The 72,089-nt window shown below is 46.8% G+C and overlaps 1 long non-coding RNA gene across 1 annotated transcript; it reads right to left on the reverse strand.

Annotated features, from left to right (window-relative positions):
* Positions 1-9,548: 9,548 nt before the first annotated feature.
* On the reverse strand, positions 9,549-49,710 carry LOC144164670 (uncharacterized). The gene is made up of 5 exons (XR_013321220.1): positions 49,464-49,710; positions 45,017-45,083; positions 43,390-43,526; positions 25,009-25,101; positions 9,549-9,682 (listed from the first exon to the last, which is right to left on the reverse strand). It is a non-coding gene; the product is annotated as an uncharacterized LOC144164670 (long non-coding RNA).
* Positions 49,711-72,089: the final 22,379 nt, after the last annotated feature.

The following is a 72,089-nucleotide window of genomic DNA, read 5'->3' on the forward strand; positions in this document are numbered from 1 at the left end:
CCTCATTTCATACCACGCGTGATCACTCCCTTGCCCTATACACCAGCCATGCTCATTGTCGTTTTGTGATTTTATTTTTGTTTTTGCTGACTTTTGATGCTGTTTTTGATGACTATTGTTTTGGCGCTCTTTGCCCCAGTTGGCCTTGCGCCATAAATATCCAACCATCATCATCATACTCACGGACAGCTGTGTTTTCCGCCTCCTTCACAAAAACTGGTATGCCCAGGAAACCTGCTGCCTTGTGTTCAGTAGTGCAACACCTCAGCCCATGTGCTGCTACTTTGGATTGGTGTTTGTGTTGACATTAAATACATTTAATGCTCTTGAATTCCGCATAAGTTTTTACGAGTGCCCTTCCGTGTGCATAGATTGACGGCCAGCAACAACAGCAGAGCTGTTGTTGATCAGAAAACATCTTGTCATAGTTACTCCCGCCGTTTACCACGCACGCGTTTTGCGATGGGCGTCCGGCATCGTCCTGTCTTGCGCGTGGCGCTCGCAAAATTACCAATGAAACAGTCGCGTGCGTCCGCGGCACAAGGAAGAGCACAAAACAGCTCGCAGACGCCCAGCTCGCGAAGCCGGTTCAAGCGCGTGCCGACGCGTTCCACTCTTGGAGGAATGGGAAAGCCTGCGGACAGAACGATCCGGGTCAGCCAGTCATGCATGCGGAAGATAGATGGATATGACGATGACTACTACTGCCACAGTGAGAAGCGACGACGGAACACGTAAATAAACTGGTGTGTCATTCAGTGCTTACATAAAAAGAAATCCTCCAGCTTCGCCTTGTGTCACTTAGTGCAAGTTTCACGAATTTTGAAGACGAAGGTGTAACACCAAACGCGAAAAGTGACCGTATATATACGTGGCCGTCGGCGGGGCCACCGCTGTATGGACTGGTGTACGACTTAAGTCGTACACCAGCAACACCCACTGGCCCCCATCGTTTCACTTGTCGCTTGGCGCCCTCGCCACAGTGCTTTTCTGCGGCTCACACTGAGTGCACAGCTTCCCCAAAGCGACGGCCCCAACCCAAGAACACATGCATGCATGGCGCTACCCCGTCGTTTCAAAGCGACGCCCCGTCGTTTTAGAGAATTCGGCCCCAGGAGGCCATCTCGTAACATCAAGTGGAACGTGCACATCACGCGTCACCATAGCTGGCACCACGTACCCTGCTGCGTTCGTATTTTGCCTAAGTGCTCCCGTAAAGTAATTCCGGGAATTGACTTTTTGACTGAAAACGGTGCAATAACTGATCCGCAGACCAAGTCGATAACTTCTTTCTCCGATCACTCTATGGCGCTGGAACCGAACCCCGGAAACTGTGCTGCTGTAAGAATCGCAGATGATCACGTCACTCTGCCACCCGGCGCAAGCTTCATGACCACCATTTATTTCTAAGAAGCTGCCCTTGACATCGATGCTATCGTAGAGGGTGACCAAAGTATGCTTCTCGACCGCGGTGTCTCCGTCGCAAGAGGCCCTGCGCGCTTCAAGCAATGCAAATCCCACGTTTTGGTCACCAATTTGACCAAGGAGTACCAGCATCTAAACAAGGGCGCTGCAATTGCGTTCCTCAAAGAAATGCAAGAAACAAGTCAAGCGATCGCGGTCGCCAACTTTAAACGCCCCCGCGCAGATGCTTCCAAGCTGCCGCATCGTTTCGAGGCGAACGTGGCGCTGCCACAAGAAAATCTGGATGTGATGGTGAATGGACGTTCGTCACGCTTTCGTGTGCTGTCGGACGAGAAAGGAGGCGACAGAGACGTTGTGAAGAGGGAAAAAGAAAATCAGATGTTTATCTGTTCCACAAGTCCTGAGTTACGGGAGCGGGAGAACAAAGTACATCGTCATTTCGCGTCAGTCTCACATGACAATTGAACCCAAAATATGGTTCGGCACTTCTCGAGCTACTGTCTGTTCCGCCCCACACCAACGTTCCTCGCGAGTAGGATTCAGAATATTAAAGGCGTCGTCTCACGGACAGGTCCCCACGCCTTCTCAGGTTTGTCGTCGTCCGTTGATGTGGCCGCCGAAGTGAGCGAGGGCAGGGGTGGCACGACTGCTGCAACTGGATCGTCGCCGGCACACAGCTGCTCTACCGTGTGCGGCGCTTGCCACGGGACAGCGCACCGATGCTTGATCCAAGCTGAGCTCGCAAGGACCACGTCCCACGAACAACCCCGGAGATGAGCGCCTCGGTAGCGTCGGCCAAGGCCCTCACTCGGCAACTGCGCCCTGGCAGGAGCCGCTCGACAGGCCGCCCCTTGGTCCTGGAACAAGCCACCAGGACCGGATGAGGTAGGCACGCCCTGGGTGAAGGCCCGCAGCAGGAACGACGGCAGGAGCTCTTCCTCTGGAACGTTCCCCAGCCCGTGGTTCCGTGGCACGAGCCTCTTCGCACGTCCCACTCGTAGCCCTTGTTGTTGTTGTTGCGCCTTTAGGTATGGCACATACCCAATCAGGGGATCGGCCAATCAACAGAAACTGGCTTCGTTCTCCTCTTCCCTCGATTTTTGCCCAGCTGTCGCGCCACCTGCCCACAGCCCGTCGTCTTCTCTTCCGTGTTGCACAGTGTAACAATTAAAAAAAAAACACACAAGGGAAAAAAAACGAAACTTGGGCCTTTTCCTCACAATATCCCCCTGCTCAAGAAAGTTGTTTGGAAAAAACAACTTGTCCACAAGCGCACGGAGTACGAATGCACACACACGTCCAGAAGCAGATAAAAAAAAAACATTGCTCACAGATGTCCGTTCAGTTCAGAGAAAATGTGACCCATCCAGGAAACCAAAATTGTGCAAACGAGTTCGTTTTGAAACGGTGAAACGAAGGGATGAGACGGTAGGTGGAAGTCAAATGCGGCTGAGGTAGTCGGCCCCTACGTTGTCAGAGCCCTTAATGTATTCCACCACGAAGTCATACTCAGTGAGTAACAAACTCCAGCGGAGCACTCGGCTATTTGTTTGTTTCGCAGAGTTTATGTAAGCGAGAGGCTGATGGTCAGTTTGCAGCACGAATCTCTTTCCAAACAGATAAACATGAAACTTTTGAATGGCCCACACAAGTGCCAGCGCTTCTCTTTCGATCGTGGAGTAGCGAGCTTCTCGCTCGAGGAGCTTTCGACTTGCGTAGGCTACTGGATGTAAGACCCCTTCGTGGCGCTGCATTAAAACAGCTCCAACACTAGAGGATGATGCATCCGTGCGTAGGATGAAAGGCTCCTGCAAGTGCGGTGACCGTAATACCGGGCTCGATGAGAGGAGCCGTTGTAGTGCTACAAACGCTTGCTCGTGACATTCTTCCCAGGTGACCTTGTTAGGAGCTCGTTTTCTGGTGAGTTCCGTCAGAGGGGCGACCACAGTGGAGTAATTGGGTACGAAGTCCCGATAATATCCAGTTAAGCCAAGAAAAGAGCGAACTTCTTTTTTCGTCTGTGGTCTTTTTGCAGCCTGGATTTTCTCTAACGTCTCAATCTGGGGCCTCAGAAGATTGTTCCCCACAATGTGCCCCAAAAACTTTACTTCAGCGAAAGCCACCTCACTTTTGGAAGGCTTTATCGTCAAATGAGCAGCCCTAACACGTTCCAGAAACAGGGTGAGCGTGGTAATGTGCTCTTCCCAGGTTTTGGTAGCTATTAGCACATCGTCAAAATAGTGATAGATGTTTGGTATTCCTTCTACAACTCGTCTCATCAGTCGGGTAAAGACCGCAGGTGCAGTCTTGATGCCGAACGGCATGAATCTGAACTGACAGAGACCAGAAGAAGCTTGAAACGCGGTTAAGGGTTTCGATGCGCCTTGCATGGGCACCTGCCAATACCCTTTCGTGAAGTCAAACTTCGAGAAGTAGCGGCTTTGGCCCAGTTTGGCAAACATCATGTCCACTCGAGGTATCGGTTCGTTGTCCGTCACTACGACTCGGTTTAGCTGCCTGAAGTCAATACAGAGCCGAATGCTCCCGTCTTTCTTCTTCACCACGACGATTGGTGCTTGATAAGGTGAATCCGAAGGTTCAATTATTCCTTGCGCTAACATGTCCTGAACTTCCTGCTCTACAGCTTCTTGGATAGCAAATGGTATGGGGTACGGACGTACCTTTACCGGCGTTTCAGTGGTTAGGCGCAACTTGCATTCGACAACGTTTGTTTTTCCCGGTACATCCTTAAACACGTCGGAAAACTCTTCCAGCAGGTTGTTAATCTGGTTTTTCTGCTGATCGTTTAAGGTCGTTGCTACTTCTACATTTCGATATGTTTCCAGTTGATGTAGAGCAGCAAAGGGTATGTCCTGGTCATCAGTAGTGCCCGTCTGAACAGTAACGGCGGCGTGTTGCGGTACTGCAGTCTCGGACTCTCTTTCCTCGTACTTCTTTAGAAGGTTAATGTGAAATAGGCTCCTCCGGGCCCCAAGGTCTACCAGGTAGTCATATTCACTGTGTTTGGCGACGATCGTGAAGGGTCCCTTCCATGTTAATATCACCTTGTTCTTATCTGCAGGTAGAAGCAGCAGTACCTTGTCCCCTGGTGCTAGTTGTCGAACTTTTGTTCTTCTGTCGTAATACTTCTTTTGTGTCATTTTAGCCTTCTGGAGTTCTTCATGTGCCACCTTGCAGGTGTTCTGCAGTCGCTCCTTAAGCTCGACGACATATCCGTATGTTGTCTTCGTATCGCAATCAATGTTGGCCCCTGTCCACAGTTCCTTAAGAATTGACATCGGTCCCCGTACGAAGCGACCATAGAGGAGATCGAATGGAATGGGGAGAATCCCAGGCTCTTTTGTGGAACTTCACGGTATGCGAAGAGCAATGGAGCTAGGTATCTATCCGATTGTTTCGGCTTTTCCTGACACATCCGGCGGACCATTTGTTTTAGAGTTCCATTAAACCTTTCCACCAGTCCGTTGGCCATGGGGTGATAGGGAGTTGTGGGTAGTTGCCGAAACGAGAGCAGTCGCCCGAGTTCCTGCATAAGGTTCGAAGCATAAGGTTTGAAATCCGCGAAGTCCTGTCGCGGACGCCAGAAATTGTGATGGTACGGGACGTTCGTCACGCTTTCGTGTGCTGTCGGACGAGAAAGGAGGCGACAGAGACGTTGTGAAGAGGGAAAAAGAAAATCAGATGTTTATCTGTTCCACAAGTCCTGAGTTACAGGAGCAGGAAAACAAAGTACATCGTCATTTCGCGTCAGTCTCACGTGACAAGTGACCCCAAAATACAGTTCGGCAATTCTCGGGCTGCGCATCCCTAAACTTCAAGCGGTATCCCTCTTCTGTGTATCGGAACCGTTGGAGCAGCGTTTGCTTGAGCTTTGTGTAGTCCGTGCTGTCTTCAGCTGACATCTGCCCGATCACGGTGAGGGCTTCTCCCGTCAGGCATAAGCTCAAGGACAAAGCCCACTTGTCGGTTGGCCACCCTTGGCTCGTGGCAACCCTTTCAAATCTCTGGATGTATGCATCCAGTTCATCCGTACCCTCATTATAGGGAGGAATCATCTTGTGCGGGCTTTTAAAACTCTGACCGGAACCTACACTCTCATCCACCAAACTCGTGCTCGGACGCTGCGCCTCCGAAACTCGGAGTCGCTCCTCAAGGAGGAGTCGCTCAGCCTCCAAGCGAGCCATTTCTCGCTCATGCTCAGCCTGTGCTGCTATGCGTGCCTCTTCTCTTTCTTTTGCTCGTTGCGCCCTCATATCTTTTTGTTCATCGGTCACCCATGCCCGCAACGCCTCTCCACTCAGACCCATCTCCTTTCCTAGCTCCACTAACGTTCTCTTCTCTTCCATTCTCGTCCTTACACAAGAACAGCGTGAGGCTCTCAGATGTAGCGAGAGAGATTCGTCCTGTCGCGGACGCCAGAAATTGTGATGGTGAATGGACGTTCGTCACGCTTTCGTGTGCTGTCGGACGAGAAAGGAGGCGACAGAGACGTTGTGAAGAGGGAAAAAGAAAATCAGATGTTTATCTGTTCCACAAGTCCTGAGTTACGGGAGCGGGAGAACAAAGTACATCGTCATTTCGCGTCAGTCTCACATGACAATTGAACCCAAAATATGGTTCGGCACTTCTCGAGCTACTGTCTGTTCCGCCCCACACCAACGTTCCTCGCGAGTAGGATTCAGAATATTAAAGGCGTCGTCTCACGGACAGGTCCCCACGCCTTCTCAGGTTTGTCGTCGTCCGTTGATGTGGCCGTTGAAATGAGCGAGGGCAGGGGTGGCACGACTGCTGCAACTGGAGCGTCGCCGGCACACAGCTGCTCTACCGTGTGCGGCGCTTGCCACGGGACAGCGTACTGATGTCTGATCCCAGCTGAGCTCGCGAGGACCACGTCCCACGAACGACCCCGGAGATGAGAGCCTCGGTAGCGTCGGCCAAGGCCCTCACTCGGCAACTGCGCCCTGGCAGGAGCCGCTCGACAGGTCGCCCCTTGGTCCTGGAACAAGCCACCAGGACCGGGTGAGGTAGGCACGCCCTGGGTGAAGGCCCGCAGCAGGAACGACGGCAGGAGCTCTTCCTCTGGAACGTCCCCCAGCCCGTGGTTCCGTGGCACGAGCCTCTTCGCACGTCCCACTCGTAGCCCTTCTGGCTTCGTTCTCCTCTTCCCTCGATTTTTGCCCAGCTGTCGCGCCACCTGCCCACAGCCCGTCGTCTTCTCTTCCGTGTTGCACAGTGCAACAATTAAAAAAAAACACACAAGGGAAAAAAAACGAAACTTGGGTCTTTTCCTCACACTGGACAAATTACTGGGTTTGCTGCGTCGCTACAGCGAGTGTTTTTCGTCGCACTCTAAAATTACGTCAGACACCCCTAGCGAAGCAAGGAAATTTAACCGAAGATGGAGCCCGACCTACCCGACAGTCACCGTACCACGCGTCTTCACATGAGAGGGAAGCCATCCGGACGCAAGTCGAAGACATGCTCAGCGACGACATTATACATCTAATGAAAAAAGACGGCACATTGCGGTTCTCTGTTTACTACTGGCGACTGAACAAGATCACCAAAAAGGACGTGTTGTACCCCCTGCCACGAATCGACGATGCCCACGACGACCTCTGCCACGCAAAGTACTTCTCTTCGATGGATTTGAAGACAGGCTACTGGCAAATTTATGTGGACGATAGAGACCGAGAGAATACTGCAATTCATAACCCCGGCCGGCCTATACGAGTTCAAGGTGATGCTGTTTGGGCTGTGCACGGCGCCAGCAAAGTTTCAAAGAGTCATGGACACGGTGCTGGCTTGCCTGCAGTGGCACACCTGCCTCGTATACCTCGAAGACTTTGTGGTATTCGCGCGGACATTCGACGAAATCATTCCAAGATTGCACTCTGTACTCGAGGAAATTTGTACGTCTGGGTTAACACTGAAACCAGTAAAGTGCCGATTCGCGTACGAGGAGCTAACGTTTTTGGTCCACGTCGTCTATGCCGCGGGAGTTCTGCATGACCCGGCGAAAACTTCAGGGGCGTGCAAAGATTTCTCGGACTGTGCGCGTACTACCGGCACTTCCTCGCAAACTTCGCACGCATTGCAGAGCCACTCGTACGCTTGACGAAAGATAGCACCTCTTTCAGCTGGGAAAGTGCCGAAGAAAAAGCATTCTGCGAGCTGTGACAACGCCTGCAAAGCCGCCCGCCCATGCTCGCTCATTTCGACGAAAACGCCGAAACGGAAATATACACATACGCCAGTGATATAGGTTGGGTGCCGTCCTCGTCCAAAAGCAAAGCGGTTGCGAAAAGGTAATCGCATCCCAAGCATGTACGGCTAAGCATGAGCTGTCCATCTCTGGCCAGGTAATTTCTGCACGTCAGGGAGTCTACCAAGTTGACATTTTCAAATTCCCTGAGTTTTCCAGGTTTTCCCCAAGTCTTTTTGGTAAATTCCCTGAGGGACACAGAACTGTGTTATTTGTCAACACGGGCTGACACCAGTTCACCAGTTGCTGTCACCCTCCAAAAAGCACCTTATAAAATAAAATATGATATAATAAAGTCTGAATGCTAACCAGCAACTTTTATCTCAATCAAAAAGAAAACATAACAGTGTAGTAAAATTCAGTGAATGAAATATTGAAAAAAAAAAAAAAAAAGAAAGGTGCAATCGTACTGCCATGTTCTCAGCTCGCACTCAATGCCTTAGTGCTGTATTTCACTGCTTCAAACAGTTTATTTTGGTTTGGATGAGGGCACCTGCATCCTAAACATTGTTATGTTAGGTGCCCTTAAACACCGCCATACTTATGGTATCAAAGCGCTGCGCAGGATGAGCGGGCAGAGTTTATAGAGGATTCACATGGGAAATCAAAAACGCCTCAACTACACCCCGCTATGGTGACTCCACGTAAAGTTCTTTTGGCGCGCAGCAAAAGCTACAAAGCCGAAACATGCTCTCACTTTCTATGCACATAATATAGTGTCGGCTTGCAGTTAAAACTAACTCTTAAAACGGGGTACAATGCCTATATTCGATAAAGACGTATTTTGAACACAGCTGCGAATTTTTAAAGCTGAAAATTAAGAGAAATGTGCTTTTATTATTGCACCATATTCACAACAAGCGCCAACTAACTAGAAACCACAGTAGATGGTGCCAGGTGTTCCAGCATAGGATTGAAAGCAGCTCCTGCCCCTGCCCCTGTAGACTCCCTTACGCTGCCACAACAAGCTATCGCGGCGCGCATCGTTTTCTTCGGCCCTTCATGAGTCTGGGAAACACGCCAGAACACAAGGGGGGTGCACAAGGGGTCGGGATGGTGTGTGTGTGTGCGTGGGGGGGGACTTGCAAGCTGTATGAAGCTAGTTCTCACTGGAACCAGTAACTTTGACTTCAGACGGCGCCATCAGCGATGGCTCTGTAGGGCTGTCCACTTTTGACTTGCTGTTACTTGAGCTAGCCTTACCGTGAATTTTGCTTCCTTTATACAGTACAACTAATCTTTCCTGATAGAAGCACAAATTTCATAAGTTTTCCCTGAGTTTTTCCAGACTATTCAAAATCCCTGAGAATTCCAGGTTTTCCCTGTTTTCCAGGTTGGTAGACACCCTGCGGCCATTCCCCCATCAGAGTGTAAAGCCCATACTCAAAAGTGGGCATTGGCCATGTGCTGAAAGTTCCCTGGTGTAAGTTGAACTGCTGCTCACCTTTGACCAACGCATTGCCAAGGGGCCTACAACTGCCCTTCGGCCGCCAGACTTCGCCGCCGTCATGCCGTTCCTTTGTAGGCTGATGGCAGTTGAACCTTTAACCCACGGCCGTTCAACTTTCACAGACATCCTAGCCAGGGGGCCAGCTGTCAAACCATAGCTGCTCAGCCATGGTGAAACTTTAGCCATGCAACTTACTCGTCCGGCCGTTCCACTGCAGCAGGGGTTTTAATTGTGGTGTTGCAGCTCTCATCCAGCCCTAGAATAAGTATAGCCAAGCTGTTTCTACAGCCAAGTGCAGAATTTATAACCTTGTAACAGCAATCATTTGTGCTGTTAAGGAAAAAAATTAAATTCAGCAACTGACAAAGACTGTATTTATTACAAAATGTGGGGCAGATTTATTCCCTGAATTGCTGCTCATAGTGATGCTGCTTCCATTTGATGCAACCACTATGGTGGTCATGGACAGAGTACAGCTGCTTTGCTCCAATGGAAACCACAGCTGCCATGCTCAGGAGTGCCTGCAGCAAGGAACAAGAAGAAAAAAAAGGATGTGAGTTACAACACTGCACAGCCCACAGTCACCAAACTCAGCAAGGCAGTTCGAGGCCCCTACAGACATTTAAACTGCAGATGTGCAATGCATCTAGCTTTAAAGGGACCCAGCAACACTCTTTGAGCAGTGGAACTAAACCTCCGCGACGTTTAGATTACACTGCCAGGGACACCTGAGCCAAACATTACACTTGCACGTGAAGCAGTGGGTGCGTACATCACCGTGAAATACGCAGAAAAATCAACCACGCTTTCAATTTTCCTCATTTGCGCCCCCGGCATGGCCTAAATGACGTCATTGCAGCCATGGCTGTCCTATTGGCCGCCGCTGGTCAACTTCGTGGCTTATGTCTCGCATTCCCTGTGACGATCCACCGTCATCGGCACTGTGTACCAAACTCTTCTAAACCTGAACCTGTATGCAGTTTTGGGGTTTTTGTGTTTTGAGTGCGCGGAGTTTGAGTGATGGACTAAATACTCCCCTTTCAATGAGACAACTCGACAACAAACGTTCATTGCTTTAAAAATGCCCTACCAGCCTGAGCGCGCACTTGTGAGCAGGCTGCAATGCCTGCTTTTTTGTGGCAGCAGACCGGAAATACCCTTCCACATTGCGGAGAAACGAAGAAAACTCCCCGGCCTGTGATATAGTGGTGAAGGCCCCCAAAGAAAATGCCGCGAGCTGCCCCCACTCCAGGAGAAAGCGTGCAGCTTTCGTCGCGTTGTCTGCAGTCGAGTTGAGAGGGAGCAATTTTGCGTGATTTCCCATCGCGCGTAGTTTCGGTTATAGTGAACAGATTTTCTTAATTCTTGTGAGAGGAGATTGCTGGGACAATAGACTTTAACCCAAAATACATTCCAAATAGTCTATGGTAAGTGCTGCAGGGTTCCTTTAAGAATGCATAAATTCCAGAATGAACATTTATCATGAATGTTGAGTTACCAGTACCTGTTCAGTTACAAAGAATTTCGACAACTTTTTGGAAGTTCGAACAATGTATCGCCCAAAGCCATTTTTCAAAGATACAACTGGTTCAAAAAAGTGAACCAAAACAGAGGAAATAACACAAAGTAACAATAGTCACAATGTTTTAGCAGAACGGGCTCCCCAGCCTCACTGAGTCAAGACAAAGCTGAGAGTTCCTAAATTTGAACTATAATTATCATTTAAACCATGCTTTATCCATAACCATTACTCATGATGCACAGCTAGGCTGTTTCCCTCAGTTCAGTGGCTGCTGCCAGAACGTTTCAGTCGATACACAAATAGTCCATACTGACATGAGCTCACTGACAATGACTTGTTTGCTGGCCTAAACAACAAGCAAGACACTGGTATAAATTAATTTATGCTTGCAATGATTGTGCCTTATTTGTAGTTAACAAACCAACTGCAACTCCAAAAAGCAACATATGCTCCAACTTAATATTTTAAAGCTAAACTGCATTACTTCATTGTGAAGAAACTTGAAACCTCTTTTTGAGCACAAGTGCACAGCTTCAAACTGTAGACTGTTAGTTCGGGGAAAAGTTTATTCAGCTATTCCAACTATGCAAGCTTGCTGCAATAATAAAGAGAGCTGGGCAATTGGTTCTGCGACAGTACAATGAAGGCTGTTAAAGTAATTTTTTTTACCATAGAGGCACTCAGCTCCCATAAGCTAACGTGCCAGTGTACTGACCCCAAATTCGGTGTGAACAGGAATGGGGACAGAGAGCGCAAGCTGTTTCAAATTTACACTAAGCAAAACAAGCTCACCCAACACTTCTTGTGTACGGGGATGGTAACCACAACTTCACAAGTGTAGCAAGAAATGAGGAGACGGTGAATTGCTTCTTCTGTTTCAATGCAAGCAAATGACCTGAGTTAATACCTAAACTGCTGAAAATTTGATTTCTTTGCAAAGGTGCCAAGCGCAGGCCACATTTTTAAGTTATATATAGCAGATACTGAGTAGTGATCCAGATGACTTTTCCACTACACAGCAATCCAACAGCCCCGTTAACACAACTGAATGCATGTGAACAACTGCCTAAAACATCCTTTAGCCAGAAAATGTGCCTCCATGATTCAACTTGTCTCCGTCCCTGTACAAAGTTATTTTAGCTTCCCTGTCCCAGTTACATAACTGTAAGGACAACTGTACACCAACAACGGCGTTATCTTGCTCTCCTCTTAATGTTACATCTACAAATCAACAAATCTGTCTGTCAAATGAATACATGACAAAATCAGTCAGGCTGACCTTTGCAAATGATGAATAAATTTTTCTTAATCTTATGCTCGTCTGCATCAAATTTCTTCACTTCTATTGCACTCACTGAACTTTTGTATTATAAATCAACAAACCAGTTTTTGTTGCACCAATAATAAAGCTTTCCTTTTCCCCTCAATACTCCATAAAACAAGCTGACTGTTTTTTTTTTTCATTTTTATAGTGAGCCTAAAAAGAAGCACACAAAGATTTTGGCCAGCAAACAAAAGTAAAAATCTGATGTGGTGGATATTTGAAAGAAGATAATTACAACTAAAGCGAAAAAATGGCAACTCTGAACAAAGTGGCTTAACTGCTGGGCAGTGCAAAGGAAACAGCAAAAGTAAAATGTTCACTGGGAAGTCAGCTATGGTGATGCAGCTGGAAGAATATTCAACTGCAATTTCCAGACGTGAAGTTAAGCTTGATTTTTTTTGCTCAAGGTGATGGAGAAGGCATTGAAACCGTGTAGTTCACTCCTTTAGTTCCAACGATTCTAAGATTTCTGAGAAGCCCAGTTATTTACACTGCCTCTTTAACTCAATTTAGTTAAACTCAAAGGCTAAATTATTTAAATTCTGTACTGACCCCGTATGTACTTCATGTGTTTTTGGCCGCCTACATGAATAACTTAAGGTGTAACGGGATGACTTGGAGAAGCTGCCCGCATGTCCCTCCACTTTTGGGCCTAGTGGATCTAGTACCAGAGATGGCAAAAGTACTTCTAAAAAGCAATTAAATTACATTACTTATTACTTTCCTAGAATTTTCTAAAATGCTATTAAATTACATTAGAAATTACAGCTGTCTGAAAGTAATGACATTACATTACTATTACTTTTCTAAAGTCACGAAATTACTTTGGAACGCATGAAAAGGGAATGAAGAGGCACGAGAAAGCAGGCAGAGCTCTCATTGAAGCATTGTTTCCTTCGTGTTCGTAGAGTTCCAATGCCCACATACTTTCTGGGCATTGGAGATCTACTTGTTCAACTTTTCTTGGTCAACTTTTTATGCCGTAAGAAAAGCAGGCTGCCTATATCGTAGTTGGAAGTAATTGGGAAAGTAATGAGTAATTTCCATAAAATTAATTGCCTGGAGTAATTTATTTCATTACTAAATTAACAACACTCCAGAGTAATTCATTAAATTACTCACTGCAGCAGAAAGTAGTTTAATTAGTGTAATTTTATTACTGCCAAGTCTGTCTAGTACCAAGCAGTGTTTTATGAGTGGTAAATTCTCTGGTCCTGAAAGTACACAAACAAAGCAACAACAGAGCTTAGTCTCAAGTTTAGAACTGCATAGTGCTTACAGCAGAAGCACATTAAAGGGGCGGGGAAGAGATTTTCTAAAAAAGTTGTGTTGTGTGGGTACTTATAACTGTGGAATTTTAATAAACAATGCATAACCGTTCTGCTGCCCGATATTGGCAAATAAGAAAAAAAATGCAGTTAATGTTTCACCGAGGCTTTCCTCCTCAAATCGTGAAGTGACGTCTTGGTAAGAAGCCAATCACAGTTCCCCCTTGTCTGCATATGTCGGCACAGAGCGGGTTCGCAAAGGGTCAGATAAATCTGCACCATAATGAAATTCGCCTTGCAACTGAACGGGAGGTGTGTGATCTCTGATGCGACTGATCAACTGGTCGAACTTTCAGTTCACAATGCGAGCGAGTGACGCAGGCAGAGGTAAGCAGGTTGAAAGTAAACTGGGTATTTGTAAACTGTTTACACTCTTTCGCACAAGTCTAAACTGCAGACGTCTGTCTCACGTAGCCTGTAATGTGAGTTGCACGAACGTGAAACCTCTGACCTGAGGAGATAAATGACCAAAAGCTTAAAATGAGAATTTACTACCTAACACGTTCATCGAAGGAACTTCGAGTAGTGGAAACTTAAGGGGGGACACTGGTCTTAAAACAGCCTCTCTTAATTTTCTAGTGAACTTTGTAAAACTTGTCAGTCTTGCTGCTTTTCTCTCACTGATTTCAGATATGCCATTATTTTCTCAGTAGGTCAATTAGTTCCCAAGATAATTAGCACTAATTAGCCATTTTTAGTCGAGCAATAGACAAAACAGTGTTGGTCGTAAAACTGTAATCTTTATATTTTCCAATACTATGAACCCTGGTGAGTGCAATAATCGAAGCAGTTTTTTGATGCATCGCTTGGAACTAATTTTACAGCTCATTAAACTTTGGTAGCACCAGTGGCAAGGAGCCATTTTGAGTGCCCACTTCGAACACCAAAGTTTAACGAGCTGTAAAATTAGTTCCAAGCGATGCATCAAAAAACTTCTTCGATTATTGCACTCACCAGGGTTCATAGTATTGGAAATTATAAAGATTACAGTTTTATTACTACCACTGTTTTGTCTATTGCTAAACTAAAAATGTCTAATTAGTGCTAATTATCTTGGGAACTAATTGACCTACTGAGAAAATAATGGCATATCTGAAATCAGTGGGAGAAAAGCAGCAAGACTGATAAGTTTCACAAAGGTTGCTTGAAAATTAAAAGAAATTGTTTTAAGACCAGTGTCCCCCCTTAAAACCAGCCCGTCATTTACTCATCAAGCACAAAAATAACTAGCGAGAAGCAGGGACACAGCGCTGAGTCCCACCATCACGCAGTTTGATTGCTTTGCATGTTTCCTGCAATAAACAATGCTCTTAACGCTGTTTCGTTGATTGGGTATGCTCCCCTTTGGCTCACTGCAGAAACGCTCAACCATCAGTTGGCAGTGAAAGCTCTAATTTGATTAGAATTTATGAAAACACACCTCAGTGCTAGGTTACAAATGTGAAGCGGCCTTTATGCCGCAGTTTTCTCTCACGTGCACTTCTGCGTCGATAAGGTAGTGGGTGAAGTGTCTGACATCAATGCAGGCTAGCCGTAACGTTGGGCTGGCCCGGCGGCCTCAAGTTCAAATCGCACATGGGGCACTTTTTTTTTTGCTCTGACGATTTTTTGCCATTTGATATAAGAGGTACGATTCCAAAGAGAATGCAGCAAAACGTGAACTTCAAGGGACACTGAAGTGAATTTGTCAAGCTCACGATTTTGCTTGCACTGCGTAGACTGGCTCAAATTACCACACTTTTCATCGTTTATCCGGTTGATAAGTCGTCAATTATTTTATAAAGCGGGAAAGAAGGAAAACTACCATGCACGGTCTGTGGCGGCTGCACCAACTAAAGGCCGTGACGTCGGGAGGAGCTGACACCGTGATTGGACGATGTCCAAGGTTAGCATTCAAACAACTTTCGGTTTCGGTTCTGTAAAGCAACATGCTTGACATCCGACGGCATTGTTGGATGGGCATTCTCGATATCTCAGTAATCGTCGTTCCGCGCTTCTGCTAGTTGTCGGCTGTCAAATGCCTAAGATAAACCTCCCGGAAGGTTTGGAATCGCAGCAATCACTAGCCGAGGCCTACGCAGTGGATGAACGCCCTCCGCGTCACTGCAGATGCTCAAATGCCATGCGCTTTTCCTGCATATCCCGAGCTTCCTCACTCATGCCAGTATCGTAAAAAGCTAGTTCGCAGCAGGCCAAGGGTGTGCTGATTCAGGCCTGTGCCCACTGCCCGCAAGCAGTCGATGCTTGTGGCAACAGCACGCCAACGAGAACTCGCTAGCGCGTCATTGTCAGTATGCGCACGTTCTGCGAACTCGCTCGTGGAGCAGTGAACGTTACGGCCCAAAAATGGTGAATTCAGTTCAGAAAACATTGGCCGCATACGAAAAAATCAACTTACAAAAAAAAAACCCACGTACCCTCGGGGATTCCAAGTTGCCACTTTCAAAACAATAATCCTAGCGCCGCAGACCACTCGGCCACGAGCCAGCACTGCCGAGGCTGAATATATAAGGTCTATAATGTTTAACTGGTTTACACTTTTATTTAGTTTTAGCATTTCAAGTACTTTATGTCACTATTTGTTGTATAGCGCTCCTGCAGTAAGCGTCCCCCAAACTTCCACAAAATCTCATGTCTAGCAATTGCACCTCTGCTGACCGCTGTGCTTGTTCGCCCAGCGCAAAAAAGTGCTTCCTGCTCCCTAGTTTTGTGCTGTACGGTAAAAGTTTCAGTTGATTTTATTTCCTTAGTACCTATATTGATTTCGCTGACTCTTCTCCCACCTTCAAGTGGCCTTAGATTTTCCTACTAGCGTAAAGTCAGTGAAGCGTCGCATGTGCACTTGCGCAGCGCTTGTGTGGAGCGACCCGGACTCGGAGCTTGACGCAGTGTACAAACTAACAATGTAAAGAAAGGCACATTCTTCCATTCACAAAGGTGTTGTGGCTTAGTTTCAACTGAGCGAGCGAATTCCGAGGACCCGTCGGCGGCCGGAAAACTAAACGCTGGGCCGACTGACTCGGTCGGAAGGTCGGCGAGCCGTGCAGTAGCGCAGCCAATTGCCAGCTCATCTCCTCCCGACGTCACACGAAAACGCCACAGAAAATGGGCGTGGGTGCAGAGAGGAGGACAGCATTTTCGAATTGATTTTTCTACTAAATATATTCGCGTAAACGCGCTCACAGTGGTCGAAACATGGCCTATGAACTCCGGACTACAATTTGTGCTAGTAATCCCGCAATGTTTACAAATCACTTCAGTGTCCCTTTCAGCAAGAAAACTGGCTACAAATCGTACAAACAGCCAGTAGGTCTGAGTCATAGCCTCTACAAGAGGCTATGTCTGAGTTCTGTTACAATGGTTGCCACACAACAGAAGCGGTCGCGACACCGGTCACGTTAATAGAAAACTGGTTTGGTAGCGAATCAAGGGTGCATTATTTTTAAAATATTGGGTTTGCAGTTGTACAGAACAATATACACAAGGAGCATTTAACTTTTGACTGTTTTTACTGCGACGTCACTGCTAGTTGCACTACCGACTGGAGTGCGTGCATGGTCGCTTGCGATGCACCTCAAAACAAGAATTTAGAAGTCTCCTAATTTCCAGAAGCAATGAATTGTTAAAATATTTTGGATTTATGTTCTTAGAAGGTAATTCAAGTAGACAAAATTAAGCAAAGACAAATGGATTTTCTCTTCACGACCCCTTTACATTTCCGTGAGCTTCACATTTGAAGACATCCGATTTGAAACCAAACTTGCCTTTCTTTCACTCTGCCCTAATCCTGCGTTTCCTTATACACAGAATCCTGTTAGTGCCCACGCTTTATTTGAACAATGCTGCCTATGAATATTTGCATTAGCTGTGTCTACCAATGAGCGAAAAAGTGGCTTGAAACAACACTTGTAAACACGGCAAAATATTGACAACCAGAGAGTGAGTAGCTGACTGGGACTGGCACAGAGTACCAACTATTTTGCAATGCAAGAACACAACCAGAGGTACATGGATGCACATGCACAAATGAAATGTCATAAGGAAAGTTTCCACTCTTCTTAATAAATACGCTCTTCTGCATACTTCATCTCTCCAGTATACAGGCCTCTTGACACATTCATATTTTTTCTTATGGCGTAAGCCTCCTGCGTTTGTCGCAAATGCATGTGGCTGCACTAACACAATATTTTTTCTTGCGCAAGGGGGTGCTGGACTCCATATCTCCGCCAACCAGTACAAGACATGCCTCCACAAAGTTAAGGACCGCTTCGGCATGCAGATTGTCAGGATAAAAGAATTGCAATTCCTGCAGTCATCTGTGTTAGCGGCAGCGCATAGAGTACTAAAAAAGAGAACCGAAAATGCAAAGAGTAACACTGAAAAGGAGCGGGGAAATAAAAACCGTGAAGTTGTGTCACAGCTTCAAAATATGTCCCACACCACAAGAATGGTAATGAATGACAGGAGTTGAGGTGCGTTTTCACCACCCATCAAGCATGCAGGAATGTGCACCCGCAGTGTAAGCAAGATGAAAGGGACCCTACAACTTGCTTTGAGCAGTAAACAACCTACGCGATGTTTCGATTACACTGCGAAGAATACCTGAGCCAAATATTACACGTGCACATGAAGCAGCAAGCACGCAAATCACTGTAAAATATGCGGAAATACCATCCGCGCTCTCTTCAATTTTTCTCATTAATTTATGCACCACCGACACCTCCGAAATTGCGTCATTACTGCCATGGCTGTCCTATTGGTTGTTTGTAACGCTCTGCCGCCATCGGCACTTTGCACCAACCTCTTCTATGCCTGAACCTGTACGAACAGTCTCAGCATTTCTTTTGTTTTGAATGTGCACGAAGTGTGAGTGACAAACTCATTACTTCCCTTTCAATCAGACCCCTTGAAAACAAACTTTTATTGCTACAAAAAGCCTGAGTGCGCGCTTGCGCACAGGTAGCCACGCCTGCTTTTTTGTTGCTCCAGACCGGAAAGAAAAGGAGAAAGCTCCCCAGCTTGCGATATATCGAAGGCCCCCTAAGAGAACACCGCGAGCCACCCCCTTCTCCGGGAGAGAGCGTGCAGCCTTCATCGCGTTGTCCCACTTGTCCGCAATGAGTTGAGAGGGAATGATTATGTGCGATTTCTTATCACCATAGCTTCCATCATAGTGTCACGAAGCCAAGGACGACGCAGTTGTCTTGAAGGAGAAACAAGTTTATTGGAGCGAACTTGTGCTCCCCTAACAACTCAAAAGAATACAGAGGCGGCGAAGCAGCGGTCAACAAAGTGACTTGCGTCGGCCAGCGTCGCAGAATCGAATACCCCGGCGTCTGCTCTGCCGGCTTTTTATCTTTCGGCGCGCGTGGTTCTCGAACCGTCGATTCGCATCGAGAACATTGTAGATCCAAGAAGATTATTCCAGGCTGTTCACGTTAGATCGGAATGCTCTCCCCATCAGAACAGATAACACATGCGGCACAGAAAGAAAGAATGGAACACGCGCTTCCCTTGGCACAGAGATAACACAGACCGGCGCAGCCGGGCGGTAAAAGCAAAACACAAATAAACAAACCCGATGCATAGTTCGCGGCAATAGCGAACATATTTTCATGATTCTTGTGGGAGGTGATTGCTGGGACAATAGACTTTACCCCAAAATACATTCCGAGTAGTCGAAGGAAAGTGCTTCGGGTCCCTTTGATAGGCAAGGGTGCGAGAAAAAGCCCACCAACGCCTACGCAAGTTGCTGTGTAGGGACACTGCTTATGAGATACCTCTTTCATGTGGAAAGGTCTACATAGGGCACACTGGAAGGTGTGTGAACGTGCGATTGTGTGAATATGAACATAACTTCTCAGTTGAGAACTGCACAAGTGGGCATCACCCCATCCATAGCTCTGCAAGCGCATGTATGCCGCTCTTAAAGCAAGTGAAAATTGTCCAGGTGCAGTGATACATGAGGAAGGGAGATACAGGAAGCTTACCACATAGGAAAGAATGGATGCGATCGTGTCAGTGACATTTCAACGGGTCTTCATATGAAAGAGCGTATTTATTAGGCTGTGAATTTCCTTACCACAATTTTTTTACATGCAAGTGGAGCCACGTAACTTTGGCTTGCAATTATGTGTGTTCTTACGCTGCCTAAAAGTTAGTTGCTAGTCATTCCTGTTCTCACCAGCCACTCTCTGTGATTGTCAATATTTCGCGCCAAGTTCAAGTATCGTTAAGATGCACGAACTCGCCAAACACATCTTTCTAAGCTTGAAAGGGCCGAAATAACCTTAAAGGAGCCATGAAGACAAAATACAAGTTTGTGTTATTTGAAAGATTTAGTGTTTTATAGTGCCTCCAGCACTTGTCCGAATGCAAACGATGCTTTATTCACTGAGAAATTAACCAATTTAAGTTAAAATTTTGATTTTCCTGATAAATCGTGTGTTTTCGTGGTCTGCAATGACATCACAAGAACCGACCGCTCTGCAGCCTAGGGTCCCTTGATTCACGCGTCCACCGTCAGGGTGGAGACACGTCTACGCTGGCGCCGCCATTTTGTTTCGCTCGCTCGCGGCCGAAGCAAGTCATTGTATCCAAACCGCGCTAAAACTATCACTGCAACGCGGTTAAGGGGGGACGAGGGTCTTAAAACTAACTTTTTTATTTATGGGTAGAAACTTATGAAAATTTGCACACAAATGTATTTTTCTCTGTAGATTTCAAATATGCGATTATATTTGAGCTGCTGCTGTTAGTTTGAAAGTTATCATGCAAAGTATTAGCATCAATTGCGTTACCACAAAAGAGACTGCGTATTTGGAAGCCCACGGCCCTAAAAGAGGGGCTTGTTGTTTCATGTGTCTTCATGTTTTCAATACGTGCTCTTTTTAGCAAAACAAGTAATTGGAAGTTATCACTCTGGCTGCGCTAATCAACCCTAAAGGGGCCATGCAGACAAGATACGAGTTTGTTTTATTCGAAATATTCAGTCTTTTACAGGTCCCGAAGCGCTTGTTCAGCAGCAAACGATGCTTTATTCACTAAGAACTTAAATGTTTTAAGGGGAGAGGATGTCTTAAAATTAACTTTTTTATTTATGGGTAGAAACTTGTGAAAATTTGCCCAACAATGTATTTTTCTCTGTACATTTCAAATATGCAATTATATTTGAGCTGCTGCTGTTAGTTTGAAAGTTGTGATACAAGTTTAAACCGTAATTAGGTAATTTCTTACGCAGCTTTAATGAACTTTTGCCTTGCATTTTGTAGCTTTTTATTACATGAATTGATAGCCAGAGAGTTCCCATACCCGATGGCATTCATGGCACCCCAAAAAAATATGTCAAGTATACAAGGTGGCAGTATTCAATATTTTGGCTCATCAAAATAACTGCAAGTCATTAATTATGCATGGCCTGAATAGAAAAACGAAGAATGTCATCAGGTGCCTCAGGCTGTACTGGAAAAAACGGTACCAAGATTAACCTTATGAAGCAACAAGAAGTTTCCAAAAAGCTGCGTAAGGCTGACGTAAACGACCAAAAATGTGAAACTGAGAAAACTGCATTTGAAGTTTGGCCATGTGTTATGAAATGAACGGTCAGTAGTGTAACTGCAGCATTTCCGTATAACAAAGACATGTTCTTCCCATTTCCAAATCTGTGTTTGGATTCCAAAAATGTCAACTACAACTGGAGATACCAGAGGCCAAGTAACGTACACCATCAGGAATTCAGCAAAATTTATCGACTTCAAATCGGTTGGCGTCTTGCTGGAGTTGTGAAATCTGGTGTCGTCTCGCTGGCATTGTGAAAACTGCAACAGTCCTTTGTAAACTGGCATCATTCATTACATTGCACTTTGTTACCCAGAATATTGGGTACGGCGGAGGAGGGAGGGAAGAAACTTGCTTCAGCTGCCCTCTTTTTTTTTTTTGTTCTTTGGTGAGGCTATTTTAGTCGTGGTTTTTGCGCAGGAAGTTTGAGAGGATACAGGGGTCAAATGCAGGGCAGAGAGTATACAGGGGGTCAAATGACTTGATGTTTTTGGGAAAAAAAAAAGTAGCCGAATGGCAAGCTTTGTTGGCCTATGGCAGTATGGCAGGAAACTTTCTGGCGATCCTGTGACAAAACACTGAGCTTTGATTTCGCAACACTGAAGTTTTAAGTGGGTGGGTGGTGGGGGGGGGGGGGTTCACAAGTTGTAGAAGGCTTGCTGTACAACTCCAATGTGTGACGATCGTCCCCTGGTCATCCACATGCCATCAAACATGACATCAATGTTGTTTGGCGGCTGAGCAAGGTTCCTGTACAAGCCCTTGACGACACACACACTAGCTATCTGCTTCAGAGGCTGCTGCAGTGTCCTCGCAAACCTGGACCACTTTTTTCAAGTGCGCTTGGAACGTCTTGAGGTGTAGGCTAGCCTCTGTGGGATAAGTTCATCCCAGCACAAAAATCCGACAGAGCAGACACCCCCTTTCCGATGCTTTGAATACTTTTCAAGGCCGTTATGTTTACCTCGAAAGGAGTGATGTTGCCAGATTCTTCGGTCCTTGGTGACGAAAAACACTCCACACGATGTTCGTAAACCAAGCACGTCACCTGGAGCCTCATGGCGAGTCTGTACTGCCTGTCAGCCGTCGCAAATCCGGTGCTGCCAGCCCTCACTCGACGTGCGCAAAAAGGTCTTTCAGCATTGCCATATCCACTAAGACAAAATCTGTGCCGGCATTCTACCTCCGAGTGCGCCAGATCCAGTTCAAGGAGGTCGAATTTCCGCTGCGTTGGTGATTTGGTCTCCATGCCGCGCTTGACCTCGTCTGCGTGTTCCGTACGCGCGGCGATCTCCTCCGCCGTGTAATACCTTGTGTCAACTCGACAAGACGTGCTTGGACCAGGTCTGGATTCCCCAGGTAGTTGGTCAGGCGATGGGAAAGGCGAAGCAATACGAGGCGGCGAACAATTTTCATCCGGCTGAGTCGAGCGGCCCGAAGTCGCACTACTCGGGCGGACGACGCTTTCGCTTCCCGTATACATGACGGGTCGTCCTCTTCAAACGTACGTCTCCTGGCATCAGTCACGAATGTGTGCGATGAAAGAATCCAAAGAAACCGCGAAAATGTCTAGCAAAACTACTCTAAACGAGCGCTGTGCCAGAAGAGCGGACTCCGTCAGACGCGGGTAGCAGACTCCATGATGGCGAAAGAAAAAAAAAAAAACTGACGTAGCAGTCGCGTTGACCAATGGGAGGCGTCAGACGACGAACTCAAACCGCGCGCGCGCGCTGCAGCCAATCGGCGGCCCAGAAGGCGCCTTCGGAAAACTGGCAAGGGCGGTCGTTCTACTAAAGCGACGCCATTTTGAGATGTCGCAAAATACGCACAAAGAAACAAACTTCAAAACAAGACAAGATGGCGCCGATCGGTCGACTGCTTCGCCCGCGGCACGCGCGAGAATTTGAAACAAATTTTGCTCGATTCGGGGCATTTCGTGGCCCCCGAGACGTTTCAAAACATGATTTTCGAGTATTTCCCGATCGAATTTAGCGTTGATATTTTGAAGGCAGGTGCTTGAAGGTACAATTACCGTAAAACCCCGCGTATAATACGAGGTTTTTTCCCAAATTTACTACGTAAAATTTGTGCCTCGTATTATATGTGGATCCCAAAGTTTTCAGCCGAAAAATTGCACTTTCGGTTTCGGTTTCTGCGGAGGGTGCGCCATCTTGCGGTGGCGTTAGCTGGCTGCTGCTTCTCTCAGCCGGCGCCATTTTGACTGTTTTGACCATGCGAAGGATCAGCACGTTCGCCGCAAGTCTATCACGATGTCGGGTGCACGAAGGTAGTATTCGGCTGCAATTAAAAGAAACGTTATTTTATGCGCCGAGACCACCAGGAATAGCGCCGCAGTACGGCAGTTCGGGGTCGTCGAAGGCAGCATTCGCGGGTCTGGAGAAAGCAACTGGTGCTTGACTGGATAAAGTCTGTGGTGTCGGCGGCCTGGAGCACTGTTGGGGGTTCCCGTCAGTGCTCGTGTTGGACGCCTTTCGCTGTCACCTGGCCGATTCCGTGAAGAAGTTGTTGCGCGAACCCCGCACCGAACTCATTGTCATTCCAGGAGGAATGACATCCCAGCTGCAACCGCTAGACGTTTGCATCAACAAGCCTTTCAAAGACTGCATCAGGTCGTGCTACCAAGAGTGGATGAGGTCAGGTGACCCGTAAGTGACAGCTACCGGATGGCTGACGCGGGCTTCTCCAGCGGTGCTTTGTGGCTGGATCGCGGATGCGTGGGCCAGCATCTCAGAGGAGCTCCTCAGTCGCTCTTTTAAGAAATGCGGCATATCGAACGCCCTTGATGGCACTGCGGACCACTTTCTGTGGGAAGACATTTCCGACAAGGCGACTTCAGGAGACAGCGGCAGCGAACCTAACGATGACTGAACAGACCTCGGGAGACAGCTCCAGCGAAAACTGACAAAGACTGAACGGTAACTGCAGTGGAAATAAATGTTTTCTGTGCTCTTTACCTCGCATTATATGCGGATGAAAACTTTTTTTTCTGATTTTGCTGTCCCCGAATTACACCTCGTATTATACGCGGGTCCGTATTATACGCGGGTTTTTACGGTATTCCAAATATTAGATTTTCTCAAAATCGACATTTTCGCCATTTCTGATCATTCTAAGACCCGCGTCCCCCCTTAACTGGCGAAGTTTGAATCATCTTATCTGTTTCGCATTGCTGGGTCTCGTGGGTAACGGAAAGAACAACGCGTTGAGCACGTTGACCCAATTGCAGCCGCACGGGACCGTTCAAAGGGTGTCTCCACCCTGTACGGCAGCGCTGGCATCCTGGCATCGAGGTACTGGCGTGTTTGTTTACGTTACTGCACCTAGATGGCGCCACCATATTGTGGCAAGCCGTTTTCTGCCTTTGGTTTTTTTTTTGACCGTAGCCTTTGTTTGTTTGTTTTTTTTTACTGTATTTAAATCTGGCTTGTTATTGTTCTGGGAGAAGATCGTTTCGTGAAACATAGTGCTCGCTCTACAAATATGGTTACGTAAAACACCATTGCGTCAATCAATCGGCCAGTGTCGTCTGAGACAACCCCAAAGACCCGCAGTTCTGTGCAGCTAAACAAGCATAGTGCATGCAGTACCAACAGTAGAACGCATCAGTACTTCTATGTTTACATGTGCCTTCGTAACTTACAATGTTTGTTCCACCATTCTTACGGCTTTTAAGAAAATGTACCCTAAATTTAAGCGCAAATAGCTCGTTCGGCAAGCTTATAAGCTCTGCCTAATTTGCATTTGCTTTTTCCGCCCTCTGCCAATCCCAGAGTTGTCACATGTGAGACATCATAGGTTCTGTTGCGGGAAATGAGCTAGTGGGTCGCATGGCCATTCTTTTTTTTCCTAATTATGTAGCTTATTTCAGCAAAGTTTACGTTAAAAGTTGTGTCAGTATGATTCTAACGTGGCAATCTTTTGAATGAAACAAACTTGTGTTTTCTCTTCGTGGCTCCTTTAAACACAAAGCAATCGTACTGTGCTTCATGGCTATGCCAAGGAACCCACCAGTAACTATTAACAGTTGGTATTGTCTAAAGCCTAATAAACTGCATGTCAATTTCCTCGATTTTAAGATGCAGAAATCCCACAAACCTTGTGAGATTAACAGCAGTGACGCACAGATTTCGCCCACTCTCGTCCACAGCGGTTGTGGCAGGATCAGAAGCAGGGAGCTCATGCCAGGCACTGCAAAGAAAAGCACCACGTATAATATACGGTACATTGGAAATGAAAAACGGACAAGCAACCAAAACGAATAGAAAACCAGGCAAGCATTTTGAATGCTTGAGCGGGGTGGTCACAAACTGTTACAAAACTGTAAAAACAACTCTTTCTTTAGGGTCTTTGCAGCAGCCATAAATTTTGTTGGAATTTGTTAGCACCAGGAAACTAGTCTGTAAACAGGTCCTCTGACACAGGGGTTCCCTCTCACAAGTGTTGCAACGTAATGAGAGCATACTTGTCAATCTTCCCACGAAAACCTGCCTTGAGTTGTTCGCAACACCCAGAAAGTTTCCATAGATGCCACCCATCCTTGTCACAAGTGAAGGCATCATGAACTGACAACCTTAGGTTGTCCAGTGCTTCATGTTCAGACGATATACGAAAATGCTATAAATCAGGGGTTGGCAGCCCGCAGCCCATGGGGCAGTATTATGTGGCCCCGGGCACAATGGTAGACCCCCTTCTCCTCTGTCACTTACTACCTGAAGGCCGACATGGCAGTTTCGACCTCAACTGGCATGAAAGCTCGTCACATTCGTGCTGAAAATAAACATGATAAGGATTGCTATTCTAGTTTTGTACACTACTTTCAATTTCCCCCCAAAAAATTATTTGCCTGCAAAGCCCTCCTCCCCTCCCAACCAATGTGCCCTCCGGCCGCCTCCGTGTCCATGGCTTTAAACCCGGCTCTCCGCCTGAAAAGCTTGCTGACTCCTGCTATAAACTAATATTCAGCAAAAGTTGCAAATTTTTAACCTGTTACTACTTGTTCAATTCGAAGTGAATGAAAATAAGTAAGATCTCTCCTTTGCATGCATCACGCAAGCATACAAACCCATTAAACCCTTCGTAATTTCAATGAAAGGCCCATGAAGACTTGGTAGGGTTGAGGCTAGGCCAAGTTGATTCCAAGTTGAAAAAGACGAGACTGGAAACTGGGCGATATACATAAGACAAAGAAATGAGGAAAAACACAAGTGCCATTGTTTGTACTTATTTCTTTGGCTTTTATGTTGCCTGTTTTGGGCATTTCTCTTCTTTTCACCCAAGACGACAGCCGACATTTTTTTTAAAGACTGGGCAGTAGCTCATGGCTCTCGACAATTGTGTTCAATAGAAAACACTGGCGTCATCACTGAAGGATCTGTGTTTTCTCAGAAGGATCAGGCAGAGCAGCCCACCTTGGATACGTCAGGGGAGCCCTGACTTAGGCAGTTTGGGGAGAGGCACATGGCATCACACTGATGTCGATGTCGAAAGGGAATCCGTCCTTAACTTTTTTGAGCATGCACACATCAAAACTGATTTAAAATATGTTCTACCGAGCAGTTACAGGTTAACCTTCCTCAGGGGTGTCTCCATTTACAACGAAAGCTTTTTATGTAGTCATCTGTGCTTTGAAATTTTGTGCCAGCACTCCTTTAAGGGGCACATTGAAGTTTTTACAATTCCCCACACTATAATGTGGCAAGGGCCCTGTGACACACTGGAAGGCAGCAACAAAAAATGGGCAGTCAGCAAACTAGATTCCACACCATTAAGATGAAACCAAATCTTTGGAATCGCCGATCAAATCTTGCAGAGCTTTTTAGTGTTTTAAGTGCAAAATTATATAGCCATGGTGTTCGTTCTTGCTTTAGGTGCTGACTCTGAGTAGAAGCAGGCAACTGAAGCTCACCTGAACCCTCAGGGAGTTCAGAGGGAACACCAGGCATGATTTACCGATAATTCTTTCAACTTTAAAAGCTGCCACGCAGTTGAAGAGCCATCCAAAGAATGGTGCAACATCCTACCATTTGCAAAACAGCTTTCCTTATTTATGCTGCTTTCCTTATGCAACTGCATTGTAGCTATGTTATCATTAGAAAATATTGTTAATTTTGACATGGAGCCCTAGAAGTTCTGGCAAGAAGTCAACCAAACTGTTTTAATATTCAAATATTTTATTGTCCCCACACCATCCCCCTTAATTGAGATTAATACCCTAGTTACACGGCGGCAGTAACCGCAGTTACGTTTAACGATGGTTACTAAATTTTAACCGCAGTTATCGCAAACTGCGGTTTTGGCTGTTCATGCGAAATTCCAAGAGTGTCGACAGCGGTCACTTGGTTGTGAGCGTAACAAAAACACTTTTAACCTCACAATAAAAACCAAAGGCGAAGCAGTGTAGACAAAAGAAAATGTCATTAAACAGTTGCTTCAGACCCAAACGCGACGGACTCGCGCGCGGCGAAAAAAAGGCTTCCCCAGCAGCTCGCGACCAGCTTGTTCTCGGGTCAGTTCGGTGTTTGGAACTTAGGGTCGCGGTGAATATTTGACCGGCGCTATCTCTACAACTGTGAATTACAATCCATAGCACAATTTTTCACCACGCTAACATCCACTTTCTCGCATGTGGAAGTTCTTTCCATCAGACTGATTTCGAAGAGCGGCGACAAGCTGTTGCTGTCGTGGTCTCGGCCGGTTCGAGCCGCTTTCAGTGCCGTGCGGACAGACGAACCGGCATGTTTGCAGGCACGGCCGACGTGCGCGCAGATCATTTCCGAGTGCTGAAAACGCTTCATGATTGCCTGCTTTATCCATATTTTTTGGCAAAAGATGAGTGGAATTTACAAATTTAGGCTTTTCTCATAGTTGATCGGGTGGACCGGGAAACGAGCTGCTGCTCACGGGCGGTCGTGCCGACTGCGAGAGCGACGCAAAGAGTGCAAGCTCCTCTTGGGGGCAGCTTCGGGGGCTCCCGCTATTTGAGGCCTTCGTCTTCTGCGAACGCCAGGTGATTTTTTTCGCCTACGCTGATGCGCCGCCACTTGTGTGCAAACTGACATGTGCAATTTTTGAACACTGTGGCAGCGGCAACTGCGGTTAGCGTAACTGAACTGAGGTGGCCAAGCTCAGATTGCGTTAACCATGGTTAGCGGGGTAACTGTGCCCGTGTAACTAGGGTATAAGTGTCCCAGTCCACTGTGGGAAACTATCAGGCGAGTTTTACTCATTACATAACCAACTGAAGTGTGTGTTAAAATAGGCCATTTCAATCTCTCATTTGGAAAAACAAAGCCCATGAAATGTGTATTTTGAGAACACTTATTGATACAGTTCCGTCATTATTAAAGGGACCCTGCAACACTCTTTGAGCAGTGCAAGTAAACCTGCGCGATGTTTAGATTCCACTGCCAGGAATACCTGAGCCAAATATTACACGTGCATGTGAAGCGGTGAGTGCGCAAATCGCTGTGAAAAACGCATGGCATGGCCTAAGCGACGTCACTGAGGCCATGGCTGTCCGATCGGCTGTCACTGGTCAACTTCGCGGCTAATGTCTCCCATTTACGCTGTCGTCATCGCTGTGTACAAACCTCTACTACTACGCCTGAAGCGGTAGGCACAGTTTTGCCGTTTCTTTTGTGTTTTGAGTGCGCGCGGAGTTTGAGTGATGAGCTCAACACTTCCCTTTCAACGGGACTGTGATGACTGGCATCCCCCGGCCGCGACAACGCGCAAGCAGACGACGGAAACAAGCCGGCGGTGGAAGAGAAGACGACGACGAGCGGATCCACGCGAAGCACGGAGCACGAGAGGGGAGTGTGGCAGCAGCGAGCAGCGACGAGACAGCGCTAAAGGAACGGGGGCAAGGATTCCTCTCGGGAGGCGGTTGGAGGGCAAGCCAGGAGCGTGCTTGCGCCGTGCTCCGAGAATCGTCCCGGGAGCTGCTCCGGGGTCCCTCTGCTGCAACACGGGGTGCCTGTTCCCGCTGGCGAGATCCGGAGGCATGTTCCGGGCCAATATTCGGGGCGAGGCCTAGAGTGGCCAAGAACTAGCGCGGGCATCGACATTCTGTACCTGCGACCACCACGTCTCAAAAGGCAACGTTCGACCGAGGTTCCACGCGTTCCATCGACGTCATCCCGCCCAGCGTCGAATAGACTGGAACGTGAGCGTGTCCCCTCGTTTTTCCCTTCCGCGCGAACTTTGGTTTGGACTTCAGTGTTATAGCCATTCCTCCGCGTGGCGCGTGTGCTGCTTTTTGTTGCCGATCAGGTCGCCAGTTTTTTCCCCAGTGTTTGTGTGTCCTCAGAAGAATATATGTTTTTTAAGTTCTCGACCCATGGCGTCACTTGTCGTTGATCCTCCTCCGCGAGCCACACACCCGCCTGCTTAACACGCGGCCTCACAATTTCTGCCGTCCGCGACAGGACCGCGTGCTAGAATTCCATCTTGAGACTAAGCAGGCAAGTGGGTGTGGCAAGCGAGGATGGATCTAGAAAAGTTGATGTCCATCGGGAAGGAGCTAGGACTGTCCGGACCAGCTCTAAAAGAATGGATTGACGAGGAACGCATAAAAGAAAGGGACGGTGCGCAACTGAACGCGAGGCGGCTAAAGAAGCGGCAATACTAGCCCAGAAGACAGAGTCCAAGACCAGAGCGCGCATTGAGGCTGAACGGGCCCTGACAGAACTTAAGCTGCGGCTTCAGGAAGGGTCGCAGAGTTCTAATGATGTGGGAGGCCACACTGTGACTAATGCAGCACAAGGCGTCCACAGCCCTCACAAGTTCATTCCTGCCTTCAACGAGGATTGAGATGAGCTTGACGCCTACATCCAGCGTTTTGAGAGGGTGGCAACCAGTCAAGGGTGGCCCTCAGACAAGTGGGCGCTGTCCCTACACTTGTGCTTGACTGGTGAAGCTCTTAGTGCCGTTGGTCGCATGTCTTCTGAGGATGCCATGAATTACCCTAAAGTAAGCAGACCCTACTACAGAGGTTCAGGTACACCGAGGAGGGCTACAGGTGCAAGTTTAGGGGGTCTAAGCCACAGAATTCAGAGACAGGCCATCAATTTTCGGGCCGCCTACTCGGCTACTTTGACAATTGGCAGGAGCTGGCGAAAACGGAGCAGACGTACGCCGTGCTCCGAGACAAAATAGTGGCCGAACAATTCCTGAACAGCTGTCACGAGAAGCTAGCCATTTTTCTCAAAGAAACGGGCTACAAAAACCTGGACCAGCTAGTCGAAACCGCCGACCACTACCTTGAAGCGCAAGGTCTCACCAACTTGGCAACAAGCCGAGAAGACGAGAGGTGCTGGCAGCCTGAAGTCGACAGGCCTTCTGACCAGGAGTATCCTAAGACGAGGCCTTACTGCTTGTTATGTAATAAGCAGGGCCATCGGCCAGCAGACTGTTGGACGAAGTTGATGTCTCCGTGTTCCAGCCAGCCCACCAAGAAGAATGCCTTCTGCTTAAGGGGCCGCAATCTCGGACACCAGGGTGAAGCTGGCGCAAACCTGCCCGAGAATGAGGGTCAAGCAGCAAGCTTATTGCCTGGACCCAATTCCTTTGAGATGGAAGCACCGACCAAGTTTCATCGACGCCAGGCTCCGCCAGAGTATGACTGCAGAAACAGACGCAAGGTGTCTCACGAAAGGAAGCCGGTAATAGCAAGCACGGTTCTTGGAGAAGGCAGCGTCCGCGTCCCAGAAGACCTGTGCGGTCAGAACCTGCCGTCGTCTTCGCCAGCGGTAGCAGGATCGAAGTCCCACAGTTGCGCCTACGCATCAAAAAGCGAGGCTCCAAGAACAATGCCGCAGGTACCTGCCGTTGCTGAGAGCCCCTGCACTATCACCTCTGCTGACTTATGTGCGCTACAGCAGCAAGACCCTTCTCTCCGAAAGTTTTTCGGCGAGGTCGGCAGAAAGGGGACATTCAACGCAGCGGTGATCGAGTTCGTGAAGACTGCTGGGGTTCTTTATCGACGGCATCAGTTGCCCTCCGGAAAAGGAAGAAAGCAACTCGTCGTCCCCCAGGAACTACGAGGCATCGTCTTGGACAAGGCCCATCAAGGAAACCTGGGCAGTCACAGGGGTATCAGGCGAACCATGGAGCGCATCTGCAAGGACTTCTACTGGCCTGGGATGCAAGCTGACACCGCACGCTTCGTAAAGTTGTGTCGCATGTGTCAGAGGGCTGCGCCTAAACACCGAGTAGCCACGGGAGATCGTGGCGGAGATCGAGGCATTTCGGCGTGTTGCCATCGATCTGGTCGTCCACCTCTTGCCCATCACCTAGAAGAGAAACCCCTCCACAGGGTTCAAGATGCCACACGCACCCAACAACGAAGTTGCGGGTGTGTCATTTCCTCTAACTCCTGTACTACCACCGACTGCTCGTGCCGATTAACCTGTACATTTCCCACCCACTGACAGAGTAGGCACGGAAGGGGGCACCTTTGTCCAACTTTTTAAGTAGGCAGTTTAGTCTACAGAGTGGTTTTAAAAGAGTGGCAAACGCTGTTTCTTTTGTTGGTTTCCCTTTCATTGGGCTAGAGACTGTTTTGGACTGTTTCGGACAGTACTCTTGTCGTGGTGCTAGAAAGTCTGGCACGACAGAACGTGCTTCAGTGCCATATGTCTCGTCGCGGCCGTGCTAACATTATGTGCCTAGTTTTGTTTGCCCCAAACAAACCTCTCGGGCAAGGGGGTGAATGTGATGACTGGCATCCCCCGGCCGCGACAACGCGCAAGCAGACGACGGAAACAAGCCGGCGGTGGGAGAGAAGACGACGACGAGCGGATCCACGCGAAGCACGGAGCACGAGAGGGGAGTGTGGCAGCAGCGAGCAGCGACGAGACAGCGCTAAAGGAACGGGGGCAAGGATTCCTCTCGGGAGGCGGTTGGAGGGCAAGCCAGGAGCGTGCTTGCGCCGTGCTCCGAGAATCGTCCCGGGAGCTGCTCCGGGGTCCCTCTGCTGCAACACGGGGTGCCTGTTCCCGCTGGCGAGATCCGGAGGCATGTTCCGGGCCAATATTCGGGGCGAGGCCTAGAGTGGCCAAGAACTAGCGCGGGCATCGACATTCTGTACCTGCGACCACCACGTCTCAAAAGGCAACGTTCGACCGAGGTTCCACGCGTTCCATCGACGTCATCCCGCCCAGCGTCGAATAGACTGGAACGTGAGCGTGTCCCCTCGTTTTTCCCTTCCGCGCGAACTTTGGTTCGGACTTCAGTGTTATAGCCATTCCTCCGCGTGGTGCGTGTGCTGCTTTTTGTTGCCGATCAGGTCGCCAGTTTTTTTCCCCGGTGTTTGTGTGTCCTCAGAAGAATATATGTTTTTTTAGTTCTCGACCCATGGCGTCACTTGTCGTTGATCCTCCTCCGCGAGCCACACGCCCGCCTGCTTAACACGCGGCCTCACAGGGACCACTAGACTACAAACGTTTATTGCATCAAAAACGCCGTACCAGCCCGAGCGCGCGCTTGTGAGCAGCAGGCACCCATGCCTGCTTTTTTGTGGCACCAGACCGGAAATACGCGCCTACATGTTGCGGAGAAAAGCAGAAAACTCCCTGGCCTGTGATATATCGAAGGCCGCCGAAGAGAACGCCGCGAGCCGCCCCCCTTTCCGGGAGAGAGCATGTAGCTTTCGTCGCATTGTCCACAGTCGAGTTGAGAGGGAACGATTATGCGCGATTTATCATCGCGCGTAGTTTCGCCGACACTGAATGGATTTTCATAATTCTTGCAGGAGGAGATTGCTGGGACAATAGACTTTACCCCAAACAGAGGTGAGACAGCTCAATCAGATTTGGGAGCCGTTTTTGGAGCAGCGAAATCTCGGTTTTGGAGCAGAAGAACCTTGATTTGGAGCAGAAGAACCACATTTATTATGTCACATTAGGAACCAAAAAAATAAAATTTTGGCAAGTCACAGGGGCAAAGTGCATTTTTAAACGGTTTTGAACGCATATAACACTGAAACAGCCTTTCAATAAAGTTTTTTCTACCAGAGTATCACAAGGTACGAACTGCACTGCCTTTTTACAAACTATTTTTAAATTCTTAGGCTCAATGCATAGATAGCACGGAGGGCCGTCGAAAATATCGAATTGAAAAACTAAGCAATCGTAAAGCATTTTTATTATGTGAACGCTGAAATTGTTATTTTTGTAATGCCAGACAGCTTTACGCACAAGTGTAGAGCCACGGCAAAAGTTACGCAAAGCGAGGTGACAGTCGCCGCACCCCACCAGCCCTCCCATTTCAATCCCCAGGGTTCACGTTCACTACGATCATAATTTGAGTAACGTTGGTATGTTTAGACGCCTCCCTCTTGGCATTAAATTTCACTTCAGAAACATGAACCATTATTACTAGCGTGAAATAACAGCCTGTCCCGCTATCGGACACTGCTTGAACATTTTGCGGCGATGTAGCCTGCGCCGCTTCTTCTGCAGTGTCGATGGTCCCATCCCCGCCGCTCGCAAGCTCGCTGTCAAAGGCAGCAATAACTCAGCGTTTTATAACACCGCAATGAGTCCGAAATTTCACTTCAAGCACGAACTGCACATTCAAGGCCGAAACACGGCAAATTCACAGGCGCCATGTTGTTTATGATGAAGTCCCGTCTTTCGAGTCCCGCAACTTCCCGCAATAGATCAAACGACTACAGTTAAACCTCGTTATAACGAGACGGGCTATAACGAAATAATGGATATAACGAGCAAATCGTAATTCCCCTTGAAAGTCCCCATAGAAACCAATGTATTTAAAACCTCGTTTTAACGAGGTAAAATTTCCCCGTTACGGGATATAACGAACAAATTTCGTTGAGAAATCAAATTTTGAGCTAATTTTACAACAGTGCGCAACGCGGATTTGAGACAGTGCGTGACGCGGCAACTGTATTAGCAGTTCAAAACTCCCGCCACGCGCGCGAAGCTGGCTGGCGCGCCATGCGGACGCTGCGCCCGCGAAGCCCCCACCCTCCTCTCGCTGCGCACGGCATGCAGACAATGGGGCCCTTCGATTTACAGTGTCGGGCTCACCGCGGGCTCCCCGAGAAGCAGTCCGACGTTCCATTTTCCCACGTATCCCTAGGGCTTCGGGGAATCCGCGGACTATCCGCGGTGAGCCCGAGAACCCCAATGCACACGGCGCGCGCGGTTGCGCAACACCACCTACACTCCTTCCTCTCCCCCCCCCACCCCCCTCCTCCTCCCCTGTTCATATCGCCGACGTCGCTGCGTAGTTGTGTGTGCGTGGGTTTGGCAGTCTTCAGCCGTATCTTTTATCGTACTGCCGGCGTGATTCCAACAACGCGAGTGCGACAGGCGGGGAGCGAAAGCGAAAGACTATCACGCTTGAACAGAAGACGGCAAAAGCCGTCGCATCGGGCGCGAAGGAAGGTAATTAGGTGCACTCCGTGGTAAGGTGGCAAGAGACTTTGACGTGTGGACGAGTACGCTGTCTACCATCGTGAGCAACCGAGAGTCCATCGTCAGCGCTGTTGCACATGGCTTGAAAAGAAGCGCTAAGGACGGCGTCGGAGGCACCAGATGCGGTGGACGCGCTGCGTCGCTACTTTGGCGCGCACGAGGGCGGCGAAGATGGCGTGAACGTAGCGGCCGCAGCTGAGGGAGCCATCGCTCGCATTAGGAATTACGGACTTCTTCGTAGCCAAGTCTGTTTGAAATACGAGTTTTGAACTGCAATAAAGTAGGTTCGTGACTTTTCCTTTTTACCTCCGGAATGTGTTTATTTTACTGACTATCGCCGTGCAGCAAGATGCTATTTCGCCCGCTTTTTGTTTTAGGTAACTACAATGCACAATATTTGCAGTAAATGTCGGCTACGGCTATAACGAAATATTGGCTATAACGAGCAAATCGCGGCGCCCCTTCAATTTCGTTATAACGAGGTTTAACTGTAAATGTAAACCCAAGCAGCCCCATAACTAAAACCATGGTAAAAATCGGCGAAGAGCACTTTACCTGAACCACAAGCAACTGCTTCGTTTTCACATCTTCAACACACCAAGATGACGGCGCCCATTAATGTCGTTCCAGAGATACGGCGCTACATAAATTGCCGTTTTTTCATCAACTTGCACAAGTAGTGTGACACCTCAGTACACAAGTATTTTTACTACAGGACTTTGCAATGATTTTTGATGGGAAAACTTTAAAAAGAAAAAGGCACAGCACATAACATGTGCAACCCGACATTGTGACTTCTGAAAAAAACTACCTCGGGGACAATTTTATGCAAGTTTTTTATTGAATGATCAATCAACTGAACCTTTACAAACAGCATCACCTTGGGGGGGCTGGAAAATTATGCCTTTTTTCAACTGAAACTGATGGGAGCATTAAAATCCTCGGCTCTAAGACTGCTTTGGAGCAGTTTGGCGCAATGTTTGCAATTTTCAAGCTTTTGGAGCACCCTGGCGCAGGAAAACAAATTTGTATCAAATCTGCGCAATATGCGCAGCTGTCTCACCTCTGCCCAAAATACATTCCTAGTAGTCGATGGTAACTGCTGCAGGGTAACTGCTGCACTTTTTTACAGCCTACATACCGTTGGCTTTATTTCAGTTGTTTCAATTACGGCATAGTACCACATTTCTCTTTAGTGTTGTGTAATAAAAAGTAGGGGTATTGCAAGAAGCACACGCTGCAAAATTCTGTGCATAGGTTTCCTCGCAGTGTTGAACCACCTCAGAAAAAAAAAAAAAAAAAGAGAAAGAAATAAAGCACATGCAATAAGAAACAAACAGGCCCAATTTTTTTGCACAATGGCTATGAATGGTCAGTTGCCTAGATTGTAATACTCTGCTGCCCCAATATTGTTGAGGTCACGGACATGGCAGGGAACAAACTCAGTACGCTCGCACGAGCGTTGCAGCCACAGAAATTGCGGTGTGCAGTCGTAGTTGACAAAGAAAGATGCCAAAAAAGGTGTGTATGTGTGTGTAGGGGGGAGGGGGGGGAGGGGCCATCAAAAGTTGCTCACTAAAAGCCACCAGTGGTTGTCTTACAACTAAAGGTAGAAAAACTATTTTCTGCCAAAAAAAAATGCGTGAATGCATTTGACTACTCATTGTTTAGCAGTACAGCACTTTCCAAGCTCACTGACGACTTATTTTTAAGAGGTTCACAGCACTGTAGAAAGCCATGGCTTCTTTCACTCAATAACTATGACTGCTCAAAAATTACAGCCAGACTGCATTCAGAACTTCTCTACCAGAAATACTGTTTTGCGAAGAACAAACTATTCGCCGCAGTGTTTCACGAGCATCATCTTTACTGCTTTCAAAACAGCAGTTTATTTGAACTGCAGAAACATGAATAGCTCGTTTCTTTTTTTATATTAGCTTTCTAAGGAAGGTTTGCAACCTCCATTTAAAGGCTAGCAGTGTACTGTGTTCGCAATAGGAAAAAAAAAAAAAAAAAAGAAAAAAGAAAACCAGCCGGCAGTCTTTGCTGCCGGCTCACAGGATAGCAGCGGCCCATGCACTACCCCAAAGCTGGGAAGCATGCACACACCACCGTTTGCAAGCAAAATGCCTACAGGCTCCTAGAGCAAAATCTGAGAAATGTCATCACATCTAAAAATCCACTTTTTTCCTTTTGTGCAAGAAAATGCCCAACAATTTCCTACTATCTTAATTGGACCGATACCTACCTCGACTTCTTAGAAGCTCTTGATCGAGGTCTGTATTGTGATAATTGCTTAACTTGATCTACCTCAGCACTGATTCATTACTTCAGGCACCCCAATGACTCCAGGGACCTGCCAGGAAAAATGCACACATGGCTTTTTCCACACGGGCATAGTGAATGGAAAAAAAGTCGCTGCCTCTCGAGCTACAGTTGAACACGGATACATCGAACACGGATATATCGAATTATTGTCTATATCGAACAGTGCAAACATCCCCTTCAAAATCCCATGCAAAAGTATAGGGCTGTTGTGCGCGTGTATCGAACTCCTGATCACGGGCAAATTTGATATATCGAATTCTGCGCCGAAGGTGCCCCTGAAAGTTTGCTTCCTCTGATGGGGTGGAGTTAATAATGTTGACTCATCGCAGGAGCTGCCTCGCTTGGTGAGACAGAGGCGGCGTCGGCGGCATTATGTCGCTTCAATGGCCTTCAACAGCTGTTTTCACGCTGGCACGAGGGGCAGCTCCATGATAGCTAGAACGCGGATAGTGGTTGGGGCGAAAGGACATAAAGGAGGAAAAGAAATTGACCAGAGGCACTCTTTTTCTGTGACTGTGTCTCTGAAGGCAATATGAGAGGCAGCTGATAAAGCATGCGGTTCAAAATCAAGGCTTCATGCAACTTGACCATAGAGGCACGATTATTCAGGGATTCAAAGTCAGCTCTTCACCTGTTGCAGCGGGTATACCTGTTGAAAAGACCTGTCAGCGATCCCTAGTTCTACTAAAGCGGCTTAAGCATGACGGCTTCACCGTGCAATTCCAGTGGATCCCGTCGCACGTCGGTGTAGCGGGAAACGAACATGCTGAGAGCTTAGCCAAGGACGCCTTATCTTCTAGAAGGACGGTGCTAACGCGCAGCTATTTTCAACGCATACAGAAACCAGGGTTCGTACAGGCTTCAAAAGCAAGAATTCAAGGCTTTTCAAGGACTTTCAAGGACCAGAAAACACATTTTCAAGGTCCCAATCTAATGTTTTATCTGAGATTATAACTTTTTCAACACAGTGCAAAAGTTTTTTTCTTGATCAATACCTAAGCACATTAGTGCACGTTTAGATAGGTGCTAACGAGTTCATGAATGCTTCCCCACCTTTTTTTATTTCATGGTTGGTGTTTTTCTTTTTTCTTGATGTTTTGCTCAGGCTGTCTGATTTCAAAACTTAGATAATCCTGCCTGCATCTCTTGCTTTGTCAGAAAGGGTATCAGCTGAAATTAAATCAGCGAGTGTTGCTGCAAGGCAGGACACACTATGTACACGCCTGCCATTTGCACGTAAAAGCAAACGCAGATGGAGCATATGAGGCACAGCAAACATGCAATGAGCGAGCGTCCAGAGACTAGATGGAAGATGCAAGATAGAGAACAGAAGCTGGCTTTCACTGGATTGTATCCTGACATGAATTGGATTGAGAAGTGCCTGCTCGCAATGTTGCCTCCTATGAAAATTCAGCAAACTTGTTGCAATTTCATGCAATACACTGAAATTTGACGCCTAAAATTCATGACAAGCTCTTTAAATTCTCGCGAAAAGACAGGGCCATTGATTCTCTCCAGGAAAATCAAGGGTTTTCAAGGAAGATTTAAAAATTCCAGGACTTTCAAGGCCTTGAAATAGGGACTTCTAAATTCAAGGGTTTTCAAGGTTTTCAAGGACATGTGCGAACCCTGAGAAACAGACCGTTCGCGAGCACTTTAGGCAGCTGTGGCGACCAGTACATCAACCAGTCGTGACGAAGGGCCTGAAAAGAGCCGAAGCCTGCCTGCTCCACCGAGTAAGAACAGACTCAGCCCGTACACCAGCTTGGCTACATAAAATCAACATTGTTTCATCCCCTTTGTGCCCCTCGCGCAGTGTGACTGGTGACATTGATCACTTCATTATGAACTGCTCCAAAACCAACCCTGAGCGGACAAACTTTTTCGTGATCTCCAGAAGTTAGGAGTGCGCCATGCTACATCGGAGGACATTATTTTTCCTAGGGACCACTGGATTGTGCGAAGAGAGGTGTCTCATCTCCTGCTCGGATTCTTGCAGTCCACAGGACTAAGTGAGGTGTGGTGACATTGTGTGTGTTATTTTAGGACTAAGTGAGGTGTGATGACTTTGAGAGTTTTGATATGGTACACTTAAATCTCGTTATAGCGAAGCGGTTTATAACGAAATAACGGATATAACGAAATAGTTGCAATTCCCCTTGAAAGTCACCATAGAAGCCCATGTGTTTCAAACTGCATTTTAACGAATAAAAAATTCGCTGATCAAGGGATATAACGAACAACTTTTGTCCCAAACTGGCAATAACCACCCGCTTTGCGAAAAACATACCGATTTTTAAAAAAGCGCGGCCCCATTTTTTGCATCCGATGCGGCATTTTTTCACCATAGAAGCCCATGTGTTTCAAACTGCATTTTAACGAATAAAAAATTTGCTGATCAAGGGATATAACGAACAACTTTTGTCCCAAACTGGCAATAACCACCCGCTTTGCGAAAAACATACCGATTTTTAAAAAAGCGCGGCCCCATTTTTTGCATCCGATGCGGCATTTTAAACCTCCCGCAGCAGCGCCGCCCCATCCGGCGACGCTCCAAGCCAAGCCAAGACCGTCGCACACGGCATGCCGCGGCGCGCTGCTTCTCTCGCTTGCTTTGTTTATGCACGCACGGGAAGCAGCAGCGGTAGCAGTGTAGGCGTAGGACGCTTCGCCGGTTCGCTTTCTAGATCCAGTTGTGTGGCGTGTTTCACGGGAGGATAATGAGCGACAGCAGCAGTGGATGTAAGCGTAAACGCAAAGTTATCGCTCTCGACCAAAAGGCAGCCATAATTCGAGCGGTGGCAGCAGGGACTAAGAAAACGCAAGTGGCCAAGGACTTTGGAATCGCGCCGAGCACCCTCTCCACCATTCTCGGCAGCAAGGAAGCCATCACGGGCGCTGTCACACGCGGCGTTAAAGGTAGCCGGAAGAAGTTGCGGTCACCTGCTTTTGAAGCCGTCGAAGAGGCTCTCTTCAAATGGTTTTTAGATGCAAGGGCGTCGAATTTGCCCGTGAGTGGGGCACTCCTCCAGAGAAAAGCGATCGACTTCGCTTGTATTTTGGGCTGCGACAGCTTTGTTGCAAGCGACGGCTGGCTACAGCGATTTAAGGAACGCCGCGATATCGTCGGCAGAGTCGTCACGGGCAAGTCCCGATCCGTCGACGAAGAGATGGCTACGGCATGGGTGCAAGCCAACGTTGGACCCGTCGTTCGGAAGTACGGAGAACAAAACGTGTTCAACGCTGACGAGACAGCGCTCTTTTACCAAATGTTGCCGCAGAGGACTCTGTCCTTGAAGGGAGAGCTGTGTCGTGGTGGAAAACACAGCAAAGTCCGCGTCAGCGTGCTCCTGTGCACGAACATGGATGGATCGGAGAAGATCCCCCCCTTTGGTGATAGGGAAAAGCACATCGCCGAGGTGCTTTAAGGGAAAGAGGCGACTTCAACTCCAGTACCTTGCTAACAGGAAGGCCTGGATGACACGGGACGTTTTTGCGGGGTGGCTGCGTGATTGGGACGAGAAGTTGAAGAGGCAGAATCACAAGATATGCCTTTTCTTAGATAACTGTTCGGCCCATCACAAAGGTGTGGCGCTTGAAAACATCGAACTTCGGTTCTTGCCCCCAACTGCACAGCGGTGATACAGCCTCTCGATCAAGGCGTCATCATGTCCTTGAAGGCTGGTTATAGAAAGCGGGTTATAGACCGGCTCCTTCTCAACATGCGCCTGAAACGCGACACCAAGATCGATTTGTACATGGCGATGGAAATGCTTCACACAGCATGGATGAGCGTCACTGCCAGCACCATCACCAACTGTTTTCGCCGTGCATTTGCTGCCAGCGAAAGCAGTTGTGACAGCGACGAGTCAGCTGACCGAGTTGGCGCCCCCGATGACACTTCTGCATCGAACGAAGCCGTGGCGTCGTGGAGCGCACTCATTGATTCCGGTGTCGTGCGTGGAGGCGAAACCTTCTGCGACTACGTGAGCATGGATTCCGACGTTGTGGCCACGGAGGAACTAGCGGACAGTGACTACGTGCTTGGCGCTGCTCGGCCGCAAGAAGGAAGCGATGACGAGTGTGTCGAGGACAACGACTCTCCACCCTGCGGGGACGACGTGCCGACATCTTCCCAGGCGCTGGACGCAGTGGATCTGCTGCGCCGCTACTTCGGCGGGCACGAAGACGGCGAAGACAGCCTCGACATAGCTGATGCTGCGGAGAGGGCCGTCCTTCGGTTAAGGAAGATGAATCAGCGCAGCATAACGGATTTTTTCACGCCATCTACGTAAAAGGGTACGTGGTATGCGGCGAGTAAATAAAAATCAGTTTCTGCGTGTCTGATTCCAGTTTTTTGCTGTTTTCCGCGCAGCACTTTTCTGCGTGGCCGCGGCCGCTACGGTAGCTGATGCATTCTCGGTGACCTACCTTTGTCTGCATGACGTCGCGTACGTTAATCAGTATTACAATTAGTGGCTATAACGAACTAATGGTTATAGCGAAAAAAAATCGGCGCCCATTTGACTTCATTATAACGAGATTTAAGTGTATTGGGGACGATTAGGCGGAGCAATTGCCGGCAGCTATGCAAGGCTAAGTCCGCCTTATTCAACAATACTTACTTACTTACTCACTTTTCTGTGATTGAGCTGTTTGGTGGCTCATGCAGGGGGACCGATGCGGCAATGTATGTTTGTTTTGTCCAAGGCATTCATTTCAGAGCAACGAAGGCGGGAATTCATCGGGTGCAGGCTGCTGAAAAGATGTTGGTTGAAAAGACGTTCGGAATTCCTCATAGTAGTTTTGAGGGCGATGCACGCATAAACATTGACATAAAGGCGAATGCAGCACAACCCGCCCCGGCTATTCCGGAGCGTGTCGGGTGCAAAGCGAGTTCGTTGCACGCCTCCAGATGGGGGAGGTGTTCGGTTCGGATACTGAAGATAATGGCACTCAGCGCCTGACAACGTTCCCAACCGCCGACTGCAGCCGAGGTTCCGTCAGTGTTATTCGCCTCTGTTGTGGCAGTGTACAGCGACGATTTTCTCATTTGTGCGTGTTTGTAATCTTGAAAACAATTTGGCGAACTTTACGACGCAGAAGAAAAAACAAGCGAAGCTCAAAGACATTTCAATGATAAATAAAGTGCGGTGGTCATTGTGCTGCGGTTCGGATTTTCTGTGCTTTGAGGGTCAAAACGGTAAACTACCATTTTCCACGACTTCAGAAAACTCTCAGTAATGTGCGGAGTTGTTAGATAATCTTCAGATAGGTGTATTTTATATATCGAATTATCTATATATCGAATTCTTTCACGCTCCCCTTGGAGTTCGATATATCCGTGTTCGACTGTAGTGCCGCAGCACTGACAGGAACATTGTCAGCTTGTTCTATCCCCTGGTTATTAACACAGTAAGCTTCTAGCCAACAAGAGAGGTTAGAAACTTGTGCTGGAAAGGATACTAAAAAAACTGAGCAAACCTTGTCTACACAGTAAAAGAACTTCTGAACTAGTGCTTGGTTGCTGCAATGAAGTTTCTGGGGAAGGATGAATAAATGCTGCTTAAAAGACAATAAAGACGAATTGCTGTTGAATTTGCATTGGCAATATTTAGTTCTTTGTATGATCATAATTATTGTTTCATCCAGCTGCCCCCAGTAAGGAAGTTTTTAAGCGCAGACTCGATTTCAGAGCACACATCGTGAACTTGTGCGAGAAGCTGCATCTCTTACGGTTTTTGATAATGCTATGAACTTTCTAAAAATAAAGCACCAATGAAGTTAGATTGAACCATTACCATCAAACAGTGCTTACTCAATTACATTTCAGATGATTTGTCTCCGCATCAAGGTTTTGGCAAGTACAATTTTATTCAACGAGTCAGCACCCCACAGCTTAACCGTGCACTAGAGAGCGCACTCATGGTGAGCGAGAACTAACTGCACGGCGGGTTTGCCCAAGCTGTGCACAGGCTGCAAATGCACCGTGTCGCATGCTGTCTTTTCAGATTCATGGTCTCTGGGTGGTATATTTTGTCATGCCAGTCCTCTTAAATATAACCGCTGTACCCACATTTTTCAGACATTTTTTCCCCAGCATGCAGGTCGGCATGCCTTGGGTGAAGTTAACAATGTCCAAAGGCTACTTGTGTGAGCGTCACTGCACAGTTGTTGAGTACACAAAAGAATAACAAACACAAGATCGTTATGCATTAAAAACCATAACTAAGATCTTGGGGGTCCCTGAGTGCTTCCGCCAATAAATCATCACGCCCAATTGAACATATTTGAATGTAGCACTTTGCAACAATACGCGCTGTCTTACGCCGTTTTTAGAGCCCAGTTATTGATTCCCATCCCATTATCTATCGCTAATTTCTGTTCCCTACAGGTTAGCTCTGTTCATTTTATAGACGAAAAACAAACAAAAATCAACCCTTTTCTAGTGCTACAGCTCAGCTCTGCGGGGAAGGTGAGCGCACAGCTAATTCGTAAGGTACAGGAGTCGGGTGCAGCAATTGACTGCAAAAAGCCTGGCACAGGGAAATATAGCTCCACAAACCACGATTTCGGTGAGAACCACATACAGCATGGTCCATTTGCATGCGCAATCCTCGCATGCAACTAGCTTTCACTCGCCTTTTACCCACTTTCTACTGCACTGTTAAACTGTGGGTTGCAAACTGTTGAACAATGAACTTACCGATTTTCAAATCAGATGAGGCGTCCGAATCAGCCACACGATACGCAGTCCAATGCGGCTGGGGCCGTGGCTGCTTCCGCTGTCCCCCGGGAAATGCCTGCACGGCTCCACACCAATCCCGGGCAAATGTTGCCACCCTGGGAGGGTTGGAATATTGCGGTTATAGTCAGGGCGTCTACCAAACTGATGCGTCAAAATTTCCCTAGTTTTTCAAAATTTCAATCAGAGCTTCAGCAAATTTTCATGAGCAACATGAATTCATTCATCTCTGGGCAGACTGAAAACGTCACATGATGCTGTCATGCTCAAGTATGCTGAACAATCAAAACAATAGAGGTGGTGACCAAATATCATACATTTCTTAAATTGAATTTAAATAGTTAAATACAAATACGTATGTTACAGTATTTAGTCGATTATAACACGTTTTCTTTTTGCAACCTGAAGTCAACCCTCGCGTTACAATCGAATACCGAAACTCAAGTTGCCTAAATATTGCAATGATGCACCCAATTGTCATCAATGGCTACAGTTTTGACCATTTCGCAATCTATGTCAGCAAGATGTGCCAGAGCTGTTCTGGCCCACTACAAGCTAACACAGACTTTTTCCTTTCCTTGCTTTTTTTTTTTTTTTTTGTGGTGGTTGACAGCGTACGCAACGTTTTTCCTTTGTTTTTGCGCCGTACTTGTGTTTTGAGGCATAGGTAACTTTCATTGCCCTCAAGTGTTTCAACACCTCTTCAGCTCCCCTTGTTACGGCCACGTGTTGCACTCAGTATGACCCATGCTATTTTAATGGCTCAAGAAATCAGCAATTCGTCAGCTCCCAGAAGAGTCAACATCGACAGTCTGTGGATGGCAGTTACTGCGGGAGCGCCTTTTTACATGCGAACCCTGCCCAAAAAGTTTCGGAGGGCCTTGCTACAGCTGCCACGTCGAATTATAGAGGGTGTTGCTGATTTCATCACCAAACAGTGCAACCACCTTTTGGTGGTCAGTGTTGAACTGATACAGCTCAAAACAAGCGATATTGCTCGACAGATGGGCTTCCTGCGAAGTTTTAAGTGTCAAAGGTGGGCCGCCTAGACCAAGTGTTTGAAAAATAAATGTGCTTTTCCATAATTCCACTGGCCTCACGTGAGTACTTTCGCGGCTCTTTTTTTTTTTTTTTTGGCGCAACAGAAAATTACCGCTGGTGCAGCGACACAGACCCGAGTTGGGCCCCAGCTCCAGCATTCCAATTACTTCTTGCGGCACTGGTACTTCACCTGCAAGACCTTGTGCTTACTCACCATACTAGCATTATGGCGTAAGAGCTGCCCAGCCTCAAGCAGACGTTGAAGGACTCTTCACCCAGAAAACCTGGTTTGCACAGGCACTACATCATGTGCACAAAAATATAAAAAACAGGAATTCACTTTCTGCACGTATAAAAAGCTACATTCAACATACCTCAAATGTCCTAAACATGCATAGCAGCCTAACCTAGTACTATTATTCCTGTAATAATGCAAGAGTAAACAACTCCCAGAAGTTAGGTGGGCATAATTCGTGCTGTGCATGATACTTATAGGTCCAGTTCAATTTCTGGGTTCCTATATCGGTCACATAAATGCGGTACGTACCTGTATTGCTTTTCATCTTGCCAGACAGCCCACGTCCTGAAGCTCCAGCCACTTTTAAATGAAAAGGCTGCAAGGAAACGTTACATAAGCGCAAACGTCGTTACCTGCCAAAGTTAAGAGCTCACAGTACACTACACATTCCGAGAAGTAAGCACACCCACTCAACGATTGTTTTATTATCAAAACAGTTATGTTAAAAGGCCTAACCACAGAATTGTTGAAAGGTGCTTAAAACCAATGTTAGTAAGCGTAGGTAGCGCTTACAGCAGTGTGAAATATACTCTGCCTAGGTGCTCCTGAACTACAAACTGTTTGAAGAAAACAAATATTTATTTTATTTTATTTTATTTTATTTATTTCTACAGCACTGCCACCCTTGAAACAAGGGCTTAGGCAGGAGTGGGCGGAACAAACCAGCTGATAATACAATGCATGACAGGAAAACACGGGGCACACTGAGCCTTAACAAAAGTTGTCTACAACGTGACTGCACCAAAAGGAACAAGAAAAAAATATCAAGAAAAACAAACACTGCGGGACATGCGCGTTGCAAATACGAAAGCACGTTATGTGATGGTGCACAGGTAACGAAAAAAAGAAAATAGTAGAACAATGCTGCCAACAATAGCAGGCAAGCGCATGCAATGGGCGGAAAAAACTACAGAAGTCATATATAAACACGTAATTGCACTGCACATAAAGGAGCTATCACAATTAGAGAAAAAAAAAGCTTAACAATAAATGTTCATGAACCCTGCCAGGAAACACATATGAGCAAGAAAACTTAAGCATGCGCGCACGCCGATGTTTCCGTAAGCATGCACATAAAGGACGCAGTGGTAGGGCAGTCTATCAAGCTTGCTGGTAATCGGTTCCACTCGCGTATAGTCCGTGGAAAGAATGAATTTTGAAAGACATTAGTGCGACAATATATCTCGGCTAGTTTTTTAGTGTGGAAAGCTCGGGTCGAGCGTTTATCAACACGTGTTAAGTAGGCGTTGGTGGCAAGACACAGGTTTTCATGGTAGAGTAGATGCAAGTGTTTCAGGCGATCGCGGTAACGTCTTAGTTGCAAGGTTTCAAGCTCGGCTAGATTTAAAAGCGCTGTAGGGGAAATATGCCACCCGTAGGCATTGTAGACAAATCTGATTGATTTTCTTTGGACGCCTTCGAGCATAGATATATTCTGGTCGGTATGCGGGTCCCACACGATAGACGCATATTCTAAAAGCGGTATTACGAAAGTTTTATATGCGAGTAGTTTAATATCTGGGGGACAAGTTCGCAGTGATCGCCGAAGGTAACCAAGCTTGCGAATAGCTTTATTTTTGATATTCAAAACGTGTGCATTCCACCTAAGATCTGCTGAAATTGTGACCCCTAAATATTTAAAACTGTTAACACGGGAAATACACTCGCCTTTGATGAAGTACGAAGACTGAAAAGGGTTACGTTTTCTTGTTAGAGACATAGAGGCAGTTTTTTTAACATTAATAGTCATTTGCCAAGTAGAGCACCACTTGTCTATTTTTGTGAGAGCTTCGTTTAGGAGAATTTGGTCTGCATTGTTGTGTATTTCGTGATAAAGGATGCAATCATCGGCGAACATTTTTATCTTGACAGGTACGTTTGAGAAGACATCATTAACGAAAATCAGAAGAAGCAGCAGTCCAAGTACCGAGCCCTGGGGAATGCCAGAATTAACTAGTGAGGGTGGGGAGGACGTATTACCTATACTTACACACTGGTACCAAAGGTTAAAGTAAGATTTAATCCAAGCCATGAGGGTATCATTTTTAAGGATGGGTCTGAGTTTTAATAAGAGTTTGCTGTGGGAAACGCGATCAAAGGCCTTTTCGAAGTCAATAAATATTATGTCTACTTCACTCTGATGATCTAGTGCTGATGCGAAATCGTGGATTACCTCCAGTAGCTGCGTTACTGTAGATCGCCCTCTACGGAAGCCGTGTTGACGGTTGTCGAGTACACTGTGTGTGTCTATAAAGGTCACGAGATGCTTACATATGATATGCTCAAAGATTTTGGCGCATGCGCACAACAGGGAGATAGGACGAAAGGATGACACGGTTGAGGGGTTGCCCCTTTTGGGTATAGGGGTAATTTTACCAAATTTCCAGTCATGAGGCAACTCGGCTCGGGATAAAGATGCCTCGAAAATGATGCACAAATACTTTGAGCACCATTCGGCATATCGCACAAGAAAGGCTTTGGTATGCAATCAATTCCTGGGGATTTTTTCGTATCAAGATTTAGTAAGAGAGACAGCACACCGCTTTCTGAAATCGAGACATTACCAATTGGCGGGAGGGAAACAAATTCCTCAGCGGGGGGCGTAGCCCCATCATCGTGAGTGAACACAGAGCAGAAGAACTGATTGAACAAATTCGCAGTTAATTGTCTATCCGTGATAGCTTCGCCGTTATTTTGAAGGTTGTAAGAATGCTTCTTTTTGAGTGATAAATGCCGCCAGAACTTTGCGGGGGACGAAAGTAGAAAGTTTTTCATTGTGGTGCTGAAAAAGTATTTTTTTGCGCTTTTTATTCTTTCCTTTAACTGCAGGCGTAATGCAGATAGCTTGTGCCAGGTAGACGCCAGGGGTTTAACGCGGAGTTGTTTCCTGATCTTTTTCGTTTTACGTTCCAGTTTGACTATTTCTTTCGTCTTCCAGGGGTAGAGGGTCTAACCATTTTCACCTTTGTGGGCACAAAGCGAGCTATACACTGATGAGCAAGGTTTTTGAAATAACACCACATGTTATCAACCGTCGAAGTCGGTGATTCACAGAGGGACACAAAATCAGAATAAGTAAAGTCTAACTGGTCTAAAATACTCACGTCATCAGCACATGAAAAAATTGGGATCGCTTGGGCATCATTGCGCGTTGTTTTTACATTGTTTAAACGGACAGTAAGAGACACGATGTCATGATCAGATATGCCTTCAAATATGTCTATTGTAGGGTTATGACGAAGCAAGCCACTGCTAAAGAAGAAAAGATCTAGAACAGAGCGTGTACCACCTTGGCGACGAGTGGGATAAAGAACCAGTTGGGTTAGATCGTGATAAAGAACGATGTCAAGTAAAGGTTCAGCAGCCGCGCTAAGCGACCCTGGAAATCTTTTGTTCCAATCGATGGACGGCATATTAAAGTCCCCTGCCAATAACAAATTGCAAGAATCTCCTCTGCAGGAACATAGAAAGTTGCTGATTGCTTCAAAGAACGTTTGGTCGGCAGAAGGTGGGCGATAGAAACCGCCAATGATCATGTTAAGCTCCCCTAAAAATACCTTGAGCAACACGCATTCGACGTCAGGCAGTCTAGTAACATTCAGTGACTCTTGGAAAAGTATGGCTACGCCCCCACCCCTTGAATCTCTGTCTTTTCGATATAATTTATACCCGGGAGGCGAAATTTCGTCATCGTCTATGTTAGCATTCAACCAGGTTTCCGTTATCACAATGATGTGGGGGTGGTGCGTTAGGACAACACTCTCAAGGTCGTCAGTTTTTTTCGCAATGCTTCTGGCATTAAGATTTAGGCATCGAAACAGCTTGTCACAACTGGTCTGTTGTCAGGGCGACGTCCGCCCAGATTGGTCGTCACGCCTTTCAGGGAGCCTATTTACTGGAATCCTCGCCTGAAGATCATCGTCCCATTTGTACAACATGTCATCTACTTTAATTTTGTTATGGGCAAGCCTCACTTTACCGCCCCTAGCTCTGATAGCAGCCGTGTCGTCCCACAGCTTCTTTCTTGTTTCACGTGTGGTCTTCGAAAAGTCTTCCGAGATCGAGATCGGCGTACCCTTTAACTTCGTGCAGTTTCTTAGAACTTGCTCTTTCTCGCGGTGGTCGATAAATTTTACAATCACAGGCCTTGATCTGTTTGCTACCTTTCGTCCGATTCGGTGTACTCGTTCGGCCGAAGAAATTTTTACCTTTAAGATATCAGAAAAAATGTCTTTGACTACAGTGTCGATGAAAATGTCTTTGACTACAGTGTCGATGATACTGTCGGATGTTTCGTCGGGTTGCTCATCGACACCAAATATGACAAGGTTATTGCGCCGACTACGATCTTCTAAATCCACAAGCTTGTCTTGTAGGTTCTGTAGACTCTTTTCGAGGGAAGTTATTTTGGAACTGACCTCTGAGAATTTAGATGCTAAGGTTTTACTGTTACAAGCTTTGATTCTATTTCGGAAAGCCTGTCACCGATACTTTTCTGGCCTTGCAGAAGTTCGGCAAGAAGCTGCTCAGTCGTCTGGCTCTTCATACCCGGGTTCGGCTCAACATCCCCGCATTGCATTAAAAGCGACAAGAACCACTTTCGAGCAGAACAGAACACGTTATGAATGCGACGTGGGCACGTCAGCTGAATGAAGCATCTATCACTTGTCTTAACAGATGAGGCATCACAACTAACCTGCGTGAAGAATACAAAAGGGTTTGACATGCCGCTGCGTGGCCAGCCGACGAGCCCACTGAAGGTGCTGGCTGGCTGCGGGCTCTTTATATCCGAGATGGGCGATGTCGATGATCCTGGGAGGGAGTACGTCCAGTTCCTTTCTTCATACAGCGGTACTGCACAGTCTCCGGCGAAGTAAGGTGCCTTGGTTATCAGGCATGCATTGTCCGGTTGTACTGCGCTGGCCGCGACTTCCGTCAGGAAAAGAAGCTGCGTGAAGAATACAAAAGGGTTTGACATGCCGCTGCGTGGCCAGCCGACGTGCCCACTCGTGCCCAATAGTTTCCAAAGAAAGAGAACGCGAAAAGGGATCAGGAAAGGTTTTCCGCAAGTAACAAGACGATAAAAAGATATCAAAACACTTTCATTGCCAAGTTAAGATTTTCAAACTATTTCCGGTTTCCTTTTTTCTCAAGGGAAGTTTTACGTCCGATAAGTTGAGCAGTCGCACATTGTATTTCTCTTTGTTCAAAGTGGCACGGCTATCGAAATAAAACAGAAGTGCGGTGAAACCGCACGGCCGCATATAGAAACAGACCTAATGCGATAAAAACCGCATACGGAACAAAACACCTCGATTCCTCACAATGTCATCAAGAGCACCGGCAATTATTTCAAGCTTCCTAAGGCCCTCCGCTGCGCCCACCACCTGTCCGTCAGCAACGCTAGACATATCGAGCAGCGCCAGCGTCAGTAAATTGCATTTAGCTTGCACGAACCACAGCGTGAGACTGAGGCAGAAACGAGAAATCAAGCCAATAACACGTTTCTGGCACCGAACCTTAGTCGCGCTAGAAAAGGTCCAGCAAAAAAAAACTTACCGAACTTCTTTGTCCGGGCACAGGAAAATGCCGCCGTTCTTCGATCGTTTGCCGCTGTATTTCAGCTTATCTTTAACCTCACGTGTTTCCAAAGTGACAAGCGGGCTTTATCCACAAACTTGGGCTAACACATTTTCGCACAAAAACATGAATAACAACACGGACAACGCGCACCCACCGTCGACCACGCCAGACCACGCCGTAAGCACTTGTTGATGGAGAAATTGCATATTGCATAAGTGATCACACAACATTGCCAAATTTTTCAATCTTCAATTATTCAAAATTGTCATTGCTTTTGGTGTTCCTGATCGGAAACGACCGCAGCGCCAACCACATGAGCAGAGTTCACCGAGTTCACCTTTGTATTTTTATGGTGTTTCATTAGAGTGGCTGTGTCGGCTGTGTCTCTCAGTCGGCGCAACATGGAGGAAGAAAAGAAAAAAAAACTTTTCTTTCCTCCATGCGGCGCAAGCGCTAGCCTACGGTAGAGTGAACTAGAATACTTGTTCACTCTAGTTCACTCTAAATTCTAGTTCACTCTAATTTTCATGCAAAGTGATCACACAACAACTCTATGCACACAACAATGCCAAATTTGTCAATCTTAAAGGAATCATTCATTCCAAATTTTCATTGAAATTTATTGCAATACAATTTAAAATTTTTATTGCACAAGTATTTCAGTTTTAATAGAAGTCTTTTCCGATTTGCTGGTAGTTTCGGCCCGAAGACATAAGCCAATCAGGCTGTATTTTTGGCGCATGGCAGCGCCCTGAAAAAACCTTGAAGGGGGATGATGATGACAAGTAAAAGTCTTTGAATCGGGGTGACGGCATGTTTCATTTCACCTGTCTTAGCTATTTATTTTACCTCGGACTTGTCTTACCTGCCGCTATCTCTGGCTCTTACTCCCTGCGCCGTACGCGGTCTCGTGGAGTTGTCTCGGTCATAACCAGATAAATGAAAATTCAGCTCGGACAAAATTTGGCGTTCGGCCTGCTTCAGCGCAGGCTTGCACGGGAGTCCTGAATCATTCGGCTCGCGCGTTTGCGGATCGTGATGTTGCATCAATCATTTGAAGATGGGATCTGAGACTTCGGGGTGCGTAATCATTACCGAGGGAAATGTCGCAGGTGTAGCTTGCCTTTTTTCAACCACTTGGTTGGTAAAGCTATAACTTCTCGTAAAAGGTACAGCGTTTATGTGAGTCTTTACTGTACTCGCGCAGGGCTATTCACCAGCATTTCTTTTTTTGTCGGGTGTTTTCTTCGTAACTTCTGCGAGGAAAACTGGGAGGGAGGAATATCTTTATGATGCGGAGAAGCCTAGGGATTTATACACACCCCCCTAACACCCCCCAGAATGATTTCGACAACCCCCCCCCCCCCCTCGCCATAAAGCTTCCACAACAAGCACCGTGCCCAGGGATTTATACACACCCCCCCAACCGCCCCCCAACACCCCCCCAGGAGGGTTTCGACACCCCTCCAAAATCGTAATTCTGGATAAACCCCTGCGGAGAAGTCAGCCTGGAAACAAGATGGTTTGATAAATGAAAATGACGAAAAAGAATGTATACACCAGCACAGAAAAAACGCACACATACACTATAAGTTCTACAAACGCAACAACTGAAAGGCGCACAAACGCGCACACAGTGCAAACGTTCACAGAATTTTCTTAAAGCGCGGTCACGGAGAAAGGCAAGGCCTTCGCGGCCCTTGTCGCAGCCGCAGTCGATTGCTGTGAGCCTATGCTAACACTGAGTTTCAGCATACAGTACAGGTTCAATATATGTATGTAAATAAACTATGTATGTTTGTTTATTGGCGCAAGGGTATCGAGGACCAAAGAGCGCCAAAACTATGTTAAGCGGTCCGTCAATAGTCAGGTTTGAGCTTAAAATGTGTATGAAATGAGTATGATATATCCTAAAATACTGTATATATGGGTGTAGAGGACCCGCACACTAAAAACATAAACATGTTCATAATGGCGGATGACAGCAGGTTCAGTGTCCCATCGAACACTACAAGAGTGACAGAGAGGTCATACTCGTCTCGTCTTATGCATGCAGGTAGTCATTGGCGAAAGCAATATTGAGGCTTCCTCACGTTTATTCCGTAGGTCATGCTAAAGTAACCGGAACTGGTCCATGTAGCATTCGGGAAGCCCAGGCGGGGGTCATTTCTGTAGTGCCCGGTTGGCAGTTGTAGCTGCAGCGGCGGCTAGCTGTGGCTTTTTGTCTGTGCGTGACAGCTTACTCATCCCGGTAATTGCGCATGTTAGGTAATAGACCCCCAAACGAACGAGTTCCTATAAACAATTACCTTTGGTTAAAGCTAGTTTTGTATAAACGAAGTTATATGCTGTCAATCAAAAGTATTATAAATCAAACATAAAGAGCTAGCTCTTCTGAAACGTTGAAACTGCATTGCTGACTTCGTCATACAACTATACTTCTGGTGGAGGCCAGAAACAAAAGCGCCCGTGTGTTCGAGATTTCGGCGCACGTTGAAGACCACCAGGTGACCGAAATTAATCCGGCCCTCCACTACAGCGCGCCTCGTCGCTTGCGTAGCGTCGGCGCGTTCAGCCACATAATCAACCTATCACAGAAATTTACGTACCAGTTTATTTTTTTATTAGGGCTATAATAAAATACGCTCAAATTATACACCGTTCTTACTGGTGACGTCTGAGGGGTTGTAAAGAAAGATTGGGACGACTTCTTCGCCTTCTGCAGAAACAATGAGAGGGAACTAAAATTTAAGATGCCCATGTGGTCTAATTAATGAATCGTTACCTTCATATTTAGACTGCTATCATGGCTTCGGCGGGTGAAATTCGCGTTTTCTTGACGCGTGAAAAAAAAAAAAAACTATCTCTAACCTGAGTTTTGGCAATTTTTTTTAGTAGGAGGTCTTATCGGTGCATTTATAGGTCTCCTCGATTTGGCTGCACTTTGTGCACTAGTTCAGAAAAGTGTCGTGCAAGTGCAGCGCCAGTTATTTCAGTGCGAGTGCAGCCGTACACTAGCGCTTACCGTGCTGCGGCCGAATCGAGGGCAAAAGTTTATAAATGTCGTCTACTGCGGTCCGTGTTTGCGCGCTCGCGTTTTTTTTTTTTTTTTTCGAAATGGCATCACCCTGCACTCACCTCGTGTTTCGTATTCAAATGCACTATCTTGATGCACGTGACGACCATTCTCGCCTAAAACGGGAAACGCTGTCGTTTCTACTCAGTTTACTGACACAAGTATCATGCTGGATCCGTCTGCTACGATGCGCACCAAAAAATGCGCCAAAGCACGCTGCACCTTGCACGAGACGAGAACTCGCACACAGGCTAGTACAGGAGTGTAGAACTCGTGCAGCACAGCGTCAAATCGAGGGCCGAAGTGCAGGTGGCACTATACTCGGTTACAACTCAAGAAAGGCACCACCTCATGTAGTGTATCACTCCGCCAAAGCGCCGGACCCGTGACGTCAGTGCACGCGCGTTTTGAAAGGGGTTTGCTATGAATGCTTGATATCGTCTGCCTTGTCTCACGCAGTTTGTTTGTCGTCACTGGAAACGTTTATAATCATATTAAGTCCAAAAATCACGGGAATGGCTCACGCCATGTTCAAAATATTCCCAGCAACGCCCTACTTGCGCCGCGCGGAGAAACATCCGGCTACGGTGATAAGGCACAGCGGCAACTTCCGGAAAAGCAGAGAGGGAAAAGCAGAGAGGGGAATATTGCCTAGGACAGTTACCACCTGTAACAAGGAAAAGAAAGTATTTCGGGCCTAATGAGCTTTAGTGCCTGCCCTAAGCAGCGCTATAGTATTAAACCAAGAGTGTAAAACATGGTTATATTAGTCCTTTTTGGTAAGATGACATGTCATCACCCCGCTTCAAAGGGGAAACCAATAGCAATCATTATCATCATCATCGGTGCCGTTCTTAAGTTGTCACCGAGTATAGCTGCACTGGAAAATCGAGTGCGAGAGTGCTGCACCGCCTCAACTGGTGCAGAAAGTGGAGCCAAATCGAGGAGACCAATAGATCTGCTGTCATGTTTAGTGTATGCAGAGCGACACATTTTGTGCAGGCTACACTTCACTGAAACCGACAAAAAGAAAAAAAAAAACCACACGGTGGGTGGCCTTTCCTCAGTCCATGGGAATTAAGCCACGAGCTTTCGCCGCTGTTCGGGCCCATGTTAGCGCATTACTTGACTGCTACTTGGGTGCTAAAGCCAGGAGCTCGTTCAATAGCACATACGAGTTTTGCTTCTTTCCATTAACACAGACGGCGAACGAAAAGGGTTGCTTGATGGCACGACATGAGCCAGTTGCATGTAATTACTGCTATCGCGATTTATGCTCCAAAATGCAGACACTATAGAATACATATTTACGCATAGTAATTAGTATTAGGTGGCTTGTACGAGCAAGGAAACTTGCTGACAAACGTTCTATACAGTGATTTTGATGCCCCGAGGAAAAAAGGATCGCCTAAAAAGACCGCCAAAAAGGCGGTCTTTGTTACTCTAGGTAATATGCGTTGTGCGCCCGGAGCATTGATCGTTAACCTCCTCGGCGTCGCGGTTCGTCACAAAGCTTACGTTCTTAACTTGAACCAAAAATTCCAATACCAATGAGGTCAGCGTCTTTTCCAATGCGGTCGGTGTCTATACAGACTCGCAAAGCACGAGTTTAACGCAACTTCTTGTTTAGTCCACAAAATGACATTTATTTTTAGTTTCAAGTCTAAAGAATGGCCGAAAACGTATAATGGACAAATGAAACGCCAACACGAAAATATGAACCAAAACACACAAATAGCGCGATTTCTTTCAATGCAAGAGAAATAATCGCGCCGCTATACAACAGCAACAAAGATTGAAAATGTGTCGTTCCAAATATACCACTAGCGAGCCATTATTTTGCATTCACTATCCATATTCTTTCATCTAGAGCTTTCCGTTTAATATTTCCGTGTTTTCATGCATATGTCCACGAGTGTACATGTATATACAGCACACTGTTCGGTGGCTGAGCGCAAGCCCACGCATGGACTTCTGAATTCCGGTGATTGGGTACGGGCGGTGCTAGACCTGTGACAGACATCAGCCGTTCACCTTTCGAAGAGCAGGAGCGTGAAGATTCATAAGCGGACCGGGTAACGTACGTTTCCAAAACAACTTTTGCACAACGGCTGCTGACGAAACACAGTACTCTAGAACCGGATGACAGCCATTCATCACGTGTTCCCCGGCAAGCGGAAACAAAGCGGTCGCCTCGTGGCCGAGCACAAGCTGATCATCTTTTGTAAACCCACTTTCAAGCAACAAGCGAGTACTCGGCCGCGGGAAACCTGCCGTCTGTCTTTTGATTGAACGTTGCTGGAGCAAGTGCCGTTCAACGGCGGTGGTTGAACCGCCAGATAACTTCTGAGAAACTTTCGCCCCAGGGGAAACCGTGTTTACGGTTAACGAGCGACAGCTGATAAACTTAAGAACAGTGGCTGCCGAAAACGTGCGGAGAGGATGGTGGCCGTATTCAAACAGTTTATCTTAAGTTCAACGCTGGCAAATTCGTTGTTGATGGACGAGCATTCCGGAGAACAGCCGTAGGTTGGCCAGTCAAGAATCGGACTGGCTGTGCTGCTGTCTCCGACAAAGAGTGCGTGCTATCAAGGTTGTGACAGACCATCATGAGCTGTGTTGGCTTGCCAATTTGAAGAACCCCTCTGGCCATCTGGGTAGGTGGAGCTTGCGCCTGCAAGAATTCGACGTTACAATCGTCTACAAGTCTGGTAGGAAACACTCCGACGCCGACTGCCTGTCCCGCGCCCCCATCGACCCACCACCACAACATGCCGACAAAGACGGCGCGTGACGGAAAGCGACCTAGCCGCCCAGCAAAGTGCCGACCCCGAGTTACGCATCATGATCGACTACCTCGAAGGGCACAATGTCGCCGTGCCTAGGACCTTCAAACGGAACTTACCAGCATTCAGCCTGAAAAACTCCATCCTCGTGAAGAAGAATTTCAGCACCGGAACTAAAAAGACGGGTCTTATTGTCATCCCCGCAGACCTTCGTGACGAAATTTTGGAAGCGTGCCACGACGACCCGTCTCGCTGACATCCCGGCACAGCTCGCACTATTGGAACGCTGACATCTCGGCAAAGCTCGCACTATCAGAAAACTCAAGACGAAGTACTAGTGGCCCCGCCTTGCATCCGACGTCACCCACTACGTCCGGAGCTGCCGTGACTAACACCGTCGAGACCCGCTGGACTTCTGCTGCCGATCGCCGTCCCCATGGGGCCCTTCCATAAGATTGGAATGGATCTTCTGGGCCCGTTCCCTACGTCACGATCCGAGAACAAGTGTCTTAGCAACAGACTACATGACGCGCTACACAGAGACAACCGCTCTTCCGAGGTGGACTGCACAAGAGGTCGCAAAGTTCTCCATAAACCAAGTTGTGCTGCGGCATGAAGCCCCTGAAGTCCAAATCACGGACCGCGGAACAGCTTTCACTTCGGAGCTCATGCGAGGAATCTAGCGCTACAGCAACACGGATCACCGAAGAACGATGGCGTACCACCCCCAAACGAACGGACTAACGGAACGTCTAAACAATACGATCTCGGATACGCTGTCCATGTACGTCGACGCTTAATATAAGACTTGGGACGAAGTCCTTTCGTATGTCACGTTTGCGTACAACACGGCTATCCAGGAAACTACGCAAATGACACCGTTCGAGCTTGTCTACGCAAAACGTCCGACTACGATGCTTGACGCCATGCTTCCGCAAGTAGAAGAGGACGACCTGAACGGATACCTTCAGCGTGCGGAGGAGGCGCGCCAGCTCGCTCGAGTACGCAGAAACGACCAGCAGCTGGTGGATGCCGGATGCTACAACCTCCGAAGCCGAGACGTCGAGTACAGTCCAGGGGATCGTGTGCGGGTTTGGACTCCCATCCGACGACGCGGACTCAGTGAGGTGGTTCTGCGACGGTATTTCGGACCCTACCGGATTCTGCAACGTGTTGGCCAACTTACCTACGAGGTGATCCCCGATGGGGATGTCGGAACATCACGACGACGCACGCGGCCCGAAGTCATCCACGTGGTTCTCCTGAAACCTTACTACGCAAGATAGAGACCTTTTTTGTTCTTTCTTGGAACTGTTTTTTTCTATTTTAGCATCTATTTTAGCAATCTATTTTAGGGGGGGGGGGGGGTAATGCCACGAACCATGCATTTGGTTTGTTTAAGTTTTGTTTTTGCCGACGGGTTGCGCCGCCGCGGTGTTATCTGTATTATGCGTGGGCCAAGTGAAGCGCATGTTCTATTCTTTATGCCGCACGCGTTAGCTCCTTTTGATAGAAAGAGTGTCGTGAACTAACGTCACCAGCCTACAATAATCTTCTATGATGTACAGTGTTCTGGATGCAGTTCGACTGTTCGAGAAGCCTCGCGCCGAGAGATAAATGACCGCAGAGCAGACGCCGCGGCATTCGACTCGCCGACTCTCGCCTATGCACGTCACTTTATTGACTGCTGCTTCGTCGCCTGCGTACTTTTCGAGTTGTTAGTGGAGAAGAAGTTCGCTCCAATAAACTTGTTTCCCCTTCAAGATGACTGTTTAATCTTTGGCTTCGTGACCATATACAATTTGAAATGCTGGAACTGTCGCATTCTCACTGCAGTTTCGCAACACCGCGCAGCAGCTTCGTTTCGCGCACGCACCTTAAGACTCATAAGGGTGAATGTCCTCAGCCTTTTCGCTTTTCATATGCTGCAGGGGTGATTAGGTTTTGCCTACCTATCATGTCCTTAAGTTGTTCGAACTTTGACGTTCATAGTCAGCGTGGGACATTGTTTCAACTCAAACGCACTCGCTGCTCGCTCTCTTCTCAAAACAAAATTTCCCTCGGTGCATGTGCTCGAGAAGCCGATTTAATTTCAAACAAATAACTCGCAATAGCATCTGAACCTTGAGACCAGAATGGTGCTCAGCAAACGGACTTATAGAGGTGTGCACATGCCGTGGAAATATGATCGTCACTTCCGCTTTGCATGTCGTTCCTTGTGTTCTTCGCGTACGTTCTAGGCGCAAAAGCAGACCAGAATCACTCGGCCGCTTTTCATTGCCCAGCGACATGTTTCTTGAGAACCACGGATTAGCCAACTACCCCAAATATAAAGTATCCGTTTGCATCATTGTCACCCACTCCGGGAAGCAAAACCGTTTTTGACGCGTCCGGTGTTTTGTAGGAAATATTGTAATCGTTCTGCGATGCTGCAATCCATCTTGTTGTGTACCCTGAAGGCAGGGTAGTATGATACAACATATATTACCTCGCGCAAGGGCTTGGATGGTGCGTCTGCACGACAATCCATGGACGTTTCTCAAAGACCAATAGTTTCTTGCAGAATGCTCGTAAGTGGGAGGCCTCAGCCATTGCGCGGGCTCCGCGCATGCGCTCACCGCAGCGCACCTTTCTAGTTGAGCCTGCAGCAAGGACAATGAGCCAAAACTACATCCCGTTAAATATTGTCAAGGCGCGATCTCCAAACTCGTACAAAATACTTCGTGCGGCGCCGCTGAAAAATTTGTCCTCCGGGGTCCAATAGAAAAAGGCTGATGCTTATATCCCCTTCCTTAAGATTAAAACACTTTATTATCAGCGACAGAATCTATTGCAATTTCGCTCATAGGTTTAATGATAATGCATGATGGTTTTAGTCGCAATTTATTATAATTTGTACCGGAGCAGAAGGAAGCCACCTGTAAAACGAACTCCGAATAATCGAATTATAATCCATAAGTAGTATTAAGAATCTCTCCATAACTTTCTGAAAATATTGTTATAACAGTAATATAAAAACTGGCAGTGACATCTACGTTTAGTTCTTAATATGTACGACGCCACAGCCTTACTTCAATGCCGAAGGAGCCTCTTGGAGCGGAGTTGCTGCGTTTACTATTTCTGCCCTCGAAGCCCTGAAATGTCAGGCAAGAGAGCAACACAATCCTCAACGGTTTCAAATCGCTGTGGCGCAAGAGAGACAGACTCCGCCTGCGACTTTGGGGCTTGCAGCTGCTTGGTGTTGGTCAGTTTTAGCGATAAGGCGACACTGTCAGCGGTTCAAAATTCTTTTCCCTCGGGTGGTGGCCGGTATGAACGGGCTTAGAGAAAGATTGAAAGAGAATACCTCTGTTCAGTAATAAATGGGGAATGGGGGCAGTGGGGGGCCCGAAGACCTGACCTCCGGATCCAGCAGCTCGTTCTCTGCACTGTGCTTCAGCTCACGCTGATCTTGAGATGACGAGGTGGTCAAGGCTGGCCTCCGCTTTCTCCATCGGAATGGAATTTGTGATGTTTCAGCCCTCCCCTGAGCATACCCTTGGGCATGGCTAAGTGGCGTGGAAGAGGGTGCACGTTTTCCGCTTCTAGCAGAGTTTTCAATTACCGTCGGATGTAGCCTACCAAACATCCTTACCCATCTAGATTTGTGAATATAAAGTTGGTTTGTATCCTGTGCAGAGCTTACGAGTTTGCAGCCTTCAGAGATTCTTGTGGCATGCGAAGGATCGTGTTCCTAGGCATAGGAAGATGAGACGTTCTCCATGTTTTCCGGGGAGGGTAGTGTGGCAGCCGTGGCCGCAAGGGCACGGTGCGCGAGTTCGCGTGCTTCTTGGTCAGCAGCCTCGAAGCCTTCCACACCCTCGCGTCCGGGTTTCCATTTAATTTCAATTGCCTTCGTTGGTGCAATGACAGTCTATACTAATGTTTTTGCTTCTGTTCGATAGTTTCGCGATTTGAATTGCCAAGACGATGGCTCTGATTTCCGCTTGTTCTGTTCCTGTGGGTGATGGAAGATCATGCATTCGCAGAGGTTGCCGGGATAGTCCACTGCGAGGATCGTTGACTCAGTACTTTCGTACATTCCGTCGTCGTTATATACTGTGTTTGCCTGGTTTTGGTATTGAATCAAAGAATTTCATCCTGGCTTCTCGCCTCTGTTGTGTAGGTTTTGCATTCAATGATTTCAGTTGGGAAGAGTTTTCATGGGGACTCGCTGGGTTAGTGACATTCCAATCATGGTATCCAGTTTTTTTCTCGGGGGCCAACCTTGTTTTTTTTAGGGGCGAAGCTCCTAAAGCCATGGGTCTGTCCATCCCTTGTGTCTCGTGGTAGGTGACCGCCGCATGCTTTCGTAGATGTCGCAAAGTGGGCCGCGTTGCACGCGCAAGAACCGGCTACAACTGGCAGCGCAAACTCGGCACCGGGAGCGCAAGCTTGTCTGTGTTCGCCAACGGAGGCGCGAGCGCACGTGCACTGCGAGGGGGAGATCACGTAAGAGATCACGCCACGAACGCAGGCAGTCGTTCACGGAGATCGAACGAGACGCAAGGACCTTTGCTCGTTTCCTCTCGTCTTGTTCGGGCACAAGTTCGCCCTAAATAAAAGTTCTTTCTTTACCGTTGTGTCCCATCCTACGTGACAAATTGTGGTCGAGGTGCGGGGTAGTCCTCGATGGCGCGGGGTCTTTCACCAGGTCTGGGCCTGGGAGCATTGACTCCGAAAATAAAAGTTGATTTGTACAATGTGTGCACACAGTCTTACGTCTTTCTTAATGATGTAATGGGCGAACTTTCACGGGAGAGTTACGGTTACTGATGATCTCCCCCTCTCGAGCTTCGCCCCACTTATCATCATCCATTCCGTGGATATGGCGTGATTTTTTTTTTCACGGCCCCTTCTTTCGCGCTAGGAGCGTGCATTCTCTGATGTCTTCAAAAGTGTCATAAAAAACCCAGTATGAGGACCTTTTCGGCTGCCGTGAAAATTGGGAGGTTGAAGAATGCCTTTATGCAGCCGTGATGATGTCATTTATTTGAGTTCCTTCGATGAGGATATCATTGTGATACGGAAGGCTGTACGATATCCGGCACAAATTTAGTACTTACATGAGTTTTATTATTTCCTCTTCCAATCAAGATGCACCCCTGGCTAGGCGTTTTAGCTAGGGCCTAATTTGCTATTTTTTTTTGGCTATTCTGAAAACGGTTCCAGGCTACACAGTAGGGCTATTCCGAGGATTTTTACTTGAGTGTTCTCTGGAACGGCATAGCTAAATATTTTTGAGTGTTTTTTTTATCTTGGTCGCATCGTGCCAGCATTCGTTTTTCCCACACCTTGCAGCACTGACCGAACCGCGGAAAATTCAAAAAGCAAATAAAATATAGTGTAATTTGGTTCTATATATACTGTATTTAATTTTCCTATTAGGAGACATTTTCCTTCGTTTCTGCTCATAATCTAGATCTTCGTTCGTTTCTTGCCCCCTTTTTAGCTATTGCGACAAAATGATGGTGCCGGCGTTGGGTACGATGGGAGAGCCGCTTTAATATGAGATGAGGGCATGGATGGTGACGGTCAGCAGCGTAGAGTTTCTAGCGTAGAGTAGCCGCGTTCGGTGAAAAGGCAGGCAGTGCGTGATCGTACCTGACGTTGGTCAGCAGTAGTCGAAGGGCATATGACTAATCGGGAAATATGCCGCTGCGAAACGGTTGTAGCTGACGGAAAAAAAGAACGCAAACGTACTTCGACGAAGACAATATACAACAGATACGGGCGCCTGTATCTGCCCTATCTTCTCTTCTTCCGCGACTGTTTAACGCCAAGTTTTCTTTTTTCTTCAAGTATAAACCAACTCGCTGAGAAACAAGTTTTGTTAACTGTAGCTGATGGTCGGTGCACCGGTTCACCACGAAGACGACGTTCTCATAGGCACGCTCAAAAAGCTTTCCAAACTCTCCAAACAACTTATTATCTGAAATAATGGTCAAGTTAATATAATAAAATGTATATTGAGTTTCCCTCCAAATATTAACATTGTTGTTAACTACCAGCTTGGCCTACAGAATAGTAGGCACAACCGTTCCTGGAAAAATACGCTTTACTTCCTTTTTCCTTAGCTTTAAAACAGCCTGTTTTATTTTCCACTTGTATAATAACACACTAGTTTTTACGTTTTTTGTGGCACTGTGTTCGATTATACGGCCACTAAGGCATTTAAATCCAAACCAATGATGAAACTAAGGTGAGCGCACGATATAATGGCGGTCCATGACTACACAGACGGCCTTTATGTGCGCCGCATAAACACTAGCGCCAGATTTCTGTCTAGTGTATATTGTAAGAAACTTTATGGTCGGCAGATTATTCTCACCGACTGCGCGTAGAACGAACTTCACTGCGCAGGTCGGGTGCCTGCTAAATTCACGTATAGGCGCTATTCGTTGAAAAGTTTAGCGGTCAATTTCTTCGCCTGGCGACACTGGAAACGGCTACAGGCATGGCCGATGCACCAAGGACACGGCGCGGCTTGGGCCACTGCGCCCGCACGCCGAAGAAGAAAAAAGGCACCGGCGTGCGTCATCTGCTCCCTTCCAATCCGATTCTGAACGGTGGCGTCAACAGAGATGTTATTAATCGCACTCACATTGAACTCGAGGGAATAGTGTGCGTTCAGTGAGGTAGAGTTTGTAACGTGAAAGAGTCATGTGTATCACAGGCGTGCTTAGCATGGACAAGTACCGCCATCCCGCGGAGCCCGACGTAACCAGTAACGGCGCACCACGGCCGGGCTAGAGCGGCGGCGCGCGCTGTGTTGATACGGCCTTCCAAGTGGCAGCGGCGGCGGCGAGAACAATGCAGCCCCGTCTCGACGTAAAGTTCGGCCACCAACGCGCGCACGCCGCTGCTCTAGCCCGGCCGTGGGCGCACTCACATGGTTGCATGGAGAAAAGGGGTACCGGATCTGCGGGCCGTGCGCACAACATCGCCTAGCAACAGACGCTTGGCCACAGATATGGCGGCGCACACTTGGTTGCCTGCATGCATTCCGCACCATTGAATACCGGCTATATTTTCGTTCCTCTCAGCCGTATCATCGTCCTTATTTTCACTTTTCAGTTTGTGCTGCGCGTGTTCCAGATTCAAGCGAGCCTTAGCATCTGCCTGCCTCAATCGTACGTTCCGATTGGAAGTGATGACGTAGTTCAGCGGACGCTTGATGAGCACAGCTGATAACGGACGGCTAGCAGCCACAGGAAAATCGAGAAATGAGCCTAGTAACGCTATCGCGTTAATAACAATCTTTCAGTAACGTTGTGCAATAATTCAACGAAAAAACACTATGTCTATGTAAAGCGTGTCCCCATGAACAGTGTCAGACAGCCAAATACAGGTGACAATTCAGGCGTTTTGGTCATGACTTGAATGCATTTATTTCGGAACAGTCGATGTAGAAGCACCAACATATGATAATGTAACAGGTGAGTGCACAACGCTCACTCTTCAATCGCGGTTACAAAAGACAAGAGAAACCCATAGCAGCAGTCGCAGCAGTCGCAGCAGCAGCAGTAGTGTTTCACGCCACATGCACGCAACTACAGGTTAGCGGTGGACAGCTCCTTCAGTTCGCATGATCGCACGAACACTAGAACAGCCGTAAGCTAGTGCATTGCACGTGCGCATGGGCACAGCGTGTACTGCTGTGCACTATGTATCTACATTTGCGCTCACTATGGCCTACACCACCAATTAGTACTCAACGCTTTGTACAACCTTTGCCTGGCACCCGGGGTTAAAGATCAAGTACGCATTAGGAGCACAACGTCCTAATGAATCAAGCCTTATCCTTGCGTATATGCCCATAGTCTTTGTTTTGTCAATATAATCGTCTCAATACCATGAGTGGTGTAGGTCATTGTAAGCTTGTAAGCGCTACTGTATCTATTGTGTGTATGTATGTATGTATGTATGTATGTATGTATGTATGTATGTATGTATGTATGTATGTATGTATGTATGTATGTATGTATGTATGTATGTATGTATGTATGTATGTATGTATGTATGTATGTATGTATGTATGTATGTATGTATGTGTGTGTATATATATATATATATATATGTGTGTGTGTGTGTGTGTTTGTGTGTGGGAGAGAGAGAGAGAGAGAGAGAGAGAGAGAGAGAGAGAGAGAGAGAGAGAGAGAGAGAGAGAGAGAGAGAGAGAGAGAGAGAGAGAGAGAGAGAGAGAGAGAGAGAGAGAGAGAGAGAGAGAGACGGATACGAACCTAGAGGCGTCAATCGCAGCAAATGGTTATACAACGCACGTGAAACAGCTCCGAAGGGGCAAAAATGTGCGAAGAAGAATATTGGACAAGACATGCACTGACAAAAACACGTTGGTAAAAAGCGAAGGCATTTATATGGCACGGCTGTTTGGCGTTAACTAAAGGCGTGTTGCGTACTTGTAGTTAGGTGATGGGAAAAACATTAAAACCCTGTATGATGGCTCATTCGGGTCCTTTAGTCTCTTTTTTGTGGACGATTTCGGCTCTTTGTCTAAACAATCCAGGTAGAAACCCTGGGAACCGTTTGTGGGTGTGCATTCATGCGTTAATTGTTCGGAAGTTTTTTAAACACGGCGTACAGCCTACCATGGAAGGATTCTGCGGTCGCTGTACGCTTTCACGCCCGATTCGCACCAGATTGCTCGTCAAAATCACTGGAAACACCAAAGAGAAAGCTACCCAGTCATAAGGCAAGAATACCTTCGTCTGGGAAACCACCATTGAGCCCCAACTCAACGGGGTGTTCGTTTCTTTTCCCTATGGTTTTTGTTCAATGAGTGTTCCTTCTGAGCCTGTTTTGGTACAACCTATGATGGGAATATAATATTTCCCGAAATATGAAAAAAAAAACAAAACAAAATAAAAGAGCTGATCTAATGTTATGCTACAAATGAGTCGGTTATGAACAGCCTTACTTCTAGTTATTTTATTACGCTTTTAGCAACTACAAGCGATGCCTCTCATTCCGCAGTACTTTAGCTCGAACTCTCCGTTATTCTGAAGTAAGCGTTCATTAATTTTGCTCACAAGTTACGCCCGGGGCGCGATTCCGGTGCTTTGAGGATTAATATGAAGGCTGCGGCACGAGATGTACAAGAACTGCAAGCACTAAGGAAGGCGAGCGTATGAAGAGTGGCTATATGCACGGTAAGCGCATGAACAGTCACGCCTACAACACACCGACTGGCAACACGTGGGGAAATTCCGCGTGTGAGCAGTCAATAAATCAAGGTCTACGTCCACTTTTGCATGTCGTGCCATGCGCCCACAACCGATAGAGAAAGGCTGTCTTCAAAAACACCCGCCCCTATATCCTCTTTGACGCGTTCCAGGACACCGCTTCTCCGCCTTTGTGTATTCACAACCAGTGGGCGAGTAACGAACAAGTGTGTTTATGTTAATAATGGAGAGAAAAGCGAAGAAAGTAAATCGCACTTTCCCTACTCCCTTCCAGCGTACGTAAGCCTAAAGCAAAACCGAAAGAAAGCCTTCGTGTGAGCTTGCAACGCTTAATAATCATTTCTATGGGGTGTATGTGATGTTTACTTCATACCATTTAATTCTACTACAGCGTATGCCAAAGTGACTCAACACTACTCAAATGCATAATTAACAAATGAAAGCTTTGTTTATTCGCAGCAGGGTATATTTATTTACCTGGCATAGGAGTACCTTATCAAACGTCTTTAAATCATCCGCCTGCTTGTTAATATGAAGTTTGCATGTTGGGGCAGCTCTGCTGCTGTCTGTGTCGGAGCTCATATTGGTCCACCATCGTGAACGGCACAAGAAAACATGTCCTTAATCTCGCAAAATTAGTCTACAATCCCCTTCGCACATTGTGGCATTTTAGGCAGAGAAACGTAGAAACGCGATTGCAGAAATACGAAAAAGGACACGGAAAACCCAATACTGTTTCTTGTGGAATACAAATCATCAACCTTTTCCATTTCAATTTTATATTTCTATCACTGGGTATCTGTATTCGCATTAACCTCTAGCATTACCTTTTCTACACGGACATGAATTGCAGCCTTTTACCTTTGTTGCGTATTTTCTGTTGGTTTTTTATTTCTCCATGAGTATTGATGCGAGACACGACAGATGGGTTGGATAAAAGATTACAATTCTGATCCACTGCACGCTCACGTATTCAGGAAGCCTTAATCTCAAACAAATAAAAAGTACCGCAGCGAACGTAAATGAGGCGCCTATTGTGCATATTTTTAGAAGTTCCAGCTTGTGCTCTCAAGGATTCGGAGCGCAACTATGCCGAACTCAATCGCTTCAAAGAAATCTTACGAGATCATTAAAATATTATTGCCCTTTTCATGCTGTCCGGATGTGTAATTGGCATTTTTATTCGTGTGAGCGTGTTGGTCTTCTAAGTTCGCAATATGGCCATGGTGAATTTGTCCGGCGTCGGTATATATACACATCTGTCAGGCGGCCTTGTTGTCAAATTTAAAGTTCGTGAGTATGGCACAGATACACACGATCATTTTTTATAAAGGAGGGAATTTGCAACGTGACAGTAGGCTGAATTATTACGGCAGTCAGAAGTCTACGCCAAATTAGACGAAAACAGTTGTACTCAATCCTAACTAACCCTGGGCCAGCGAACTGAGCACGAACATTTTTTTATAACACCGAGCCACAAGGACTTCTCCTGACACTTTGGGAAGGAAAACACGGTGTCTTCCTTATTTTTTTATATATACTTTACCTTACCTACCGATAGAACTTTTATGTCGATCCTTGTGTATTATTTTAGGTGCAGAGTACCTTAGGACCGCACATTGTCCATCCGCGTCCATGCGGATAGTATTTACAATCGCAAAAAATCACACAGGCACCAGCAGGATCCGAGCATGTGTATGGTAGACCAGACAGTGTTAGTGTAAGTCGTCTTATCTATTGGGCTATGACCGTGAGTTAGTACACGAGAGTCAAACGGCTTACTCCCTCGCTTGTAACGGTGCGGAGTACCTTAGGACCTCCCAATGTCCGTCCGCGTCCATCCATGCGTACACCACCATCAAGCGAAACTCAAGCGAAATCAATTTGATCCGTGAGTTGCAGTTTCAGTTAGGGAATAATCAAGGTGCAACTCAGAGCTCAACTAGAATGACGGTTGGGGCACAAATCGGGTGTCACTCGGGGCACAACTTGGATGTCATTTCGAATCCCCGTACTCCGCACTCTGGCCATCATCGACGGAGTTGAGATGCTGCCATTTTTTATATTACAATAATTTTAGCTCAGGGTACTTTCTTTACTGGTACAACTTCCTTAACGCGACAAAATAACATGTATTCATGGCTGCCGTCCGGGGTATCCTGTAAACGTGATATGACGACGCATGCCACCGCAGAAATCAGTGCGCTAGTCACCAGACCGTACCCATCAGTTATCTCCCGCTCCCTTCAGAGGAGCAGAAAACCTTCCAAGGGATTAGCCCGGCTTTCTGTTCCTTGAATTGCCGGTTCTGAGCGCGCGTAAGGCCCATAATAATCGTCAGTGCTTGCAAGTACACTTTGTGGCCCTTATCATCGAAATCCCGACACGTACACGGCCAGCGCAAAGTACCTACCCTATCCTTGTGTGTGATTGCGAGAAAGCCAATGGACTTCTTCTGCGGCTCTGTGCAGCCACCAACAAATACAATGGGAACACAAAAATATGGCCAGAAAAGTCGAACTCAATGTTCTGGCTTGTGAAGTTACTTTTACGGATCGGATGCTCTTCATATACAGTTCTGTTTTCGAACTTGCTCTGACTCGGCCGTGCGATTAGTTTTCGTCGGTGTAGAGAAACTGCGCTACCCGTTTGTTCTCATTCATGTTATCATGTTTGCCTTTAGCGTGTCGGTGACTGTTGATGACACACAGCGATGAGCGCTAAACCCCGGTGACTGTATAGGCGTGATGTAGGGTAGCTGATCGCTGACGGTTTACATCGCGTAACATTCGTGTTCAAATTTGAAGCCCGTTCTCACTCATTGTATCAAAAGTACAGATTAATGGCTGTCTTCAACAATTACACAAGTCACAAGTCACTGAGTTTTGATACTGAACTGTTCGACTCAACTGCTCCTCGATACCGAAACGTTGCTCGCTTCGCTTCTTTTAGCGCTGATCTGCAGTGCATGATTGTGCGAGCAGCCTTTTCATGCGCCGTATTTCAGATATAAGCGCCACAACGTTGAAGTCTTGCAGACCCTCAATCATGTCAGTGCTCGTGTATTCAAAAGAAAAAAAGTAACCATGTATTTCAAAACCGTAGTTTAGTTGATCAGGAAACTTTACCAAAATATTTTGCATTGGGTGTAGCGTAGATTTCTCTGTCCTCTGAATGCACTCTAACGGCTCGGCCATCAGCCGTGGCATGCTTCCATCATGCAGGAGTAGTAGGGACAATGGGACTTCTGTTTTACTTATTGGGGTACAATCGTCGCCTGCCTACGTCAGGGAAGGAAGCTGAAAATATTATTTACACCTGGCAAAAATGACGTGTGCGTGCTTACAGCTTTTATCAGTCGTAATGGGGACACCGCTCTCCTCACGCATCCGGGAAGGATGCATTAGCGACTATTATGCCACTCACACACATTCACGTAGAGTTGAGCAAATACTGCAATTTTATAGATGATATCACGTTGCTTCTGATCATAGGTCAGAAGCCGTGAAAGTCTGGGTCGGTACGTTGGTTGAGGAAGGTTTCCTAGCGACGATGTTCGAAGTACTTGGGATGTTTCATATTCTTTTGGCTGACGGTGCCCCAAAAATTTTGTTATAAATCCATAACTACGCTGCCTTGAGGATATTTTTAGCAAAGGCAACCGCAGGATCCCCGTGCTACTCTTAAAGACTGTCAAATTTGGGATGAGCAGTATGCCTTGGAAGAGGCACATAAGAACATTAACCAGATCGGAAATGACGCAGTGATTACATTACTCTCACACCGCATTGTTTCATTCTTCATCGCACCCACGTGGCCGCAATAGGAGATCACTGTACTTGTTTACTTCAGTCGTATTCCGAATCAACACAATGCTATGTGTAAAGATTGCTTGATGCAATCGCTTAGAAATATACGATTACAAAAAACCACCAAAAGAACAAGAAAGTATCTTAAGAAATTACAAAACTTCCTTGTTACAATCAACCCATTTAATGTGTTTTCTAATGCTGATGGCTTCATTTATTTATTTAAATGTGAGACAAAAAAAACTTCCTCCGCCTCCTCAAAAATATTTCAGAAAAACTATATTATGCAGTGACTTAAATTTTCATAGTGCATTGGAATGTCGCGCCCAGGCTCATAACTACAACACTGGGAACATTTGCCCCTGTGTGGCGTACTCTGTCGCAGTACACATGCTTACAGCTTAGAAAGGCTTAGACCTCTCTTCAGCAAGCAAATTGCCGCGTACCAGGACCCCGCCCGGAAGTTACTTGAGCTGCGGTCCATTTCGGCCTTTCTTCTGATTGGGACCAGTGAGCAGATATGGTGGAATGTCTCTTCGGAAGTTACCTGGGCTTATACGGGTGATTTTAAATGACTGTTCGGGAATAATTCGATGTTTCATAGATGATGCTCATCAGTTCGTTTTCTTTCTTCTTTTTTTCCGTTTTTTATTTCTTCCAGTCGACATTTTATAAATATGAGGCTGAATACTATTACCATTATTTCTACCGCAATCTGAAAAAAAAGTTTTGTGTAGCCATATCATGGTGACTGTATAGTGACGAATGAGGAAAACAGAATACATATTTATTTCACGTGGCATACACCAATATTATACTTAACGTAACATCTTCGCTCAACTTTAATCAAATCCGCACTGTTGTGGGCGCTCCTGGTCGCTTATTGAACCTCGGATTATCATTTAGTTTCATCCCCCCCCCCCCTCTACCACCAGCGGCGGTTTTTTGAGAACGCCGTAGCAACACCCAGAATAACACAGAAGGGAAAACGTACCTGAAGACCCGACTTAATAATTTGCTGTTGCCTCTTGCACATAACGCTACCAATCATAAACAATTATTGTTGACTTCACTTGTGCTTCCCTAGAATATACTTTATGAGGTATCAACACATATGAAGGCATTGGATTAACCAGCAAAACAACTTAAACTAATTTAACGCGCTCTGCAGCTCAATTGAGATATCTCAAAGCCATCATTTTATCCTGCTTGGATTCCCATTAATTCGAAAATGCTTGAAACTTCGCACAACATAAAAAAACCAAGCATCCATACATTTATTAATAAGGGAACACTGTAAAAATCCCTTGTGTACTAATTTCCTGTCTTATATTTGCGTAATGTCTTGTTCTTGTTCAACAAAGTTGACAAGTATGAACATATAAACCGGGCTTAGACGTTTACCTTTGGTTGTGAGTATATAAGACTATTGCGCAATATCTATTTTACTTTGGCCGGGGGGCTCAATCGAGTCGCAGACAGACAGACAGACAGACAGACAGACTAAAATTTCTGCGTTTCTCAAGAAAGACTACTGTCTTTAAAAAAGAACCGTGAACCACACTCTAATACGCGGTGGGTCGTGCCCTGTTCCCCCCTTTCTAATTCCAAATAGGGGTTGTTGACATTTGTTGACAGTGGTGGTTGAGAATAAAGCCTCAATGACGTATTCGTCAAACGCACGTAAATACAAAATTGAACCCAGTACGCTATTGCTGTCAGTGAGAGGGGCTTAATGTAGATGTTTTTGTAGATAATGTAGAGGCTCTTATCCAAAGGGTAGTAATACTGAATAAATGTACGCCTACTAGACATGGAACAAGCTAACGATGCGGGTTAGTTCCCTACGCACCAGCGAAAAAGCACATGGAATATTAGTGGGGTACCCACACGAACGTAGCTCGCTTAGTCATGTGGCCCGTTCAGAATGGTTAAAGGCGGAGGCACACGTCGATGAAGAGCCTACAATCTTGCCTACAATCTGAACAGTTGAGCCACAGGCGAGCGATGAAGAAGGTTCACCTCTTGATAGCGATTCGAAAGCGTAGTTAACAAGGCGCTTGCGTATAACATTGTGTCTCGGAATAAGGTGCGGTCGCGCGCGGGATTTCTCGCTAGATGGGACACGCAGCTAAGTGAAAGGCGCTTGCGTTAGCTATTGCCAAGAGTTACGCGCGTGAATTGAAAAGTTTGTACGGTATCTGAAGCGACGTTTCGTTAAATAGCGCAGCGTGCATCTCCAAAAGACGTATTTCGAAAGAGATGCACGTCTTGATAGCCAAGAGCGGAATGGGAACCACAAGAGGTTGGAGAGGAGCGAAGGAAGAGGCGCTCAGTAATCGCTGAGAGAGCACCTGAAAGAGTCCGTGTAGGGGCTGCTCGGAGTCTGAGGCCATATTTACTGCCCTTCGAACACAGCAGCTGCCTCCCAAAACCATAGAACCTCGTAATCCTTGCCGCGAGAAAGTTTCGCGACGCTCACACACTGGCTGTCCCATTCTCATCAGTCCTTTACTAGGCTAAGTCCGCACGTGCTTCCCGGCGTTCATCTCGAAAATCTCAGGAGCGATGCGGAGAACGCTCGGTTACTAGCAGTATAAAAATAAAGCAACCACAGTATAAAAATAAAGCAGTATAAAAATAAAGCAAAAATAAAGCAAACTGAACACGAAACGCTGCTATTGCTGACTGATCGCTGTCATCTTTGAAGATGACTATCGTCGCCTTAAAAGTGTATATTCAGCATCTTAAGTGTATATTCAGCATCGGTGTAAACAAAAGAATACCCCTGCATATCATTTATTTTTTTATTTTTAGTAAGTATCG

Source organism: Haemaphysalis longicornis, unplaced genomic scaffold (assembly GCF_048455015.1).
Source record: "Haemaphysalis longicornis isolate Haplotype H1 unplaced genomic scaffold, Haemaphysalis longicornis Haplotype H1 scaffold_1, whole genome shotgun sequence".
In the NCBI taxonomy this organism is placed as follows: domain Eukaryota; kingdom Metazoa; phylum Arthropoda; class Arachnida; order Ixodida; family Ixodidae; genus Haemaphysalis; species Haemaphysalis longicornis.